At 32.5% G+C, this 71,200-nt stretch overlaps 7 protein-coding genes across 11 annotated transcripts in view; 2 read left to right on the top strand and 5 right to left on the bottom strand.

Moving 5' to 3' along the window:
* LOC101254824 (protein DEFECTIVE IN EXINE FORMATION 1) overlaps positions 1–8,293 on the bottom strand; it is a 9,589-nt gene extending 1,296 nt beyond the window's left edge. Inside the window, exons 1-10 of one of the 2 annotated variants that reach the window (XM_004246296.5) lie at positions 7,895–8,293; positions 6,181–6,291; positions 5,289–5,371; positions 4,892–5,009; positions 4,645–4,802; positions 1,934–2,571; positions 1,778–1,848; positions 953–1,209; positions 343–524; positions 1–264 (exon numbers count right to left, since the gene is read on the bottom strand). The exon at positions 1–264 is cut by the window's left edge and continues 20 nt beyond it. In XM_004246296.5, coding sequence (XP_004246344.1) covers positions 1–264; positions 343–524; positions 953–1,209; positions 1,778–1,848; positions 1,934–2,571; positions 4,645–4,802; positions 4,892–5,009; positions 5,289–5,371; positions 6,181–6,291; positions 7,895–8,028 — 2,016 coding nt within the window. In that variant the 5' untranslated portion in view covers positions 8,029–8,293. Of the gene's footprint in view, positions 265–342; positions 525–952; positions 1,210–1,777; positions 1,849–1,933; positions 2,572–4,644; positions 4,803–4,891; positions 5,010–5,288; positions 5,372–6,180; positions 6,314–7,894 lie in introns of both variants that reach the window. The other variant, XM_069288867.1, reaches the window with a different exon arrangement.
* A 9,664-nt stretch (positions 8,294–17,957) lies between these two features.
* LOC101255125 (E3 ubiquitin-protein ligase HAKAI homolog) lies at positions 17,958–26,465 on the top strand. 2 transcript variants are annotated; one of them, XM_004246297.4, is made up of 3 exons: positions 17,958–18,631; positions 24,523–24,581; positions 25,247–26,465. In XM_004246297.4, exons 1-3 carry the CDS (start codon positions 18,392–18,394, stop codon positions 26,220–26,222), a joined length of 1,275 nt encoding a protein of 424 aa, XP_004246345.1. In that variant the 5' UTR covers positions 17,958–18,391; the 3' UTR covers positions 26,223–26,465. The 2 variants fall into 2 exon arrangements, with proteins under 2 accessions (XP_004246345.1, XP_069144967.1); XM_069288866.1 differs by lacking the exon at positions 17,958–18,631 and adding an exon at positions 21,383–21,653.
* Positions 26,466–26,505: 40 nt separating this feature from the next.
* Positions 26,506–30,092, bottom strand: LOC101255422 (reticulon-like protein B12). Its single transcript, XM_004246298.5, has 4 exons — positions 29,453–30,092; positions 29,034–29,214; positions 27,168–27,379; positions 26,506–27,087 (listed from the first exon to the last, which is right to left on the bottom strand). Exons 1-4 carry the CDS (start codon positions 29,517–29,519, stop codon positions 26,918–26,920), a joined length of 630 nt encoding a protein of 209 aa, XP_004246346.1. The 5' UTR covers positions 29,520–30,092; the 3' UTR covers positions 26,506–26,917.
* Positions 30,093–34,983: 4,891 nt separating this feature from the next.
* Positions 34,984–40,959, bottom strand: LOC101255724 (protein TIC 56, chloroplastic). The gene is made up of 6 exons (XM_004246299.4): positions 40,296–40,959; positions 39,187–39,397; positions 37,934–38,131; positions 37,319–37,601; positions 35,906–36,068; positions 34,984–35,504 (listed from the first exon to the last, which is right to left on the bottom strand). The coding sequence occupies exons 1-6, from the start codon at positions 40,764–40,766 to the stop codon at positions 35,301–35,303; spliced, it is 1,530 nt and encodes a 509-aa protein (XP_004246347.1). The 5' UTR covers positions 40,767–40,959; the 3' UTR covers positions 34,984–35,300.
* A 1,996-nt stretch (positions 40,960–42,955) lies between these two features.
* On the bottom strand, positions 42,956–48,009 carry LOC101256027 (OVARIAN TUMOR DOMAIN-containing deubiquitinating enzyme 3). 2 transcript variants are annotated; one of them, XR_743021.4, is made up of 9 exons: positions 47,864–48,009; positions 47,582–47,750; positions 46,621–46,708; positions 45,493–45,556; positions 45,106–45,211; positions 44,934–44,988; positions 44,504–44,557; positions 43,515–43,675; positions 42,956–43,408 (listed from the first exon to the last, which is right to left on the bottom strand). XR_743021.4 is itself a non-coding variant. In XM_004246300.5 (8 exons), the coding sequence occupies exons 1-8, from the start codon at positions 47,883–47,885 to the stop codon at positions 43,271–43,273; spliced, it is 696 nt and encodes a 231-aa protein (XP_004246348.1). In that variant the 5' UTR covers positions 47,886–48,009; the 3' UTR covers positions 42,956–43,270. The 2 variants fall into 2 exon arrangements, 1 of the variants encoding a protein (XP_004246348.1); XM_004246300.5 differs by lacking the exon at positions 43,515–43,675.
* A 3,483-nt stretch (positions 48,010–51,492) lies between these two features.
* On the top strand, positions 51,493–58,122 carry LOC101256513 (acetyl-coenzyme A carboxylase carboxyl transferase subunit alpha, chloroplastic). 2 transcript variants are annotated; one of them, XM_026032791.2, is made up of 12 exons: positions 51,493–51,801; positions 52,999–53,350; positions 53,455–53,529; positions 54,335–54,442; positions 54,576–54,736; positions 54,849–54,963; positions 55,044–55,198; positions 55,870–55,921; positions 56,003–56,071; positions 56,390–56,467; positions 56,548–57,679; positions 57,779–58,122. In XM_026032791.2, the coding sequence occupies exons 2-11, from the start codon at positions 53,009–53,011 to the stop codon at positions 57,676–57,678; spliced, it is 2,286 nt and encodes a 761-aa protein (XP_025888576.1). In that variant the 5' UTR covers positions 51,493–51,801; positions 52,999–53,008; the 3' UTR covers position 57,679; positions 57,779–58,122. The 2 variants fall into 2 exon arrangements, with proteins under 2 accessions (XP_025888576.1, XP_004246350.1); XM_004246302.4 differs by having other exon boundaries at positions 51,509–51,801; positions 57,763–58,122.
* A 515-nt stretch (positions 58,123–58,637) lies between these two features.
* On the bottom strand, positions 58,638–59,607 carry LOC101256999 (steroid 5-alpha-reductase DET2). The gene has a single exon (XM_004246304.5). The coding sequence runs from the start codon at positions 59,496–59,498 to the stop codon at positions 58,719–58,721; it is 780 nt and encodes a 259-aa protein (XP_004246352.1). The 5' UTR covers positions 59,499–59,607; the 3' UTR covers positions 58,638–58,718.
* Positions 59,608–71,200: the final 11,593 nt, after the last annotated feature.

Genomic DNA, 71,200 nt, shown 5'->3' with positions numbered 1-71,200 from the left:
AACATCAGCACATGATGTAGGTCCGTCTATGAGATACAAGTAACCATCAAATGATGTAGTGACAATTGTAAGCCCTTTTTTCTTTTGCCCATGTTTGGTCAAATCAACAAGAAGAACTTGATTCATCACTCTACCATGAGTCCTGTAAGGATATGGGCGTATAATGGAGCCATCCTTGCCACTGAGAACATAAATATTCCCTGAAACTGTTGGAACAACGATATCGGTATGGCCATCCCCATCCACATCACCAACGGCAGGTCCCTGGGGTTTTAAAAGTTTTGCATTCATATCACACTCCGCCTAGTTGAAAATTTGTGGAGACAGGAAACCATAGTATACCTGAGGAACAAGGCTTTTAAGATGGTTTTCCCAAATTTCTTTGCCCTGTGCAGTCCATGCAGCAACATTCCCATGTGAATCTGTAGTAACTAGTTCAATCTTGCCATCGTCATTTATATCAGCTGCAATTACTGCTCCTTGGATGTCAGCCATTTCAAGAGGAAACTTATCCCTCACTTTCCCTGACACAGTAAATCTTTAAGCCTTCAAAACATTATGATGATGCACAATAATATTTTTGCTTTGAAATGGTAAAGGCTATGATGCACAATAATATATATAGATCAGACTACAAAAGGATGCTCTTGCTTATTCCTCTACAAGATAGACGTGTATACAACCCACGTCAATGGATAAAGTTGCACCAATCAACTACCTATTGGTTTCAACCAGGAACTACCTCAAACTCATGGGCTTAATCAATCTAAAAGGAAAGCTAGCAGGGAAAGGGCACATGCAAGCTTTAGAAGAAAATGGCACAAAGTAAAAATATCATGACATAAAAGGGGTATTTACTTTTCAGGTGGATCATAGAAATTTGAAAGTTTAAAGATGCTTGAAAAGTATATAGTAACATGACAAGAAGATAAAACAAATGAAGACAGATTACCCTTGTGATCCAAGACATAAAACAATCCATAAGAGGTCCCAACTAGAATGTCCAAATTTCCATCACCATCCAAATCAACTACCGTAGGGGAAGAGTGGATGTAGGGACGGAAGTTCCCTGAGTCAGTACTTAGGTCCAGTTGTTGAGTCCATTTAACTTGCTTGGTATCTAGATTAAAAACAACAATACCACCAGATACATATTTTCCAATCTCAATGTCTCCAAGCTCCTTCGAATGCTCCGAATTTTGGTAGTACCTGTTGATTAAAGATCAGTCGGCAGTGACATATGCACTAGACGAAACTAGCAATAGTTGTTGCCAATGCTAGTAGACACCTAAAATGAAGCAAACAAAGGGGTATACATCGACATAAAACTAAGACATGAGTTACTACAAAGCACATGTGTTCCATAAGAAATTTAAGCGTCCTCAATTAGCAAAGATGAGAGACATCAAGGAAGTAGTGGCTGAGACACAAATAACCACTCAAGCTGTTAAGACTCTACGAATTGCACTATTTGTTAGAGCTAAACTGTGCTTTGAAATCAACCTATCCAATGAAGAGCTGATTCAAGATTAGTAACAACCTAACCAGCATGTTCAACAAGCCTAGCAACGATCAGATTATAGATAAGAACCGCTTTCCCGAAAGCTAACATGTTTTGCAAGTGACAATTTAAAAAACATGTTTTGCAGTTTTCATAAGCACGCACTGCACCAGGAAAATATAGTAACTTTCTAACGACACAATAAATGAAGCAATCAGCAAAGCGAAACAAGACAGCATTACGAACAAAAGCAGCACTTCATAAGAGAGAACTTACTCATGGTCAAAGAAATAGGAAACTGCAACAATCATCTCTGACACCCCATCATTGTCAATGTCTGCTATGACCTGATACAAATGATAAGACCCTTAAAAGTATAAACCCATCAGGATCATAATAAATATCTATCATATAACCTTGTAAAAAACTTACAGGCGTACACAAAACATGAGCATCAATAGCCACATAATCCTCTACTTTCTCATGCTCTGGCTCCTGAAATTCTTCATCATCCCACGCGTGCTCATCAACGTAATCATCATAATCGTAATTATACTCATCTGCCAACTCATCACTGTCACGAAATAACTCAAAAGATGAATCAGCATCCGCTTCTAGACCTTCTTCATTTTCCACAGTTGCAGCTTGAACATCTTCCTCAGCTCTTTTTGACACGCCATCTTCAAGAAGCCTTCTTCCGGTATTGGTTCCATTTACCATATTCCTAATTTTCTCATTTTCAGAACTCAGAATACTATTGTTTAAGTTAGCCATGTTAGTTTCTGCATCATCTAAAATGTTATTTTTTCCCTTTTGGTCCTCTAAATTAGAAGAGTTGTCATGTGAAACTTCTGATGGCAAAGATATTGAAGCATTAAATGCATCATGGTGGACTTCTTCCACAACAGAATGTGTCTCGTTGTGAACAGCCGATGCTGTAGAGTCTGAATGGTTGCCACTGTGAGTAGATGCATCATGGTGGACTTCTTCCAGAACAGAATGTGTCTCATTGTGAAAAGCTGATGCTGTAGAGTCTGAATGGTTGCCACTGTGACTAGATGAATTATGACCTAAAAGAAAATTTTCACATCTATGATATGTCATAGGATATAGTAAAAGTTGATGCAGGTCAAACCCATGGCTTTCCACTTCAAGAGGCCATAGGGATTATCATACGACGGGAAATGTTTATTAAATGACATGCATGAATATCTCCTGAAACACAAAGATATGATCACTTCAAGAAACTAGTCATTCCATAGTAGCTTGTTAAATCTAAATAGATACTGAAGGCTGAATCCAGGCTAAATCTCACTGGAAAACACTGAAATATGAAAAAACATATAAACAGGGAGCGCTTTAAGTCTAAGGCTGGGCAACGGAATGGGATGTTCTGGTACCGGTCCGGTTCGGTTGCCTACGGGACGGAATAGGACATCCGGAACCGGGGCACGGAACGGAACCGAGGTTTGGTACCGGTACCGGTTTACTCCGGTTTTGGTCCGGTTCGGTCCGGTTCTGATTAATTAATTTATATTAAATATTTATAAATTATAATTTATATTTTATATTAACTAATAAAACTACCCAAGTAACCTAACTATCCCCTATTAGTATTACATTAGTATTACATTCGAGACTTAGGGCCCGTTTGGATGGGCTTAATAAAAGTAGCTTTAAAAAAGTACTTTTGAAAGTGCTGAAACTTATTTTTAAAATAAGCAGTTATGTGTTTGGATAAAAGTGCTGAAGTTGCTATGCCAAACGTGAAAAGGGAAAAATGGAAGAAAGAGATGTTAGGGTTATGTGAGTAATTTGGAGATTGTATAAAAATATTAAGGGCAAAAAGATAAAAATATGGTCAACTTAAAACAGCTTATAAGCTAAAAATAAAAAAGCACCCCTACCCCAGCTTTTAACTTTTGGCTTAAAATAAGTTTTTTTTAACTTAAAATAAGTTATTTTGAGTATTGTCAAACAGCTAAATAAGTCAAAACCCAACTTTTTAAGTCAGTTTGACCAGCTTTTAAGCTGAGCCAAACAGGCTCTTAGTTGAAATAGAACCCTTCCTCGAAGGTGGTTGCGTAAACTATGCACTTTACTAATAGCTGTAAATTGAAATTGTAATTTGTAATACAAATTTTAATAAATTAAATTGATATTTTTTTATTTGTGTAGTTGTTTTATCCTTATTTTTATTTAATTTTTTAAAATTACAAATTTAATTTGTTTAAATTGCAAGTTATAAATATAACTTATAAATTATAACATATTAATAAATAATAAGTAATAACTTATAAACTCCAAAAGATATAAATCTTGAAAACTTAATTAGACTTAACCTGCAAACTTAATAAGTAAAAAGTTTTAAAAAACAATCTTTAAAATAAACTTAAGTAAAAAATTACATCATAAATTTAAAAACTATTAATTTAAATTTAGAAAAATAAAATAAAAATTCATATTTTCATAATTCAAAAAAAATATTTTTTGAAATAACTAGATGTGTCATCCCGTTTCATTCCGGTTCCATCCCGGTATATAGTGGGACGGGACAGAACCGAGTATCCATCCCGGTAATTCCAGTCCGGTTCATCCCGGTACCGGTCAACTCACCGGTCAACTCGTCCCGTTCCGGTCCATTGCCCAGTCTTATTTAAGTCCATGAAACATGATAAGATACCCAATTATAGATGAAATGTTACCCAAGGTACCAAAATACAAGTGACAAACCATAATACATACTAGAAGAAAGAATTCAAACTGGATAATTTATAGTTTAAGAGGCAGTAAATTTTGATCCCAGCACTATTAACTTATGAAATTAATGAATGAAAATAAATTTCTGCTGCTTCAGACTTCTAACAAGTGTCATGAGCACACTTGGAAAAGAAAAGATCACTGCGATCCTATTCTGGTTCAGTTTTGTATATGTAAGGAAAACAAACAGGCATTAAAAGAGGAAAGAAAGATATATCAATGGAAAATTTCCAGAATTTCTATGCCCATTTTGAGTTGCACGTACATACCTAGTGAAGTCCAACTAAGTGAGGTCTAGGGAGGTAGAATCTACACAAACCTTACCACTACCTCATGGAGGTAGAGATGCATTTGACTTGCACGTAAAAAAGGGAAATACTTACGGACTACAGATTCCATCAGGTGCTCCTGGATTAGTTGGTCATCGTGGACATCCGGATGAGAACGGTCCACAGGGACTGAATTCAAACCCACATACCAATTCTTTTTGACCTTCAACCGAGGAATCTCAAGTTTATCAGACATCAAGTATCCTGACACCCTATTTAGATGCCAACCATGTCATGTTGAATCAAGAAAATATCTGATTACTAAAAGAAGACAATATAAAGAAAGATGCTGTAGCATTACCTGAAAAAGAGCACCTCACCATTGTAGGTGGCCAAACCGATTTCCCTCACTCCATCCTTGTCAATGTCATACAGTAAAGGACTGGAATGAATGGTAGATTGATGAAAAGCTGGCCATCCTGATAAGGTGAAGTAATATAATTAACATAAATATCATCCCCGTTTTACATAATTCTCACATTTCATGAGTATTCTTCAATAAAAATATTCATATAACACATTATTTTGTCCTTCGATATGCCAAATTTGAATTCAGATCCAATTTATAAGCTAGTTTGGGTGACTGTGCACCAGGTACGGGGTATTTCCAGTCTTCCGTGGCAACCAAATAGTTCTCATTTAAATTTTCATAGAAGTGCTTGAATTTACTCTCACTACCAACATCCCACAAATTATACCTGGCAGTTTATCTCCATCAGAACCTTCCAGAACTTCCAAGTAATGAACAAACGAAGGTACTATAACCTCAAGCTTCCCATCACTAACATAGAAATTGAAAATATTGTTAGGATGAATAAATGAGCCAAAAGGAATAGATTAAGAAAACATTGCAATGATATGTTAAACTCCAAAAAATCATAGTCGTCAAATTTGGTAGAACTGGTATAATGGTACATTTTGCTTTTATTAATCTCTTTGATGCGAGGGGAGTGTGCTTGAAGACACACTCACTTACCATGTAAATTCACTGGTTATCTCTCTTATAAATTCCAGCCACCAGAACAAAGAAAATCAATATGATTAACTTTCTTTTTTCTCTTTCATCACAGTTCCACTGATTAAACAAGTTTGTGACAGTAAGTTAATGCAGAACTCTTAAAACTAAAGAATCACAATCCAAGAAACAAATACAGAACATGTCAAACAAAATAAATTACAGAACAAAGAAAATTCCAGCCACCAGAACAAAGAAAATCAATATGTTTAACTTTCTTTTTTCTATTTCATCACTGTTCCATTGATTAAACAAGGTTTGTGACAGTAAGTTAATGCAGAACTCTTACCACTAAAGAATCACAATCCAAGAAACAAATACAGAACATGTCAAACAAAATAAATTACAGAACAAAAATCAGAACAAAGAAAATTCCAGCCACCAGAACAAAGAAAATCAATATGATTAACTTTCTTTTTTCTCTTTCATCACAGTTCCATTGATTAAACAAGTTTGTGACAGTAAGTTAATGCAGAACTCTTACCACTAAAGAATCACAATCCAAGAAACAAATACAGAACATGTCAAACAAAATAAAATTACAGAACAAAAATCAGAAGCTTGTATCATGTTACCTGTTAATGTCAGCTATCAAGGGCGAGGCATACACGCTAGAACTAACTTCTGTCTGCCATCTTAGCTCCAAATGCTGGGGGCATTGTGTATTCAGCAATTCATCCTCATCTCTGCAGAATACATTTTAAAGAACTGAACAATTTTTTAATTGTCTTGTTGATAAGCAAAAAAGTTGAAGCATTTTTTAACCATTTCTCTCATGATGTCAAATAAAAAACAGAGAAGGGAAGAATTTCCATACAAACTGGAACTTCATAGGTCCACCAAAAAAGAAACTAAGAATGCGAGCATATTCCCCAAACAGAAAAGGATTAAAAAATGTCCCTAAATTATTAGAAATGGCTCTAAATTCTCCTCCTTCCACTTAAAGGGTGAAAATGCCTTTAATGTCTTAGAAATGGCTCAAAAATACTCTCCTTACACCTATTGGAACAAGCTTGCCCCTAAAGTTATTTTCAGGCATAAAACTGACCCTTCAATAACGACAAAATTATATGAAATTTAATCAAATACGTGGACTTATTTATTGGTCCCATAAAATTTGAACTAGCATATATTGCGATGTCATTTCTTTCAAAAATTTGAGCATTGCGGGGCTGCTTATCTCAAGCTTAGTATTTACAAAAAGTTTATATATTGTATATATCACAATTCACAATTATGTCAGTACTTGAGAGCCAGCCATAAGCATCCATTTTTCATGGGACCATGGGAGTTGATGATAGTTTAATTATCAACTAAATAGATCTCATTGTGAGAACTAGTGAAGGTCATGGGCACGTATTTAATGAAGGCCACATATTTAGTTAAAATTTAAGGATATACTTTATCCAATAGGTGGAACTTGGAAGAGGCATTTTTGAGCCACTTCTACTACATTAAGGATATTTTTTATCCAATATGTGGAAGAGGGTCAAATTTATCCAATAGATGGAAGGAAGACATTTTTTACCCTTTTCCGTTCCTCAAACATACAGTCTCAACTTTATTTTAATCCGCAAGAGCTCTTACTGCTTTCTTAGTCTATCATCAACTAACTGCAAATATCGCTAAACACGGTTTGACACTGATAAAAGAAAAATCACGAAAATAAGTAGAGAAATTTCCAATAATTACTACTCCGGTACTCCCTCCTTTCCAAAAAGAATGGCACATTTCCATATCAATCTATTCCAAAATGAATGACACATTTCTAAATTCAGAAATGATTTAACTTGAACTTTTCATTTTACCCTTAATAAGAAGCTTTTATTATCACAGAAATGGTATGGCATATTTAAAACCAGCAGTTTCAAAAGCTTTATAACAACACAGTTGTTCCGACCACAAGTTTCAAAACTATTCCCTTTTGTCGTAAACTTTGTAGCCAATCAACCTATGTCGTATAAATTGAAATAGGAAGAGTATAAACAACAAGGAAGCAAGAGTTGAAAACAAACATCTCTCTTACAACAACATTAAATCAGCATACAAATTTTCCATGGTGCGTCTAACTGAATATAAAAGAGATTGACTGAACTCCAAATATAGCTACACAAAATAGGAGATTGATCAAAATACACGCTAATACACACAACAAATACTCATTAAACACTAAAGAATACAAATGCAGCTAAAATTACAACCAAAAATTAGCATTACAGTCAAATCAACAAATTTTCCACAGCACTTGCAAGTAAACACATAGGAGATTGAAGTGAATCGAAACATTACATATTTGGATAAGCACTGGAATCATCTGTAGCTTCTCGTTCTCTGAATTTGTTCGTCTTCGTTTCCTCCGATTGCAAATGAGAGAAATTCGACGAAAGGATGAGAAAACAGAGTAAAAAAACCCTAGTTTTCATCTAGATCGTCGATTTGAATCACAATTTTCGCAATTTTGATTAACTAAATCTTCGAAAATACAAAAAAAAATTGAAGTGAAATTTAACGAGAATCGAAGAGTTTTACTAAAACCCTAACAATTAGGGGGTTTTTCCAGAGGATTTACGAGAGATTGAAGGGTGAAGAATTTTGGAGCTGAAATCAGGAAGTTGCAGAGCTAAAATAGTCAAAATGCTTCTTCAGTTTAAGTTTGATAATAATAAAAAAGTAACCCTTAATTTGGATAAATTTGCAATTTTAGTATACAATATTTTCTTAATGGCTAATATATCATAATCTAAATTCGGAGATTGATTTTAGATTTATTATTTTATTCTAAAATAATTTTCTAATATAGAATCATATATTTATATAAAAGAAAATCCTAGGTTCGCCTACGTAGCACTAACACAGGCAAAAATTTCCTTTTAATTTTTTTTATTTCTAGAACTAGTCTTTCTCTTTCATGAAAAGTTGCGACTTCTTTGAAAAATTATGACTTTTATGAAAAAATGCGACTTCTTTGAAAAGATGTGACTTCAATGAAAAGTTGCGACTTCAATGAAGAGTTGCGACTTTAATGAATAGTTGCGACTTCTTTCAAAAGTCGTGACTTTTATGAAAAGTTGCGACTTTTATGAAAGGTTGTTAACTTTCCAAAGAGTTGCAATTTTTTCAAATAGTTGTAACATTTTCGATAAGGCACAATAAATATTTGTTCACACTACCATTTGTTGTCTATAAATAGAGTAATTTCTTCTCATTTTAAAACAACAAAAAATTCTAATCTTCCTCTTCTACTTGCGTAAAATTAAATATTCGTGTGCGTTGATCTTGTTCGGTGACATATTGATACCAGTATTTTTGTATCAATAAATTGGTGAATAAAATTGTTTCATCCTGAGAAGATGTAATTCTTAAAACCTATGGTATTGGAGAGGAACAGTTTTCTTAAATGGACATTGTGCATTCAATAGATTCAATTTTTTTTCTAGTTCATCTATTTTTACATATCCTTGTATGTTTTTTTACACTCATTAGTTGGAAAAATACCCAAGTACCCCCTCAACCTATGCCCGAAATCTCAGAGACACACTTATACTATACTAAGGTCCTATTACCCCCCTGAACTTATTTTATAAGTAATTTTCTACCCCTTTTTAGCCTATGTGGCACTAGTTTGAAAAAAAAGCCAACCATCGTTGGACCCACAAAATAGTGTCACGTAAGCTAAAAAAGGGTAAAAAATTATTAATAAAATAAGTTCAGGGGGGTAATAGGACCTTAGTATAGTATAAGTGTGTCTCTGAGATTTCGGGCAAAGGTTGAGGGGGTACTTGGACATTATCCCCCCATTAGTTTATACATATGATATTAATTGTTGAGTACATATTTAAACTCTGTAGTTTATATTTCTGCAAAGTTACTATCCCCCGTTATATTAAACATATACTCGTATAGTATGTACATTCATTGTTCAAAAAATAATTATTGTCTCAGTTTTTTAATATTCTATATTAAATTCTATAATTTAAAAGTACTTTATATAAACTTACATACTATCTATTTATTTTTACATATATATGAAATTTCTCAATTATCATTGAATAAATTTATTATGCAAGTTCAAAAATTATAATTGCTTTCATGTTAAAGCGTAATTTCTATTTTGAATATATCAACAAATTTTTGAATTTTCTCCTTAGACATATATCCACAATTGTATAATCTATGTAACTTAAATGTTTCTGTTTCTTACGAAATTGTCATGTCATTTTGATTTTATTACATGATATTTATTTGAAAATGGAAAGATAAAATCGGACTCATAAACATCTAATCCGACCCATAAATCAACTCCTTTTAAATTCACTATTCCACCCATTTTTAACAATTTTGTTTAATTTTTATTTTTTTGGTAAATTCCAAAAATGAGTAATTGATTAATAAAAAATAGTAAAAATATGAAAAAAATATATAAAATTAACACCAATAATTTACAAATAAATATAATAACCTTAAATCTAACATTTTAAAATTTTTATTTTTCGGTAAATCTCAAAAATGAATAATTGATTAATAAAAAATATGAAAAAATATAAATTAACGCAAAAAGTTCACAAATAAATATAGTAACATTTCATTCTACAATTTTTTTAAATTATTAATTTTTTAACAAATCCCGAAAATGAGTAATTTATTAATAAAAAGGAAAAAATAAACAAAATAAAAAATTTATGTCAAAATTCACAAATATATATAGTAACCTTAAATTCAATAATTTCAATAGTTTTTTTTATTTTATATTTTTTTTCATATTTTCCTATTTTTTATTTGTAAATGTTTTGCATAATTTTTATATTTTTTCATATTTTTTTTGTTAATAAACTCATTTTTGGGATTCGCCACAAAAATTAAAAATTAAAAAAAATATTGAAATTGTTGAATTTAAGGTTACTGTATTTATTTTTTAATTTTTGGCGTTAATTTTAAAATTTTTTTATATTTTTAATCAATCAATTACTCATTTTCGGAATTTATCAAAAAATAAATAAAAACTTTTTAAAAAGTGTTTAAATTGAATTTAAGGTTACTATAATTATTTGTGAATGTTTTGCATTTAATTTATATTTTTTTGATATTCTTCTTATTTTTTTTATTAATCAATTACTCATTTTTGGAATTTATCAAAAAATTTAAAATTAAACTAAATTGTTGAAAATCGATCGGATGATTTATTTAAAAGTTGGTTAATTTATGGGTCGGATTAGGTATTTTATGAGCCCGAATATCTTTTCATTTTCATATAAATGTCATGTGGTAAGGTCAAAATGACATGACAATTCTATGTAGTATTTAAAGAAAGAGAAAAGACATAAAGTGACACCTGAAGTTGTCCCGAATTTTCAAAAATTCACCTAAACTAAAGCATCCATTACTCTCCTAAACAATTCTGAAATGATATTATTACATCATTTATTATTCACAACCATGGAGAGTGTATGCACTCTCTTAAATAGCGTGAACAAAGAAAAAATGAATATACTTTTATTTTTGCAAGTATTTTGCTATAAAATACATTTTCTTGTTTTTCTTATTATTTTAACTTTTTCTCGTTATTATTATTATTTTTTTCTTTCTTCCTTCTTCTTCCAAAAATCATTTTCATCTTAATTGAAGCTCCTCCTTTAAATGTCACTTTTTATCACAATTTTATCTCCCTTTTTACTACTATTAGTTTAACCATATCTTTAATTTAAAACTATATCTAAATATTATATTACATTCGAACAATTTGACAAGCACATTAGATTTCAAGATGATTATTAGGTATTATTTAGTTTTTTTTTATGTAAATTTCAATTAAACTTTTTTAAATTTCGAAGAATTGTGATTCTTTCAAAATTATCATTTCTAGTTTTAAAATTATATGAAAATGAGCAAAATTAATGAGATGACTAGGGAGTATCATATAGTTTTTGTTTATCCAATTTCAATTAAGTACTTTCAATTTTTGAAAATTAATTTATTCTTTTAAAATTATGAGTCTAAAATGAGTAGTTGATGATACTTTAAAATTTTAAATTATTTAGACACATAATTAATTTTGTTATTAGTAATTTAGTAAAGTATAAATAATATTATGAATAGAATTTGATCGGAGAAGAAGAAAAAGAAAAGTGAAGAAAAAAAAAGAAAAATGGAGAAAGATGGAAGATGAAATAAAATTTAAAATAAATCAAAATTAAAATCCAAAAAGTAAGAGAGAAAGAGAAACAAAAAAAAAAGATAAAGAAAAACTTAAAATGAAAAAAAAAATTTAATTAAATTAACACGTGTCATGTATTGATTGTTGTGTGAACACACTTGCATCTTAAAATTTGGGGCTGATCGAAAAATGGTATAATAATATTGGTTCATTATTGTTTAGTGGGTAATAAATAAGTTATAAAGTTAAAGTGTCTTCTAAAAATCTGGGACAACTTCAATGGTTACTTTATGTCTTTTTTCTTTAAAGAAATGAAAAATGAGTTGGATATGTCCAACATGACAACTAAAGCCCATAAGGGCATATTTGGACCAAAAGTTGGACGGCGAGAGCATGAGTGAACCAAACTTTAAACAAAGGTTATATCTAGACTTTTTCGAATAGTTTAGAGGACATATTTAACCTTTTCCCTTATTTTTTAAAAGTAAATTTTAGACATAAAGTCTTATTTTATGTGATAGTTATAGTTTTTATAATTGCGCTCATCAGATTTATATAAATTTCTTTCATTTGTATAAATCGTTGGCAACCTCACATTTAAATAAATCATTGGCAACCTCTCAACAATTTTATGTAATTGTACATATGCATAAAATTTAAATTTGTATACACTTGAATCGAAATAAAGCATTTCTATATCAAAATCTATCGCTCGCTTTATACAACACAAATTATACATTGTAATTTGTATAATCTGTGTTTTTATAAAGCGAGAAAGACAAAAGAGAATTGGTAAGAGAAGATTTGTATTTGTATAATTATAAGTGTATAGGACGAAAATATATGAATTTCTACATATATAGTTTTCTCTCGCTCTATACAAACACAAAAACATTTTATATATTTGTGTTTGTATAAAGTGAGTGAGGCGAGAAAGAGAATGACGAACGAGAAATTGAGAGTGACGAGCGAGAATTTTAGGGAGAGGGCGAACGACAAATGTTTGATATGAATTACAATTAAATCAAATTATGGTTATAATATTTATTTAAATTAATAGTTTGTTAATTTATATAATTTTTCTCTTTTTTTTTTCATCTCTATATTTTGTTATCAATATTATTAGATATATTAAAATAAACTTTTTAACTTCCACATTACTTACATTTTTTTACATATAAATAATAAACATGAAACACAACAACAAAACAATTGAATAAATAATAAAGAACATATATAAATATGTATAAATAATCATGATACTAAGACTCACGACTTTTTAAATCCAATTAATAATATATATAAATATGTCATTAATTCGATATGTATATTTTATAAAATTACAGAATTATATATGTGCGCACGTATATCTACAAATAATTATGTGTCACGAGAAATTGATTTATGATCGATTCAAATTTAGTGAGTTTAATATTTAATTGATAATTAATTTTGATTATTTTTATTATCACATTATCGATTCTTAACGGTTTGAATAAAAATGAAAGCATAGTAACAAAAATATTAATATTTTTAAACGTTCTTTTTAATGTTGTAATTGTAAGACTCGTGTTAGTGTGCACCTTCTAACGTACAATTTAACCTGCTTCCACTTCTTGTATGCACTTTTATTTTTAGTCCGTCAGCAAGAGGACTTGTGTCATTCCCATTAACAACATCCTACAATTCCTCTCCCACAAGGTATGATTTCATACATGTCTTCAATACCTTGTAATTGGATTGATTCAACAACTCCATCTCCGGTCCATTAACACAACAACTAAATCCATATCAACAAACCAGTTGAATCTACCACTAACCCATCTTGAATAAAATTCAAAAGTCAAAAAATGACTATGACTCTTATACCATGTAGAGAATAGCAGAAAAAGAGTATAATTGGGGAACCTTCTGCTAACCCAAGATCGTTAACTAAGATCGAAAGTTTCAACTAAGGAAGAGGAAGTTAGAAAGGAGAAAGAATATTTTGGATAAAAGTACTTTGATATAGAAGAAGACTATTTGATTTGGATTGGTTACAAATGTACAAGACCATCCATATTTATAATTGTTCACGGATGGTTCTAGAAATTTTTCTAGAGACTTCTACAAAGAAAATTCTAGTGAAACTTTATCTTCTAGATATCTAAATATTTTTTATCCTAAATATTATCCTACACTATTCTAGAAACATTACTAGAACAATCTATCATATTCCAAAAATTAACTTTATTATTTTTCACAGTTCTCCGGTGAGAACAATCTAAAACAAGTAATTTTGGCCTGCCATTCGGAGAAGAAACATTCCAAACAATGAATAAAAAAATAGAAAATAACTCTAAAGACACCGATAACGATAGTACAAGAAAATAGAGATGACAACTTTTGAAAAAGAGCCCGAAAAACGATAAAGAATATTGTGTTACCTCTTAACAATTGAATCTCTCTCAAACTAAGACAATACATCAAAAAGGTTTATGGAAAGGGTAAAAATGTGTAGAGATATGGAAAGGATGGAGATTCATGTGGGGAATGACACGTGGAAAGCCCAATTGTTGTTCAAAGGACATGTTGCTTTAGTTGATATTAAAAATGTTAACTCCTTAGCATTGATTTTGATAATGAATGACACTTAAACACACTCATAATCTTCCCACGCAATCACATCAACAAGAAAGGAAACCAAAGCATAAAGAAGAAATAAAGATATATCCTGATCTGTAAAATCAATCAGAGATTTAAGAATAAAGATATGTCTTGATCTCTAGAATCAATTAAAGATTCCAGAAATCAATCAAGTATACTCAGATTGCAAAATATATTTAAGATTACAAAACAAGGAAGGAAAAGATAATGTGCATCTATTAAAAGATACTCTCAAGATAACAACATCAGTTAACAAGACTACAATGAAGAAATTGAAATCAAGGGATACATTCAAGTTTGTGAGATCAGAAGATTCAAGACCACAATAAGATCATCATAAAGAAATAAATTGATTTGTTCATAGACATATCTAATATGAACATGACTCATTAAATCAATTAAAATAAAATCAAGGAATTAACCAGATCCTTGATTCAAACTCCCTTGGATTTTCGTTAAAGATCAAAGTCCTCCAAAGCTATATAAATCTCTCTTAGCCATAGTTGTGAAGCACACACTTTATTTGAACTTATATGGTAATCTTCTTTTATCTTTCATAAAACTTTGTAGACACTTGAATGAATAATTGCAAAGAAAAGATAAAAAAAAATCTGAGTATAGGTTATACAAGTAGAGATTGTGTCGAAGAAGAAGATGTGATTTGCGTGTTAAATGGGGCTCTTAATTGTAACATTTTGTAACACCCAAGTTCTCAAGGAAATCCTTGTAACCCAAAAGGACTGGACTAGACACCAAATTGTGATTTGAACCAGTATAAAAACACTTTGTGTTATTTCCTTACTGCAAGTTATTATTATTGTTTATCTATTCTGTTAATGTGCAGGTGAGTCAACTGAAAATTACAAGAAGTCGGCTAAAGGAAATTTTAATTCACCCCTCTAATCTTTCAAAAAAGTCTCAAATGCCCTCAAGTGTAATCTAAATGACATTTAACTGACATGTTGATACATTATCTTTAACCAGAGGCGGATCTAGGATTTGAAGGTTGTGAGTGCCACATCGCCCAAGCAAGATAAATGGATCGGTTCCTTAATTTTGGGTTACAATTTGGATTATTTGACTTTTTTGATTTTTATATAATAAATTGATTAAATGTGCATGTTAGTAATAATTAAACAATTTTAAAAAAATTGGATTTAGAAGCCTTATTCTCTAAAACTTTGAGGAAAAATAAATTTTCCACATTAATAATTTCAATTTGTATAAATTATCTAATAGTGTTAACTTAATATATTCACATTTCATTATCTTTATGTGTTGTTGCATATACATACTAGAGAAAGAATTAAAATTTATTTCAACCCAACCGTCTTACTTATCAAGAAAATGAAGATCGGAAGAATCTTAAAAGTAAATGACCTCTAACATAATAATATTCATCATTTTTTAATTTATTTTTTTTAAAAAATAATTTAAATAAAAAAACACATAATACTCATATCAAGAGATCAATATTAGTGAAAAGGAAGATTAAAAAGAATAAGAGCTAATTATAGAAAAAAGGAGCCAATTGAATTAATAAAGAATAGTATCAAATAAATAAGAATCAATTGGAAAAAAAAGAGTTGAGAAGCCTGTTCATACATGAGCAACCCAAAAAGTCATGTTGGCAACGAGAATCGAACCCGCATTGTGGGCGTGGGAATATGTTTCTTCTGCCAACGACACCCATTAAAAATTCATCAAAAATTTATTCACTAGGCGACAGAAACGTTTTATAATTATTTGACACGCACGCACGCGAGCGCGTGCGCGCACACACACACTTTTGTAATATAGATATAGGCCTAATCCCTTTTTAACATAAATCTAAAATCAAGCGTGTCAAAATTAAGATAGTTAAACATTAAGGCTTATGTGTTCCAATATACTAGTCTCTATGCACGTTCATTGCACGTGTGTCTTGTGTTAGTTAGTACAAAAAAAAATTTATGATATAGATGCTACTAACATTTGCAAGTAATTTTTAGTAACTAAATTTTAAAAAAGAATTATAGTTGTTTGTAGTTATACACAATCAATTAAATTGATATATGTGATTTTTTTCTTATATAGTTATAATATATCTTATACTTAGTACAACATTTTCTTAATTTTTGTATATTTTAACAACAAATAATTTTTAGTTTACACAAGTAACAGTGATTATGTTTGCAAGTGTTCGACACATGGTAAAGTTTGTATCTTGTGTAAGAAACTATCACCTCCTTTTTGTTGACATATGCATATCAAGAAGTTGTTGCCGAGTAAAAGTCATATTTCATGATGTACAAATATTGATCAATATATGTTTCTTTAAGGTGGGTAATGTATCATTGTCAATCTCATGAGATACACTTATAAGAAAATAGTGTATATTTGTGATAGAGATAGTTAATTATTATTGGTATTAGAAAAGTTAATTATTATTGGTATTAGAAAATTTAATCGATATATAAACATCCAATTGCACGAACAACTTTTTTTGTTTGATTCAAGATTATGAGTCCTTTCATATGTAAAATTTCAGGAAAATATTAATTAAATTATTAAAATATAATCATGTTATGGAATATAATATAAGCGATCTATATTTACAAATAAAAAACTTGACATAAATGGTTGAAATATTTAAAATATCTAATTTAATATTGGGTATACATCTTCAAAAAAGTATCCCCTCAAAGAAATAATAACTTTGTATGGATCTAAAGTCTATATCATTTATACTACTAAAAAATGTCATACATATCACAATTTTCCTACATATTACATTATATTTTTGTGAAACGAACATCATATCTATTACTTACCTGATGATGTGAATGAGAAGTGAAGAATTCTAAATTGTAAGATAAAAAACTGAAATAGAAGAAAAATAAATAAGAATTAATAATTAGCAAAAACAAATCAAGAATAAGATATATATTAAAGAAAAACAAATACAAGAAATATCAAAAACTATGTAGAGAGGATAAAAGTATAGAAATGACAATAGATTTACGCTATTTATATATATATATAGAGAGAGAGACTAATGAGTTAACTATTCATATTCCTAAATTTCGTTTCTGACTATTCAACTTCTTTGAACCATTCCGGAATTTCAGTTAGGATAGAGTGATTGCATGAAATGTCTAAATCATCAGAAGCATTGCCCTCTGACAATAATGAGAAGGTCTCGAAGGTTTATCAAGATGCAGGTGTTGGAGTTGATATAACGAGATTCGATGCATCTATTGTACCATTTAATTTCATTAAATTAAATATAAATCTAGAAAATTGAAAAAGATCTTGATGCTTAGAAAATTGCAAATATATTTATGCTTAGAAAACTGAAAATACTTGAAAGTCATATTGAAGGAGGTGTAACTCATAACTAATGAATGATTAACTTTTGTGTTGGATTAGTAGTTTATAATTATTAATTAATATAAATATTTTATAACATTTTAATTAGTGCAAGAGCAAAAAAGTAATTCAACTTTACACTTTAGTGCTTCGCACTTATAATAATATATGATAAGAATAACGGGACAAACACCTCTCTTCTTTGATAATCTCCAAAAAATATTTCCATTAACACATAACTTATAAGAAAGTGAAACATCAAAGTCTATGTGTTTCAACATATAAAAATAACATGACGAACACCTTTTTCTTCGATAATCTCCAAAAAGATATTTCAATAAACACATAACTTATATGTAAAAATAAAAATAACGGGACGAACACCTCTCTTCTTCGATAATTTCAAAAAAAACATTGCAGTTAACTTACAACTTATATGTAGTGTATATATAAGAATTACGATTACATGTATCTCTAACTTGTTTTATTAATAAAATATTTAAGGACATAAAATCGATTAATATTTTATAGATATAGATGGATGATATGCATATAAATACAGTTGTTTCAATTATTTTGGGCGCTTAACCCTAGAACCGCCTGAAGTAGGGTGGAGAAGCAGAGTTCATCGGAAAAAGATGCTTCAGATCCGTCTTAGCAAGCCAGCAAATGAGAGTGGCGGGTTGCCTCCTGAAACTGTTACAGTTGCTTGTCCTGACCATCTTGTCATAGCTGATCTTCCGGTAGCCAAGAGCCTTGGTACAGTAAATCCTGCATCTCTGCCCAAAACTGTTGGCCGGAGGTCCCGGCGACAGCTTGCTGACCGAGTACATTTTTGCATCTGCTGTGACTTTCCAATTGCTGTTTATGGACGTCTGGTTAGTGTAGAATAGTATCTACGACTCTTAAAACTTCTGCCTTAATTTTTGTATCAGCTGTGATTTTCTAATTATGGACTTTTGATCAGTAGTTAATACCATCTGATTTTTGTGTCTGTTGTCTTTTTCTAATTGTTATTTGTGAATGTCTGGTGTTTATAGAATGTTCAAGCGTTAACTTTTGCCCTAATATCCTGTGGAAGAGGTGTTTGTTAATCTCTAGACACTGTTCACTATCTGAGTGTACGATATCCTGTGGAAAGCTTCATAGATTGCTGCCCAAAAAAAAGTTTTGAGTTTGGCGGTAGTTATATAGTTATCCCATAAGAACCTTAATAAAATAAAATAAAATAAAAATATCCTGTATGAGCTTCCAAAGCCATTGCTCAACATTCCCAACTGAGTTAGTGAAAATTTGTAGCCTGCCTTCACTGTGAATAACCCCTTTTGTGTTGCCCCAACTTATACTATCATCTGTGTGATTAGAGAAAGTGAAGGACTGCAGTATTTGTAACAAAATTAACAGTTCATTTAGTTCTTCTAAACTGTGTGTGATATTTTCTAAGAGAAATCATCCCATAAATTCCCGATGTGAGAAGAATCCCCGCGTTCCCGTTCACAATCACCAAGTATTTGACTGTGGTGATACAAAATCTAATCCATATGACTCATCTTTCGCCAAAGCCTACTGTATTTTGCACCCTCAACAAATAGGGTCAATTAACTTTATCAAAATCCCTCTCGCATGTCAAGTTTGCATAGAAGTCCAAGAGCTTTTGTCTTTTGTTTCTAGTCAAGCACTTCATTGCAATCAGTGTTGCATCAATGATCTTTTTGACTTGAATGAAAGCACTTTGATGTCTTGAAGCTAGTTTATTAGTCATCTTTCATTATCTTTGCTAGGTGTTCTGCTTCTATCTTATACACACTACCAATTTGCAATCAGTGTTGCATACGAGTGTTTGTTGTTATAGAGGCAAGAAGCTTTGGATTTTTAAAAAAACTTGTATCAGTATATCCAACTAAATTGAGAAACTGTATCCAACAAAATTGAGTGCTTTGTTAACACCTCCAAATGAATGTTGTATGTGTGACCACGGACCTGCCGTAAAATCAATGTATTCAACGAAATTAAGATGTAGTTGATATGAATAGAAGTTGGGGTTGGAGGCTACCATAATCAGATGGAAGAGTATTTGGAGAGGACCGATCCTTAGCAAAGTGAAATGCTTCACTTGGTTAGTCATCAAAAGAACCTGCTTAACTCAAGAAGTCTTAAGAAAGAAAGAAAAACAACTAGTCCCTAGATGTTTCCTATGCAATTTGACTGGGGAAACAACAAACACCTATTCCTACACTGCAAATTCACTATACAGATCTAGAACACACTTCTGACCTTTTAGTTACTGGATCAGGTGGGTGGGGGTGGGGGGTGGGAAAGGGGGGGGGGTTGTTAGCAAGACTCAAAAGAATTGGTGGAAGCTAATACCATCATGCACATGATGGTCAGTGCGGAAGGAAAAATTTGGAGATGTTTTGAAATAGATCTAGTTCCATTCGCAAAGTAAAATTTAATTGTTAAGTATATTTACTGTTTTGGTGTAAATAGCTCTGTATAGAAGATGTAGATCAAATTATAGAATTAATAGGGAGCTTGTAATTTTGGTCAAGGCTGTAAATTTTTGAAGGTGGGCAACATGCCCTTAATACAACTTTACCAATGTTAAAAAAAAAAGGATTCTGTTGATACGATTAAGTTGAGCGAATTGATACAGTGAAACCAACTAGATTGAGTGAACAAATACAACAATATTGCATTGTCATTGATATGACACGAGTTTCAAAAATTTGTATCAGTGCTACGACACAAAAATGTATCAGTGATACAACATGAATTTCAGAAAGATGTATCAGTGATACAACAAGCTTCAAAATTGATGCTACATTTGGTAATTAGTCGAACGACCATTATGTTTGGTAATTAGGCACTAAAGTACCAATGTTTATGAATATTCCTCTATTTTGTAGTATATATATAGACGTAAACCTTTTTAACATGAATCCTAAAATCGAGCATATCAAAATCAAGACAATGAAGCATGAAGGCACATGTCCGTAATTAACTGCAAAGGGGTTTCTTGATTTTCCTTCACTGCAATTTTCAAGTTTCAGCACAGAAGAACAAAGGGACGAACACCTCTCTTCTATCCCCTAAAAACATCTCAACCATTTAACACATGGCTTATGCATGGTGTAAATAATAAAAGAGTTACAACTACATCTACCTCTAACTTGTTTCATTAATAAATATTTACGGACATAAAAGTCAATTAATATATTAGGTATATTTTCATAGTTCAACATTTGAGTGGAACATTCATGCTTTTCTAATATAGATTGATTTATCAATTTGCTTTCTATTTTCATTTGGTTGTTTTTGGGTCAGCCAACTTTGTCCGATTGGACAAGTTATTTTTCATTTCGTCAATTATTAAAATCAGCCTGAGCGGGCCTAAAGTTTTTTCTTTTTAAAAAGACAACAATGACAAAAACATCAAAATAGTAAGTGTATTATTCAATTGCCAAATGTGACAAAAAATGCTTAATTAAGGAATCTAAGTTGAGATTAAAAGTAAAATGCGAGAAACATTAAAAAAAGATTACATTATAAATCAAAAAAAAAAAAAGATTATCATTTATACTATTTGGGGCTTAACCCTAGAGCCGCTTAAATTGAAGTAGGGCGGAGAAACAGAGTTAATCGGAAAAGATGCTTCGGATCCTGCTTAACAAGCGAGCAAATGAGAGTGGTGGAGTTGTTAAGGGGACACCTCCTGAAACTGTTAGAGTTGCTTGTCCTGATCATCTTGTTTTAGCTGATCTTCCTGTAGCCAAGAGCGTTGGTTCTGTAAATCTTGCATCTCTCGTCAAAATTGTTGGCCGGAGGTCCCTGCGCCAGCCTGGTAAACGAGTACATATTTGTACCCGCTGTGACTTTCCAATTGCTGTGTATGGACGTCTGGTCAGTATACAATACAATCTTCAACCCTTTAACTTTTGCCCTATTCTTTGATCTGTTGGACTTCCTAATTGTTGTTTGTGGGCGTCTGGTCATTATAGATTGTTCAACAGTTCCTTTAGTTCCTTCTAATTGGTAGATCCTGTACAACATTAAGTCTGTCCTGTGCAATGTAGGATTCAACATTTGAGGCAATGTGAAATAAATTTGGAAATCCAGCATCAGAGGTGATCTAGGGAGCTATGAGTCTTTCCAAATTTTGATATGATTTTCCTCAAACCCATCTTTTATGTGATATCTAAGAGAAATCATCCCATAAGTTCCTGATGTACTTCCATAATCCAATACCATGAGAAGCCCTAGATAATTTAACACACCAGTAATCTTGTGAGCCATGCTTTGCGCTGACTACTTGCTTCCGAAGAGTATCATCACTTTATCCATATCTGCATAGCCACTTCATTAACATGCATTTGTTGTAAGTTGTCGGATCTTTGATCCCCATGTGTCCTACCTGTTTTGGCATCTTGGCACCCATTTATAAACTGAAATTTGTGCCCCTTACTATTGCTTTCGCAAAAGAATGATATCCTGATTGCCAAATTATCGCACGACCATTCTTGGTATTGGAATGAATGACATCAGATGAGTAGGAATACTATCTAATACACGTTTGATCACAGTGAGTTTTCCTCTCATTGATACGTATTGCAGTTGCCAAGTAGCCATTTTTTCATTGAACTTCTCAAGACTACTTTATATCTCTAAAGATTTGAATGTGGTGCGTAATGTGGCATGCCTTGGTAAGTTGTTGCTAAATGACCATCGTTGCAACAGAGAATTCCTGCCAGTTCCTTCAATTTTTGAAACATCATTGACCTAATATAATGTGCTTTTGAGCATATTTATCTGTAACCCAGAGAGAGCTTCATATATAGACAGTGTAAGGGTAAGATATGAAATATGTGATCTCTCAGCACCACAAAAGATGAGAGCATCATCAACATAAAGTAGGTATGCCACCCACAGTTCCACCAGAGTTAAATCCAACTTTAAATCCTTTGATCTGCTGAAGTTCTCTGGACTATTCAGTAATATGCTGAGCCCCTCCTTAGCCAAAATGAAAAGAAAAGTCTAGAGCCTGCCTTGTGCCCTTTTTTCGATGAGAAGAATCACTGAGTATCTGACTGCGGTGCAAAATCTAATCCATATAACCCATCTTTCTCCAAAGCCAATTTATTTTGCACACTCGACAAATAGGGTGAATTAACTTTATCAGAAGCCCTTTCACACATCAAGTTTGCATAGCATTCCAAGAGTTTTTGTCTTTGTTTCTAGTCAAGCAATGCATTTGCAATCAGTGTTGCATCAATGATCTGTCTGACTTGCCTGAAAACACTTTGGTGTCCTGAGACTAGTATGTCAATCACCATTTCAGTATCTCTGATTGGTGTTTTTGCAACTATCTTATATACACTACCAAGTTGCACTTTCAAGGTCCTGGGGCTTTGTCAGGTGTCCACGAGGTAATGTTTTTCGCGATCTATTCCTCAAATGCACTTTCAAGGTCTACGTTAACCTGAATTTTGTTGGTGGCCAAATTTCAAACCTTGTTAGTGGCCTCTTGTTCTCTCTCTCACTAATGCAATTTCTGATAAAAGTCGAGGATTTCCCCTTTTATCCTATCTTTACCCTCTGTGATTACGTCCTCTATCATCAGTTTGTCAAAGCAGTTGCTCCTTCTATGAGAATTTGCAACTCTTTGAAAGTACTTGATTTTCCAAATCCATGTCCTTGAGCCATAGATATCTTGACACTGTCTTCTGGAGTCTTCTTCAATCTTGGCCCGCTGCTGAAGTCCAGCTTTGATGTCACCATCTTATTTTTCTGTCTTGTGATTGGGCTCTGTGTTAGCAGTTTATTATAGGTTGAAAGTTCATCTAAGGCCATGCTTCTCTGTGCTAACATACCAAACACTTCCCTGTCTTAGCTTGTTCATATTTTTTTTAAGAGTTTTGATACTTCTAGATTAAGATAAAGCCTGGATTGCCGGTCTTATAAATAAATAAAAGGTGGATTGCCAGTGATATTGTAGTCTGCAACCAGCCTTCAATTATGTCTAGAAAACCTTCAATTTGTAGCCACATGTTTTCAAACTTGAAGTAAGAAGGATTAGACCCCACTTGTAGGATTAAACCAGATATGTTGTTGTAAGTATGAAGAATTAGGATCAAACTCACTACGTTCCAGAATAATTGGTCTATGACTGGACTCTAGGAAGATCCAGTTGATTAACAACTTCGAGTTGTTAATTCCATGCTGGTGAGATCAGAAATTTGTCTATGCAAGAAACTTGGGTAAAATCTTCTCCCTTGGACCAAGTGTGGATAGCCTCCCTGATGCCCAGATCCTGCATTATATTTCAGATGCCTTGCATAACCCTGGGTCTCCTTGTACAAGAGTATCTTTCACTTTTGAAATCTAAACATTTAAGTCGCTTCCAATTACCCATTTTTCTTTCCAGATGACAACTATTTCCTATGTTTTATGTATGTCGCATATTCCAGAACTTGTGTTTGTTTTAATGATGATGCATTTATTGAATAACTTGTCCAGTTTCATACACTGTCTGTTTAATGCTTGTTCCTATTATCTTGTGTGTAATGTGGCAAGTCTGGCAGAACATTTTCTTGTTACTACAAAATGGCTGTATGTCATACACTAACTGGGTTATGCTTTTGAAAGCTGGTGTATGACTCATGTTGGATGACATTATCAATGTTATGAACTGTTGAAACACATTCACTTTTATACTTACTTCTCTCAACTACATTTCGAGTCAAAATGATCTTTACTATCTTCTTTTTTGCAGAGTCCATGTGAACATATCTTCTGCTTAGATTGTGCCAGGACCGACTCTGTCTGCTACCTGTAAGTTCATATCCCGTTTCTCCACTTTTAAGAGTGATAATATCATTCCTGTAGGATATAAAATTATCAACTATGTATCAAATATTATTTTGGACATCCTCACATTTAAAGATGGCAAGTCAAAAGGATTGCTAACAATATAGTGATTTATAGGGGATATGCTGCTGGTAGCAGCATTGGGGTACTATAAGGTGTATGCTTTAGGTCTTGGCTGTTCTACTTAAATCTGAATTTCTCATTGATATTGTCAGGTCATGTTTCAGTATCATATCTCTGTTGTCAGACCTGAAATTTCCTTTTTTGTCAAGTAGACATCTTAGTTTTTTAGTTTAATCCTATATCAGCTTGGGCTAGTTTTCGAAATACCATTTTATTAGAAATTTTCTTCCAAGTTAGAGAGATGTTGTTCCTATGAAGAGCTTCATCAGCCCTTGTTATGGCAGATGATTGATTTTAATTCTGTCTGGAAATTTTGGAATTTCATCGAGAGAATTTGAGATTGTCATGATAAGCATCATCTAGAGATTTCTTATGCATCTTTATTCAACTGTATTGCTACTTAATTGTTTGTGAGTAAACTAGGTTGGTTAGTTTGGCTTTACCTGTTCCATACTTGTTTCACTGATCTAATGGGTACGTTGTGAACTACATTTTTTTTGTTTCAGCTGTGATGAACGCATTCAGAAGATCCAGACAATAAAAATGTTGGAAGGGGTCTACATCTGTGCAGCTCCGCATTGTTTCAAGTCCTTTCTGAAGGAGACTGAGTTTGAATCTCATATTCATGAGACTCACAGTGATCTTCTTCGTTTAGAGAATGATGGGAACATTTCAGAATATGCCAGTGCTAGAAAGCCTGCAGCATCTGAATCTACAGTGCAAGCAGCACCTAGGCCCATATTTTCTCCTGGTTCAGGTTCCCAGGCACATGATCGGGAAGACAAAGGTCATCATTCTCAAACTAGAGACCAACAGCTCCCTAGGCCTTTTATGCAACAAAAGCCACCTTTCACTGGTTCAATCCAAAGTCAGCCACTAGATCAACAGTTTGATAGTAATCCTCCTCCAGGCTTTGAAAGGAACCGGTTGCCTCAGCAAGGTTTTGATGCTCAGGGTTCATTTCCAGTGCACATGCCCCAACCTCATGGCTTTGCAGTGCCTGTGAGTTCGAATCCAGGCTTGGCTCATCAATTTGGTTATCCTCAGTTTGCACCTGAGGGAGCCCAACCATTTTATGGTGCTGCTTCAGTTGAGATGCCTAGGCTAGACTCAACTCCTGAAAGGGGATCAGAACAAGGGTCTTTGCTAGGTTTTCCACCTGGTGCTGCAGGAAATAGGAATTTTCCAGAAAATTATCCTCGACCATGGAATATGGGGCAGTTGGCTGGGCAGTCAAACCTGCCACTTCCGCTGTCAGCCAACAGAGGATTGGAAGGTGGACAGAGTAGTAATTCCATGGACACCAGAGATAGCAAGGGTATATTGATGTCACAACCTGCGTCCCTCCAGCCGCCCCTACCTCATCACAGGTCACAACTCCAAAGAGGGGGCAGAAACTATTCTGGTGATTCAAGTCATGGTGGACAGGGCTATGGTTGGCAACATGAGAAACATGGTAATTTCAGAAGCAACCAGGACTAGTTATGTTCTTGTCATCCGGCCATCTTTTCTTTTGAAAGAACAGTTGCGCATTTTGTTATTGCCTAGAGACTGCAGTGTATTTTACTTTCTAAACTAGCAACAATGTTTTGTTAAAAGCTGAAACAGTACCTAGCTTCTTGTTCAAACAGTAGCATGGATGTCTTCTGCTTGAGAAGTCATTCAAGATTTGCAGCTTCTTCTAAATTGAGGCCAGTAATTACATATTTGAACTATTTTCCTGAAGTATCCATGCATTCTCAATTATAGTAGTATATATGCAAACTTCATTTAACAATATGATATATTACTGTAGTTCAATCATACATATCTATCATGTTGCAAGCTTACAACTTGGTCAAGACCAACTTACAATAGTTAGCTCTGCAATAAAATGGATGTACATAACCAATCGATCTACAACGCTTCAATCCCAGACTAGTCTTTCGTATCCATTTAAGTTCTTTGTCTTGGTTCCAATTCAAGAAATGTTTGTACACAATATGTCCAAATTACAATCTCTCATATCTTGGTGACCTTTGCTCGCCATTCACTTCCGTCGAGAAAGAGAAAAAAAGGGAAAGAAAACAAGATATATGGCAAAGGTTATTGAAACCCCAAAACAACCTTACCCCAATCCCTTCTTTTTAAAAAAAGAAGTTGAAAAAAAAACTTCAACACAAATAGAGAAAATGGTTTTAGCTTAATTTCTTCTTTTCCAAACTTAATCTTGAAACCTTGTTAACACACACTGCATCAAATTTACGATACAACAGCCACAATTTCCTGTATGCCATTAACACATATGCATCAACTTGGTCTTCATACTTCTCATAGAGTGCAGGAACTGTAAGAACAATCACAAGGCCTGCAAAGATAAAGAACATCAAAGTCAGTTTCTGTTGTCAAGAGAACACTTTGTTTCAAGAATTAATGGGAGTAACTTACTAGTGTAGCCCAATGTGAGGAAATCGGTCAAGCCCCCAACGACTGATACCAGCATCAGCCCCGCGGAGACCTTAACATACATATTTGTGTCCTTACCAAGGGCAATATCCTCAGAAACTGACAGTATCATGTTGATGTGATTGCGGATGAAATATGCTGCTTCATTTACCATTTCTTCAGAGAGATACAAATGCGGCAGAGGTGGAGCTGGTCTGTTGCAATTATTTTGGACAAGATTCGATCACAAAAAACCAATGACTATAATCTAAGAAGGTTCATTACTAGATAAGTTGATAATAATATCATGAACTACATTCTGATTGCACTAAAAGGTCTCAAAATAAAATAGTTAAACTATGAAGAAATCTACAAAACATCATAGTTAGAAAGTAATCTCAATGAATAGGCAAGTAGCTGACTTTCTTGAAAGACATTTTTCCAACCCCATCCTTGTTTTTTGTGTCTTTTTTTCTTTTTACCCTTGGTATATAGACTAGCTTGTGCTCACCTTGACTACTCTAACGGCTACCTGCTACCTCGTCCCAACACAGGTACCGGGTAACTCCACACCCACGAGGCTTGGACATCGTAAGGAAATCACCTATTGTTTTGTTTTTTATGTGATTTATTTGCTTGTTCTCCAAACATCCCATCAAAGATCAATAATAGAAGTCCTTGTCCAAGCAACGTTACCAACATCTATAAGAGCTTATAAAATATTGAACTATCAGCTAATTTTTCTCTAGAAAGCTGTTCTACTATACAGTAATAAGAAATTAAACATTTCTTCGCACCCCATTGGCCTTGAAACTGTTGGAAAATAGAGTTCCCACAAATGTAGCATGTTTGAAAGGGTTCTAGTGCTTAATACAGGATGATTTTAAAAAGGAGACTTGTAAATTGTGATAGGTGCTACGTGTGTGAGAAATGACTCGGGAGTGCAACATTTGCTCTTGCACTGTCTAGTGTCCTTAAGAGTTGGTGTATGCTTCCATGTCTTCTTGGAGTAAAAGAGATGATAACAATGTCCCGGACACAACTATTATACTGTTGGAAGAGACAAAAAATACAGACAAGCAAAATAGGTCCAGAGTCCAGACACTCTTCATCTGTAAAAGAGAAAAATCCAGAAAGCTCTGATGGTAGGACCTCCACCCCCCTTCCCCGAACCACCACACAGGAACACACACAAAGCTGATTTAATGAGCAGATTAATAAATGTCAAGAAAAGTTGTCCGAGATAATCAACACAACAAGAAATGAAACAGCAACAATGGTCAAAGGGGCATAACTAGAAGCGTTTATGTTACTTGACCGATGCATTTTATTTCATTTAGCATTTGGAAATAACTCGCATGTCACCCTCCGATAGAACCTCCTCTCCTCTACCCATCCCCCAGGGAAGCACAAAAAGATGAAAGTCTTCCTGAATTTTAGACAATGTAAATCATTTTGGTTTGCTACATGTCAATATCTTGCTTCCTTTCTTTTATTCAAGTAATCAAGCATCTATAAAGCAGATGCGGATCCCCATATGAAGCAGCAAATATCCGTTGAATCGCCTTTCCGGATAATAACCTGTCAACATGGCAGGAACTTAACCCCCTCTCGCAGAGATTGCCATACTCTTAAAGCTACATGGTACTCTTAATCCAAATCACGGAAGTTTGAGTACCCCATATTTTCGATTAAATTACTTATACCAATGCTACTACATACATTAAACCAAGTAAATAACGCTCATCAAAATTGTATATCACAACTGAGATATAGGAGATCATTCACTTTGTCTATACTCATCAAAACCACAGACAGCTAAACACGAAAAAACATATCATAAAGCATTTGCATAAGATTGGCATTTACCTGTTAAGAATTGCAGCTGATTTAGACCATAGAAACAAAATGGCAAACAGCAGAAAGAAAACACTTGAGACTAATGATAGAAGTGTATAACCAGATCTCTCAAACACCACCCAAGCAAACAATGTTACTACAAGAATTCCCACTGTCACATCTTTTCGCCTCCATAGAACAACATCAGCAACTGTTTCAAACAAACTACAACTGGATCAAACACAAAATATAACAAAAAAACTCCTTCAATTACAAGAACAAATTTTTTATCACAATTTCAACAAAAATTTCATCAATCCCATGTCAAGAACTCATTTGCATTTGTGATAAACATGTAAAATCAAATTCCAGATAAACCAAATTCTGAACCTAAATTCTTCATCAAACAAGAGCTGGGATGATCAAGAACTTGCATTAGGTGGACTTACCAAAACTTCCTCCAAGGATCTGATGAAGACTTCTCTGCCTATTAAACAATTTATCAGATGAATCCATTTTTCAACAATTAATAAAAAAAAAAAAAAAAAAGACAACCCCAACTCCAAGAACTCAAATGAAAACAACTTCTTCACAAAGAATCAATCTTTTGTAACTTTAGTCAAAATTTGTGTATACTTCTTCACCATAAATCAGTCTTTTCCTTCTTTATGAGATACCAAAATGGATAAATACAGAGATATGGTATTAGTGGCACCAAGAATCAATCTTTTCCAGCCTAAAAGCTTGAAAACATACTCATGACATTATTTTCTGCACTATTTTTTCAACCCCAAAAGAAATAAAAGAAAAGTAGGAAGTGGGGGCTGGCTAGTTCAACTAGTGTTTGCCTTTGGAGAAGTAAAAGGGATAAAAAGAATAGAAGAAAAATGGGAAGACAAAGACATTCCCCTCTGTATCTCACAGCTAAGCAATGTCATGTGGGCTGCTGATGCTGTTTTCTTCTGCCTTTGTAAATAGTAATTTCAACTAGTATAATTTTTATAGTCTTCCTAGTACTCCTCTTTTTTTTTTTCAACTACTAGAAGTTTGATGGTAAATGATTTGGGCATTGAATGGAATAATTTGTGTAGAAGAAAAAAAAAATTCTAAAATAGAAGTAGATCTAACTTTCTTAAAAATTATAAATGAATTTAATTTATGTTAACATATAAGATGATAACTTTAGGAATCTTTAGTTTAATTTATATCAACATATAAGATGATAACTTTTAGGAATCCTTAGATAAATAGTTGGTTGGGTGTGCATCCAATTTGATTTATCGATTTTCAATTTCAAAATATATTAAATTATAGTTAAAATTGATTTGGTGTATCGATTTTTGATCTATTGAAGAGTTTGATTGCTATTTAACCAATAAGAAAATGTTCATAAAACAAATATATGATTTCTCTAACAATCTGGCGTGATAGGACAATAAAGTGACTTTACGTAATGCTCATAAAATAGAAATAATAGTAACTAACATGAATAAGGTTACAAAAGTACAACACAAATAAAAGAATAATTTCCCTAGATAATCAGTCATCTTTTAGAAATTACCTAGAAATATTACGTAAAGTTTTTTTAGGACTACAATATCACCTAACTTTACCTATTTTCCTCAAAATATATTTGACACAAAAAATACATTATATCTCTTCTACTAGGAGGTCATGTCACATTATTCATTTTTTTATTATTAAAAGTTTTTAATTTTTTTTGGAAAACCCATTTATTATACTCAATAAAAAAAGATTAAATAAGGAACTATATACGAGTTCCTTCGATTCTTCAAAAAAAAATATTTGGCTTCCTCTGGTTCATCAAGGAATAAATTAACGAATTTTCGTAAGGAACTGTCTCCTAGGTGGCTTGTCAACCAAAGAAATCGGCACGAGCTAAAATTCAAGTTTTCTTTTGATTCTTTTATTTTTAAAGTATAAATTGTGAAATAATTTGAATACTTAACATGATAATTGAGTAACTTTCTTAAAATTTAGGGGGTTTTGCTTGCTTATTTTTGAATCAGATATTTTCTTTGTTTGAATTTGCCTAAGCTTTAAACAAATGTTTATAGTTTGTGTAAAAATCTTTTTATTATTATTATGAGCAAGAAAAGTTTAATTTTTTACCGTGAACAAGCAACAAATGTTTAGAGTTCGAGGAAAAATTAACGTTCCTAATATCTATTTTATCTCTAAATATTCAACTAAATATATTGTCTTCTTCATCAGTTTCAAGGAACTAATTTAATTTTTTTCTCGATAGCAAAACTATATTCCTATATGGATATAGCGGCAAATACTCGTAAATAAAATATAGGATAAAGATTTTCGCTGTAAAATTGAAGCAACTAGATTTTCATAGAGAATGGATTAATGGTCTCTTATAGATAACATTAAGATTAAACAAGTTGTCATTTACAGAATTAGAAAATTATTATTAATAAACTAAAAAATGTGACATGACACCCTAGTAGGACAGAGATAATATATATTTTTTGTATCATGTATATTATGAGGAAAATAGACAAAGTTGGGTGATATTGTAGTCCTAAAACAAACATAAGTGATATTCCTAGTTAATTTTTCAAACATGAGTGACTATCTAGGGAAATTACTCTAAATAAAAGAAGTGAAAATTGTATGTTATATCAACTATTTTTCAAATTAAATGCTACAACCATAGTTTATTTTAATTGTAATTCGCAACAAACATTTCATTTTTTTGCCATTTGATTTGGTATACAATTAGTCATTCTATACATTTCGGTATAAAATGTGTTTGTATTTGTATAAAGCGAGAGAAAAATGTATATACAAATACATATATTTTAAACATATACACTTATAATTATACAAATACAGATCTTATTTTACAAACTATAATGTATAAATGAATTTTATACAAAACTGAATAATTTGTATAAAATTGGATGTTTGTAACGAACCATACAAATCAAAAGCTCCATAACAAACATAAAATTTGTTATGAAGTGCAATTATGCAAACTATACCAATAACATACAAATATGATTTTTACGTTTGTTATATGTGAAAGTTACTCAAAAAAGAATTATGAAGATAAAATGAATTAAAGTCTAAAGGGCAAATATAATACTCTGAACAAGGTATTAATATTAATATTTAATATTTTATGTAGGGGTAAAATAGTAACTTGCTATAGCTTAATGAGCTGTTTGTTTATCCAATAATTCAATATTTAAAAATGAAAATCAAACCGATAATTTGATATTTTTTAATAAAATCATTAAATACTTATTAGCTACTAAACCAATAACAATAAATTAATAATATTTTTTTTTGAATTTATTGATCGATTTAATTTTTGTTCATCTCTAGTTAGTCAAATCTGCTAATTATATTGTTTTTAGGATACACAAAGTTTACGTGATTATATAAGATACTTAGGTGTTTCAAACATCTCAAATTGATACGATTTAGTAAATTCAAGTCAAAGTTACAAAGATATTAAGTATCAATTGCACAATTTTGATACCAAAATTCTTTAAACTTTTTTAAGCTGCTAATAAGTTTCAAGAAATTATTATGTACATGAAACACAATTACATCCACAATATCAAAACTGTATATAGTATATATTATTGATAGAAAATACAACATCTGATACTCTATTATTAGTAGATACAAAATTTATAACAAGATATCATGTATATGATATATCATTGCTTCAAATGATACATTTTTTACATGTTGTCTCTTTTAACTTTGGCACATATCTATTGATGCTACTATTCTATCCCATACAAAATTTACAAAACAATTAAGTATTAGACACAAAATAATGTATATTAAACTAAATTTATCTATAATTAAGAATCAAAAAATGTAACTAGAATTGAAAACATAACATTTTTCATTTAATGAATCATAAAATATTAAACTGGAAGTACTTCATAAAGTACCAAATTTGAGAATTAGTAGATATGAAGCATAATACTTCTCAAAAGCAAGCATCAAGAGTCTTACGGGAAGAAAGTAAATGCTTGCGTCCCATTTTTCACCTTCAACACACAACTGCACTTGTTGTTGCATCAAAATTTTGTATCTCTTCATCATTTTTATCCAATGTATCAATAATAGTGGATAATACAGAATTCTACCTCATGTTTCTTAATTTCTATGTACAATTCACCCTCATATCATTCTGAATACACAATTTAGACGAATTACCCGATCTTGATGCTTTTTTTTCAATTCATCAATACCCAATTCAGCTGCAATTGCTGAAATAAGTTATGAATGAAAGATTTTCTCCAATCACTATCACATCAATTCTTTGTCGATCATATCTAACATCACTTTACCATAATTCAGAATGCCTTAACAAGATCGAAGTATTTATTTTGAATCTTCGTGAAATTGCGTTCCAAAATTGTTTGAATCAAACTTTTACTTTTTTTTAAGAACAGGAAGAAGGTTTCACAATTTGAAATTTAAAAATTATAATTCAATTAGAGTTTTATGACTGATTGGTTGTAGGAAGAAACGTACGTGTGATTTGTGGGAATCAATTAATTTCTATTTTTAATCCCTTATTTAATGCTTAAACTGATAACAACAACTTAATAATTTAAGTATCAGGCCATAATTTAAAGTATCTTACTGCAATATTATGTACCGAGAAACACTAAAAAAAGAGATTTTTGGTAATTAATGAAAGAGTAGGGATAAAAAGTAATTTCTTTCTTATACAATGTGATTTGCCTAATATTTACAAATAATAATGGAGCCTCATACAACGATTGTTGATTGGACCTTTACCATTGTAAAAAATTTCCAAAGTCAATAGTGGACAAGTATTAACAAATAAGAGGAATATTTATTTTGTTATTTTCTTCCCCCAAGTATTTCAGCCCACTGAAATAGATAGGCATGTTCCATGTTTGGTATCCCCAAAAATATTGTTTGAAAACTGATAGGGATTCATGAGTTTGGACGAATTCATTTGTTTTTCTGTAGATCTTATATCTCTATTAGAATATTATATTATATTATATATATATATATATCGATTTTTTTCAGTTTATATTTTTAAAACCGGAAACCAAACCAAACAAAGCAATTTATTAATTTAAAACTAATCCGAAAAACAAAAAATCAATTTAATTTTATTATTCAACTTAATCCGAATAGTGCACACCCCTACAACTAGTACTAGTTGTAAGAGGGGATTATTTATTGGCATAATACATATATTGGACTCTAAAGATTACTTCAAATTTTAACTTTGACCTCCAACTTTCATAATGTACAAACAATCACTTTAACTATCCAACTTTTAAATAAATAAACACATGAGTCCTACATGACACAATACACGTAGGATACCATGTAAGACAAAAAAATGACATGCAGGACATGTGTATCTATTTATTCAACTTTTATATAAGTTTAAGTGTCTACTTGTGCACACTCAAAATTAAAAGACATAAATGCAATTCGAAGCCAAGTTTAAAAACACATTTATGTATTATGCCTTATTTATATTGTGTCTCATGGGAATGTTAAGATTTAACAATTGAGCCCTTCAGCCAAATTTATCCTAAATTCATTAATGCATTCATCTTCTCAAACTTTGGATCCATCACGTGACTAGCAAACATCTCTAATAGAAAAAAAAAACAATATATAAACATGAACATTAACTTGGTTTCAGCGGATAACTATGCCCTTCAACTTTGAGTGTGTACAAATAACACTCAAACTTATAAAAAAATTAAACAAGTAGACACATATGACATACATAGTATAATACATGTAGGACGCCACAATAGGACATAAAATTGTCATATAAGATGAATGTGTCTATTTGTTCAATTTTGCACAAGTTTAATTGTTTACTTGTGCATACTTAAAGTCAATGATCATAGTTTTCAGCTGGTGCCAAGTTAAAGATTATATTTATGTATTATGCCAAATATAGAACAAGGGAATCTTTTCCTTAAATTGATGTTAGATACATCCTCCACTTACTCTAGCAATTGATAAAACCTGGAAACAATAATCATTAATAATACAATATGCTTTAAAATAAGTGAACCCAATAAAGGAAAGCTAGTGTTGCTATTTGTAACCTACAAAAAGAACTAACTTATAACACAGCAGAAGTCTGTTAAATGCCAAATCTAGCAGGTCCTAAATTGCATCAGCTCCTTACCATATTAAGGCATTCAATATACAGAGACATCTGAATTTTGATTTACAGAAAAAGACTTCTTTGAGTTCCAAATTAGTTGAGATGAACCAGGAATGTTACTCATCATCATTTCGAGTTCTGCCAAACAATGCAATTTCCTCCTCGGCCATCTTTTTTGCAGCCCTCTTCTGCATCCTTCTGGTTTCTCTGGCAGCTGAATCAATTTGAACTTTCTCCATTACTGTACCAAAACCGGGAACTGTCCTGTTCAGCTTGTTGTACACTCGTACACTGAGGTCGTGGAATATTTGAAACAATCGCTGTGTCGAAGGAAAAAAGTGTCAATATTTTGACCTTATTGATCAAAATTAGAATGAAAAATACTCATTCTAGGACATTGCACTATAAATAACCTGTGCGAAATAGAGATCAGGCTTTTCTAAAGGTACATCAAAACTTGCCTAGTTCTAATCTAAAACTAGGAGATCAAAATCATATGAATCCACATATGACATAATGCACCAAAAAGTAGTAATACATGGACACTAACTTGTCAAAATACACACCACAAGATGACAAAAAGCCAAAAGTCAAATTCCGCAACTAACATACGAAAAAAGAAACTTGTGTTTCACAAGATCATAAAAAGGCCAAAAGTCAAATTCAGCAACCAACATACGGAAAAAAAGAACTTTTTTTTACGTTGGGATAGAGCACTTACAATGACATCCTTATTCCATTCAGCGATATATGGAGGGCCTGTTGTGTATGAACCAAGAGGCTCGCGGTACCATTCACCACCATATGTTATTTGATCCATGGCTTGTTCAACACTTAGAACCTCCCATGGCCTCAATCCAGGAATAACCTTCTCTAGTTCTTTCCTGTTTCATGCAAATGACCAGCTCAGTTATCCGATTATGAATCAACCAATAAAACTTTTGTAAAAGGACTCAAGTAGTTGATACAACTGACAATCTTCCTTTTTAACGAAACTATTCTTTCGCCTTTAACTAAAGAAAATCATAAATTAAAATAGTGATATAAGGAAATTGATAGTGTTTCAGAACAGATACAATAACAATTGGTTAATGCAAAGATCAAATGATCATGCATACTTCTTCACCAACTTAGTAATAACATATGCATCGCCCTGGTGTGACGGTTTTGCTAAAGGAATCTAAACTGTTGTCTGTGAATGTCAAAATATGGATCAGCCCACTGCAATACTTCCCATGAAATGAATACACATGATGTCACTGTAGACCAGAAACAGAAATATACATATCTAAATTCTAAAAGTGCCTTGCACTTTTATTTTTTGGTTGATGAGCAGAATATATACCACTCTTTCCATAAAGTAAACATCCTTTAGTTATAATTTGTAAGAATGTATATCCTACAGCATACTGCAAACAAGCATTGCATTTGATAATATTGACAAATGGAGATAAAAACAGGGTTGTGAAAGGTGAGCCCCTTATCGCCTTTGGCGAGAGGCAACGCGACAAGGCTGAGGCGACAGAGGCGTCACCTTTTAAAAATAAAACAGGCCTGATTTACTAATTAAAAGGCAATATTAGGGTTTATTTGGTGTTTTGGACAAACAAAACTCTCTTCTCTCTTTGTTCTCTCCAGTTCGCTTCGCGACCTTCTTCTTCTTTCTTCTTCGGTTCTCTGCTTCGTGAATTCATCAACTATGTTTTTAGCACTTTCTTCTTCTTCTTTCATGCTCTGTTTTGAAATTTCTGTCCGCACTCAGCACTCAGCAGTGTGCAGTCTCTGGTTTTTTAGAGTTCTAGTATTGCTTGTCAATTGTCTTGTGAATTATTGAGTCATTCAAGTTCTGGACTTTGGTATCTACTATCTACTAGTAGTTTCTGAACTGAAATATTTGTTAATATGTTATTGCTATTGTTGACGTTTTGGATATTTATATATGCAATTAAATATTTTAAGTTCCTGGTATTAATTGGTGCCTCAATTCAAAAAGATGAGTGCCTCGTTGCTCGCCTTGCCACAAGGCGAGGCAGACCCTTGTCGCCTATCGCCGTCCAAAACACTTGATGAGCAATAAGTTTCTGACATCAACAGTAGAAAGAAAAATGTTGCAAAATGAAATGATTCTACATACCTGAGATCTTTTGGGATATATTTGTTTGGCATGTGGTCAGCCTCCAAAATTGATGTCAGCTCTGAGCCACTAGCCCAAAGAAACATGGTATGACTCGGAATCCTTACACCAGGCCAGACACCATCATTTGCTTCTAGCACAGCCAAATCACGCCTTCTACTTTCATAAGCTTCTTCTTGCATCTGCTTATATGTCTTTGGCTCATGTCCTCTGAGAGGAACCCAAGGAGGTATACCCTTTTGTAGTTTGTGAAGGAGAGCAGTAGCAGCAGCACCTAGTCTAACTGCACTTCATCCAAATAAATGCAAGGGATCAATCATATGACAACATGGACCTCAACGTAGATGGAATGAGAGAAACAAAACCAAATACGAGAACTACTGAATAAGCACAAAAGTAACATAGCATGCTGATAAACATCTGAAGACGAATACGTAAAAAATTTAAAAGCTTGCTGGGTGTAATTTATGTTTTACTGACTAAATTCATATGAGCATATCCTTCAGAATGCCAGGGTTTCTAGAAAATCTCTCTTTTCTGATGAATTTATAGTTGAAAAACTAACTATATGCAGAGTAATCTTCATATGTTGTGAGCATTATTGCAAAGACAAACCTTCCCAAGTGGCAATTGCTTTTTCCAGACCATATACCATTCCGATGGGAGCCCATTCATCCATATCCTCACCCCAAATGAAGGTGTGCTTATCAATAATTCCAGCACCCCAAGCAGTCTTAAGCTGTATTAATTCCATAGGTCCCCTCGAACGACCTAATCGATCCTTGTAGAACCACCCACCGCTCTTCATAATGACTGGAATTCAATCATTATAACAACAGTCAGCAGTTGAAAAATAAGGATAAACAACAAAACCAACGAGTATGACAGTCTTGTTGTAACCAGCATAGCACCAGATTACCAAAGTGCAAGCTATTTAGCTTCAAATTAAAAATTAAGGTAAGTCATGATGAACTAATAACAGAAAACTAAGAATATAACTAACACATAGCACCAGATCACTCTGAACTAACAGATAAGCTAGCTTATCATAATAAGCTAATAGAACACGCTAGTTGGAACTATAAACAAACAGTTTGAGAGTAACAGATAAGCTACAAACCTTTTGAATGATATGTTTCAAAGACAACAGTGCCATCATAGTGATTTTCCACTAGGTGCATGTCGAGAACTCCTAGGTTTTAGTTCGCTTCGCCAGCCAGTAGGAATTTGTATCATTTTCTTTTCTTTTTTTTTTGAAAATGGTAATGGTGTATTCTTCAGCATTAAAGAGATGCTGGTGACCTGTATCATTTTCTTTGCAATTATATTCACTCAGATCAAATGAGAGAATGTGTGTTTTCATCACTCTAAGATCTTCTACCAGAGGGGATTTAGCAACTTTTGCTCTACCCCCTCTCAGATATGAGGGATTTCTAACTTCACAGTGCTACCATCAAAAACTATTTAATATAACAAGAATGCTTGATAAACTAACAAGTAAACACCTTGTTTTTGTCGTCAATTACAAATGAAATCAAGAACATTGTTTCTTTAGATGCCTACTGTCCAGAAGAAATCAAACAAAGACAACATATACACTACTTAAAACTTGCAAGTATCAAAAGAGCAGAATGTCCATCAAGATGACTGAATGAATCTATATGAAAAGCAGTACCAGCAGCTAATTCAAGATAAAAATCTCCAACCTATGCACCCTTACTAATTATCCCATTATTCATAATTTAAGGAGCCAGAATCCTCAGCAGTCCAAGGTGTACAAGACAAGTGAGCACAATATTTTGCCAGTAATTGGAAGAATAGCATAATCTTGACCGTATTAAGTGTAGAATGAATGTAAGCAAACTTACAATCATGATATCGCTTTTCAAGCCTTTTGTACCCAATAGCCTGTGCAGCATCAATGGGCCTTCCGGGTGGGTATGGTCGCTGGCGAAATCCCCAAAGCCCAAAAAAGAACTGCCTTGCAAAATCCCAAAATTTATCATCTGATTCCTTCTTTGTCTTTATCGCTTTTCTAGGCATTGGCCTCCCATCCAATCCAATGACATTTGGCACTGCCTTCACATAAATCAATCTCAGTAGGGAAATTCTTGAAATAGAATGGACATAGGTATACCAAATAATCACACCCATGATAATGTTAAAAATCTATTGTTGAACTCTCTTTTTTATTTTTTAACAATTATGACTTAACAAAATAGATTTACTTTAAACATATCATAGAAAAAGAACTTCAAAAAGTGCCATATGTTACCTTTAGACACCAACAGAAGACTCTCAGTCTCTCACTTGTAAAGCTATATCACACCACAACATGCCCAATGTAGTCCAACAAAGTAGGGAATGAGAAGATAGAATGTACGTAGACCTTAACACTACCTTAGAGGTAGAGAGTCTCTTTCCTCTAGACTCTCGGCTAAAGAAAAAAGCTAAATCACAATAGTCAAACATAAATTATATCATGTCGCATTTCATGTGACTATCATATTGCCAAAGTAAATATCAAGATAGTTGCTTTTACTAATTTGAGAAACAAACAATACATAAAACTACAAACTCGAAATGTTAAATGAATTGAAAATTTTTAGAATTCATAATGTGGTATAAAGTGAAATTTAAGTTTCAATTCCTACTTCACAATTTTCTTCCATTACTTACAAACAAGTTCCACAACTAACAATCCTAAGCTAATTCAGGTTCACTATATGAACAAATTAATTCTCAATACAATCCTAAAGCTAATTCAGGTTCACTATGTGAACAAATTATCTCAATATCTAGATTGGACCTTTTTCATTCGATGCTTGATATTTGGATTCTCTAACACTACGAATTCTGCAAATTTTTCACTAAACTACAATATAACAGCTTAAAAAAAGACTCTTTTCTCTGCTACTTCGATAGTCATTGAGCTAAGAATAAATACAAACTACACAGAATGTAATTTTCCGAATACCTGCCACAGTTTCTTATCTTCCTTTCTATATGGAGTCGAATTCTCTTGAAGCTCAAGCTCATTGATTTTATCAGCAATTTCTTCAGCTTGGAGCAAGAACTGAAATACTGGGTTTTCCCGAAACTCAGCGAACCACTTCTCATTCTCCTCAATCTCTTCCTTAGTTGGGTTCTCCTTTTTCTCAATAAAGGGATCCTCATTCATAATCCGCTCAACTTCTGGAGAATGTCTAAAGTCGGGTCGGGTCTCACACTCCCAATAGAACTGGTCCAGCATTTTCCGGTAATGACCTGGTTTTTCAGGAGCTGATTTGGGTTTTCTTGAAAATGGATTTGAAATAGCTGCAAAAGGTGGAGAATGTTGACGGGATTTTAGGGAATCAAAGTGGGATAGAAGATTCATTGGTTGAAATGGTGTTGAAGGTTTGTTGAACCAGTTATTGTTGAATGGATTGAAATTGAATGACGCCATGAATGAATAAATGGAAACTTGCTGTATTAATATGAAGTTTAAGGTTTATCGGGTTTGAGGTTTTAGATGGATATGGAGAAACAGAGTATTTGAAAAAGATGAAGCTGTGCGGAGTGACTGAGAAGATGAAGAAGACGAGGGAGATGTGGCCGGCAATGTATCTTTGCCTATTGAAAGTTGTAAAGCCCAATATTAAGTGATTCTTCTTTACAATTTATCAAAAAAAAAATGTATTGGATTCTAAACTTGGCTTCAAATTTTAATTTTGACCTCCAATTTTCATAATACACAGACAGACACTTTAATATTTCAACTTTTAAATAAATAAATACATGAGTACTACACGGCAAAATACATGTAGGACGTAGGACAAAAAATGACATGTAGGATATGTATGTCTATTTCTCCAACTTTATACAAGTTTAAGTTTCTACGCACACAAAGTTGAAAAGCATAAGTATGATTTGGAGTCAAGTTAAAGGGCATATACATATTATGCCAAAAAAAAAAACACCAAAAATCAAGTTGATTTTCTAAACACCTTGTTTACATAGTTATCTATATTGTATTGTATTATTAAATTTATAGCAATGGAAAATATTATCAATATTGTATGGAGCATCATCATATACTATTTCGAAACCTAATTTTTTAATTTTAAAAGTAATACTAACAGAAAATGATTCAGTAATTATAAAAAGAATATTGTATGGAGCATCATATACTATTTCCAAACCTAATTTCTTGATTTTAAAAATAATAGTAAAAGCAGAAAATGATTCACTAATTCTTAAGAAAATAGTGGTAAGGGACTAGAAATATATGCGGATAATATTGTTATAAATCGATTATGAAGTGTTTATTTCTACGTTTCTTTTATATAAAACGTATTGATTCTTTTTAGTTAAGTACTATTAGGAAATATTGATAGTTTTAAGATTTAAAATTGCGTAGGTAGAAACACCAACTTTCTTGTTTTTCAATACTTTTAATTATAACATTCTTGTAAAAAAACAAAACTTTTAGCTTCACATTAGATATCTCAATAATTCTTATTTATATTGCCAAATGTTACTTTAGTATAAAGAAAATCTTAGCCATTTGTTTTAACACACTAAATTGATATTTGTTGTCAAAAAACTTAATTGATAGATCTAAATATTTAATATAAATAATTTAAAGTCCTAAAATACAAGAAAAATTTGCTGTTAAAAATTTGGAAAAAAAATAAAGTAAACCTAGAAATGTGTAGAAGAGATTGAGATTTTACTAAATTCCTCAAGGCATGATTTCTCATGGTTATAAAAGATTTTTTCGGTAACTAAAAATTAATTATAGCTTAACATATCAAAATAAAATAAAATTAATTTAAAGAGAATTTTTGTACATTTTTGTGTCCTTACATAATAAAAAGCAACATGCTTCAACAATCTCACCAGAAATGTTAGAAGTTCAAATAATTAATAGAAGGAGATAACAATTTTTTTTGAAAAATTTATTGTAATTCTTTTAATAATATGGTAAAACATAATCATGATAAATAATATGCATTAGAACTTCACTAAAAATTACATGTTGAAGTCAGCATATTAAATATCTCACACTAATTGACATATTTATCTAGCATGTTGGTTTGATTTTTCCTTCTTAGTATAAATTTATCTTTTCAACGATTTCAATTTTCAAAATTTAACCCGATTTTTCCGAATTATCTGTTCTTATTTGTCCATTAAAGAAATATTTGAACAAAATTAATTCTTAAAAGATATAAATATATAGCTTTGAACATCAAAAAGTTAGTAGAGTGAACACTAAATAAATATAAATGAATTTTGTGGACAAGTTTAATATCTTAATTAAGTTGCTTTTATGCCAACGATTTTACAAAGTCCAAGCCAACCCACATGTGTAATTCTATAGAAGAAAGGAAATAACATCTGATATATAATAAACAATCAAAGAATCACGTGAAATTTAGCAAAATAAACTACAAAAGATCATAAATAAGAACACAAAAGAGAAATATATCTACAAAGACACAAATATTTAACATGGTTCAATCAATCGGCCATCCAACCTAATCCACAAAAGCACATGAACAATTCACTATTTAAAAAAAGTATAAAATATCGAAAAAAATAATCGCACAAAAAAATAAAAAAATGTTCACTAAAGTAATAACGTAACACTTTGTCTCACAATCCCCTTAAATAAAAATTAAATAAAAATCTCAAACCCTTTAAGACTACATTGTCGAACATAATTGACTTCTTAGGAAAAATTACACACTTAGAATTGAAAAAGAAATGCACAAAATTAACACTTGAGAACATAAATTCTATCTCCAACATGAGAAATCTAAATATCAGTTTTCTTTTAAAAACTTACTACTAATTTTGAACCCAAGGAAGTATATCAGATTAACAATATTGTGTCCACCACACTTGCTACAAAATTTTGAAAAGATTACAGTGCCAAAACTCTGTTGAATGTGACGAAAGTTGCTATAAAAGTAGGTCATAATGATTCCTCCCACTATAAAGGAGCCTCACAACCTTCCTGGCCTTTCTGTTTTTCGAACCTTTACGGAACTCAGCTCCATATTCTGCAATTGGAATGAAACCAGAGCCCCTTCCTCCATGCTGCAGTTTCATCGCAAAAATTCATTAGAAAACATTAAATCAAACATTATCAACGAACAAACAAGAGAGGTTTAGGAGTACTTTTAAGAGCTTAGATATTACTTACTAGCTAAGAAAACAAAGGTTTGACAACTTTCAACCATTACGCAATTGTAGTCTTACGGTCTCAGCCTTGATCGATCAACTAGGTATGCATGTCTTCAAGGTGAAAATGACATTTTCAACCTCTTTTCCACATTATGTCAGGACTTACTGCAAATGCAGTACCTATATATATATATGGTTTTACAAGTCAAAAGCAAACGCCATAGATAAAATGTATCCAATCCCTACCAACAACAGCACATGAGAGAAAACTAGAGACGAACCTAGATCCTGGACCACTAACTCATGACAGGATAGAGTGGCAATGTACACACCAAAATGAACTGAAGATATCTCATATCTTCAGTCACTTTTTTCTATTCAAACTAAAAAGAACTTTTACTTTATTTGTGTTTCTTTCAAGCATTCGTCATCCATTAAATGTTATTTAGGATGTTATCTTGCACTTCATTTCTCTCTGCTTCATGATGTTAAAGAGTTAATATTTTTTCTTTTAAAGGAGCAGAAGCTAAGGGAAGATTGGCTTATTAGCCTGGGAAGATTGAATGCCTCCATATTCAATCTCAGTAAGTGTATACTGACATATCTCACTCACTATTGTCAACAGAAGCTTCCAAAGTTGAATTGGTAAAATTTCATGGGCTTTTGCTGCCTTGTTAATTTCTTTTTGAGTATTAGTAGATTAATTGAAGGAGAAACTGCAATGATAGTCTAGCGCAAAAGAAGATGATGGGGAAGATGCGTAGCCGTTAGCTTGTTTTGAGAGTCCTAATGCAATAAGAATTCAGTATACTGAGCGGAATGAGATTCTGCAGAGCCTACTTTAGTTGATGGCAAGGAGAAGAGGTATAATTGGACAACAATACCCAAAATACTTTAGCCGATGTTGTTAATGTATTCATTGATAGGCTAGATAAGCTTTGATTTCTGAGCAAGAAGTCCTTGTTATGACTACTTCAGAAGTAAATCTTTTGAAGCAAAGGGAAGTACCTCCTGTTCTGGTATGTATACCATAATTGGCTGGCAACACAACTTCGATAATACCTGATGAACAAAGAAAGATGATCTATCAGCATAAGTGAGGAAATGTAGCTAAATGTAAGTGTCCTGCTTGTGATGTGTGAAACAGAGTATTATCGATACACTTCCTATAGAAGCACTACCAGAAACTATCTTTTTTCCCTCATTAACTAGAAGGAAATTGGTATGGACATGCCAAGTACTATACAATTGAAGAAATGAAAAGATTGAGCAAACCAAAACAACTAATAGTCCTGAAAGAATGATTGAGAATCTCATAAGAACTTCCCTATCTAACAACTAAACATGGATTGCCAATGGTTACATGGCAATAGAGGATGAAGATAAGAAACAATTGGATATTCAAGATTAGAAGAATTAAGGTTAAAAATATGCTCACCAATAGCTCTGACTCTCCTCCCCGGAAATCAGACCGTCCGATACGTTGGCAATATCTAATAAAATGAATCGAAGTACTGAGAAAGTATTCATATCCAACTGGTAGTATTATCATGAAGTGCCTAAAATTGAGAGATGAAATATCAGGTTCTCCAATGCTTATAAAGCCTCACCGTCTCAAAGACTCCTCAACTGTAATGGCAACCAAGGCCTCTTCATATTTAAGACGTTCTTTCTCATCATCACAAATAGCCTCCTTTACAGCCATCCTTAATTCATCTTTTACAAAAGGGAAAGAAGATTTTTTCATCAACTTCAGGGAAACAATCACACAAAATGAAACAGAAGAGAACTGATAGCTTCCCCCAGTGTATCAGGAGAATTTTTTTTGAGATCACTTAATATGTGGAAAGCATAGTTTCCTAGTGAAAAAGAAATCATAAATAAAAGGGAAGTTCATAAATTTGACTAGTTAGAGAGATACTATGAAGCTTAACCTTGTTGGTATAATTAATGAGTAGTACAGAAATGATCGATGAAAACCTTGTGGACAATATTACCTGCATCATCTCTTTCATCTCGAGGGTGAAGTTTCACGCCTTTGTTGAAAGCCATCCCTTTTACCTGATTTAAAAATAACACCAATTCCTCAGAGAAACAAATTATTGCTTCAAAGTTCCAAGGCACTAAAACATTTTAGGTACAAATAGCATGAAGTACAAAATGGATATATATCACACTTTTATCCCATTTTTTCGTCATGGTGCTTCTAATTTCAGATTTCTTACCATATGTGAAGAGAACTTAGAGCACGTTCCATAATCTGATGATAAAGAGATAATAAGATTCTCAGAGTTCCTTCATGATTGATGGGATTTTTAATTTTCAAGTCATTTTGAGTTCAGATATTTATGGTTTTCAAATGGGAATCTTCTATTGTTATGAGTTAAGCTGAAAACACAAATCCTTATCTCTCTCACTTTCAGAAACAAAGACCCTAGGGAAGGTTAAGATTGCATAGGTTTTTATTTTAGAAGTACGAATGTGGATGACATACTGATACTGTACCAAAAAAGATTATACCTCCTGAATACTACAAAGTAAATAGTGAGAACCACTAATATATGTAACATATTACTTTTTAAAAAAAGTGAGCCATATCTGTATGCTTCAGCATTTTTATTTGTCAATGGCACTCAGGTGGAAGCTGTTCAGGGTCATTGACAACTCCTTATTCCTGCATGCCAGCACCGCTGAAGAAACCAAATCAGGTTTTCTGGGGGTTTTGCTAGAAGAATAAAGCCAAGAATCTGTGGTACTCTTCCTGATTAGCACTAATTATGTGTATCTGGTTCAACAGAGATGCAATATTATTATTGTTCCAAAAACCAGGAAAAAGATGGTTAGTTTGCTTCTTTATGGTCTACGAAAAATGGTCCTTTAAGGTGTGACACAGAGACCTTGTGCAGAGTAAGAAGGTACTGTCAGTAAAATGTGTTGTTAGTTTGCTTCAGTTAGTTTTATTCTTGCTCTTGTTAGTGTTGCATCTTTCCACGAATTCGCATCCCTCTCCCTTTCAATCAATAAAGTAAAGTATCCTCTCTAAGACCATAAACTTATAGCAATGAAGTTATGCAGTCAACAATACATCAAATTATTTTTCAGACAGGGAAGAAAATGCTTCATACCAGAGCACGAAACATGCAGCGCCCATCACCTGTTATTTTCTGCACTGAATAACGTTCTACTTTTTTTAAGGCTGGCGAAGCTCCACCTCTGCGTTAAGAAATTATAGAAGTAACATACACAATTATGAGATCAACTTAGCACTTAATTTTAACAAATTCAGAATTTAGTTAGCACTGAATTTAGGTTATCCTCAAGCCCTTCAACTGTTTATTGTTAAAGGCTAAGATACTACATCTTTCATTTGCTCTGAGTACCCGTGCCTAACAGGGGTGATGTGAGTGCGGATACTTGACAGAGATTTTCCCAGATACACTAAAAGTTTGCAAAAAGTGCAGATACCCATACTGGATACTTATACAGACACCTATATGATAAGTGTATTGGTATGACAGTCCATGTAACATAGGTTGATGCCATTTATGTCCCAAGGTATAGGCCACAACCAATTATATATAGCATGAAAAAGTTTACATTACTTTGGGACCTCAAATTCACAAGCAAACACAACAATGAAGAAATTTAAGCAAATTGATATGCAAAAAAAAATCAATAAAACCGTCCAAGATTAAGCTTTTATCTAATTGATAATCCTAGAGTTCAAGCCAAATTTAATGCACCTCAACTAATTTCATGAGGTATATGGCTTGTGACACACAAAACCGAAGCTAAGATTTCAACTTTATGGGTTACGAATTTTACAATGACGATTTCAAGCGATGATAATTGGATTGTAAATTTAATTTCTCTACATATTTAATAAATTTATTAACACAGACACTGTTTGAGCAAAATCTAAACTGATGAATTAAGCTTAGATTAATTTAAATCTGCAACCTCAGGATTCTCAATTCACTTCACTACCATGGCTATGCAGTAACAGATTAAGCTATCTAAACAAAAAAAAAATACCAACAGAATTCAAGCTAGCAAATAACAAAAAAAAAAGGAGGAGGAATTTACAGTGAAGGTCCTATTCTGGCAAAAAACTGATGACCAGTGGCGGCAGAAGAAGCGAAAAATGGGTTTCCTCTTTGATTAGGTCTATAACTGGAAGCAGAAACTGAAGCAACTGGAGAAGTAACAAGCTCAAACTGGGCGAATCCATGTCTCAGCTCATCAAGAACCGTTTCTATACCAAAAAAGTTCAAAAAAAAAAATCATCATAAATCAATCAAATTACACTTCAATTTCAAATTAACGGTTCAATTTAGGGCTAATACTGTAAGTTTAGGAGCTCAGTACCATTAGAGAACACGGCCGCCATGAAAGCAGTTCAGTGCTTGCTTACTCCAAAAACGGTCGTGTAAGTTCAAGGCTAATGATTTATCCGACCTCTGTAATTAATTTATTTTTATTTTTTTAAAAATAAAAGTAAAATGATTTTGTAAAATCAGTTTATTTTCTTTAAAAAAGGTGTTTATTTATTTTTTTTTTTAAATGTCTCCATCATTTATTTAAAAGATGTTTAATTGCTTTAATCAAAAATTATTTGTCTAAATTACCACTTCATTATTGGATCCTTGGTGACTCGAACTCGTAACCTTTGCATTGAAAGTGAGGGTTGCTTACAATCCGAGCAACTCCTTCTCGTCAAATATTACTCTCTTCATTTCATATTAATTGAATTTTTCACTCTTTAAGAAAAATAGATTAAGATATAAATTGAACATAGTTTTACTCTTATTGATTATTGTCAAATTTATTGGAGTATCACATTAAAAATCGAAATGAAAGGTAAAATTGAAAGAACACTTTAAAAGTAATTTTGACAAATAAACCATTAAGATTATTTAAAATGAAAAAAAGTCTCAACATTTTAATTAATATGGAATGGATGAAGTATACAATTATCGTACCAATTTAATGTGATATGGTTCAATATGTTAAAATTCAATTTTTGTATTTTACCGTATGATAAATCGTTAACAATAGTTTATTCAATTTCGATCAATATATACTCGTATAACAGAGTATTATGACTTTGACAAATAAAAAATTTCTCAATTATATCATAGTAACACAGTACATGTAAATATATATATATTCAAAATAAAATACATATACATCTTTTTGTCGATCAATGACATTTCAATCAAAATATATAGAGTAATCAAAGTTTCAACTTCTAAACATTTAGTTTATACTTATATTAATTAAGTTACATATTGTTAGTATATATATGTGGGTGTTATATTTATGTAACTATATATTTCGATATGATATTCGATATTTTGATATTTTATTTTTAAAAGTCAAATATCATATCGAATATCAAAAAAATTAAAATATGTATCAAATACTAAATCAAATATTATAATATCAAAATTACAATATTAATATTTTTCGATATAATATAATAATTCAATATATAACATACCATGTCCAACCTAATAACTTCGATTATAAGATTATGGGTGATTGGGTGTGTTGAGACTCACGAGAGTGTTGAATTTTTTTTTTTGTTAAATTATGTATTGATAAAGAAACAATAAAACCTACCTAACAGGGACCTAAGCTTAACAAACATATTTGACTAGAGCAAATTAAAATTGTCATTAAAGTTATGTTAATTTGATCATTTTCAAATTCTTTTTGTAATTTGTCGCTATTTATTACTTCCACTTTCATATTACATGTCATAAGTCTTTGCAAAAAAAAAAAAAAAATTAATTAATTAAATAGGGTGTAAAAGTAAAATAAAAGAAAAAAATTCATCATCCCTATAACTAAAGAGTTTATTTATACAAATTATAACAACAAAAAAATATATGCCAATTTTCTCAATTATGATAAACCATCGATGAGTAAAAATTATTCGAAAAAAATATTCGCATTAATGGTTAAAGTACTTCTTAATTAACTTGTTTAAAAGATTGTTGCATAATTATATTAATATGCAAGCTTGTTTAAATTGTTATTCAAAAGCTTGCACATATCTAAGTTGATCAAACATATTTGATTCTCAATATTTTAAGCTTTAATTATCTCGAGGAAATTAAGTAGTTAAACATCAATTATTTCAATTCAAATAGGAGAAAAATTAAGGATAAATATAATTTGTTGTTAGTACGTGTATATGAATTTGATACCTTTATCATGACATAAATATATGATTAAAACGTTTAAGAGAATATATAATTTATTATTCCTTGGTTCCGATTTAGATGACATTTTTAAGTTTGATCGGAAATTTGCGCATGGAATCTTCAATTTTTTTTGAAATGAAATTTATATATTTGTAAACTACGTAAAAAGTACTATGAGTCACAATAATTAATAATTCAAAATGTTTAAAAGATCTACGAAAAATTTATGGTAAAAAATAGACTTGTTTGAATCTTGAAATTCGAAATGTGACATATAAAATGAGACGGAGGAAGTATATTGTTTGCACTTCACTGCGATCATGAAGTAATTATTCCTACCTTGATCTCAATTTATATGATACATTTGAGATATCGAGATATAAATAACTATATCGTTGATCGTAAATTTTACATATATCTTTTAAATTATTGTGATTTTTAACACTTTTTACGTAGTTTATAAATATAAATTTCATTTAAATAAATTAAAATTTTATGCGTAAAATTTCGATCAAACTTAAATTGTTTGACTCTTTAAAAAATGTGTACTTAAATTGGAACAAGGAGAGTGCTTAATTAGTGCAATTGTATTTCTCACTTCTTGACTAGACATATTAATTCTCTGTGTATTTGGTAGGAGGGAAAATGTTATTTAAGAAAATAGGTTGGTTTCTTGTTGGGCATCTTAACAACTTACTTGGTTGATTATCTGAACTTTCATTTAAATTTGTTAGTAAATGTTTGATTCACACCTTGTCAGTGACGAAGCTAAAAATTTCTTAAAAGAGTGTCCAAAAATAGCAACTTGTTATGTTAAGGGTGTCCAAAATAGGTTATTTAATCATTTCCTATATCACTATGTTTGTACATATGCTAATTTTTTTCCGATGAAGGGTGTCCAATTGAATACCCTTGACAGTATGTGGCTACGCCACTGCACTTTGTTATTCCCCTCTTATCTCCTATGAAATAAATGTATTTCTCTTATTTTTAGGTGTTGACATGTAAACAAAAAATATTATCCTAAAAATAAAGAATAATAATATTTACTCATTATGATTTCACAAGTAGGATATAAGGAAATATGATGTATGCAAGTATATCCTTATCTTTTGGAGAGATAGACTCATACCGATAGACCTTCAGCTCAAAAGAATTTTTTTTGAAGCATGTTTGCGGAAAAAATATGAAGCAAGACAAGACCATGTAATAATTATGTACATCGAAGAATAAGAGAATACATGACCCTTTCCCACATAAGATGCAATATTAATACTCAACTATCTACTATTAACCTTCCTATCCTAATTTCGAATATTTATACTTTAACTTATTTATAGTCATGTCCTCAAAAAGTTTAAAATATTTCATATTTCATCAAATCACCTCTCTTTAATTCTTTTTCAGTCTACCTCTAAATAAATAGTATGGAAAAGGGTGCATGTATATGTGGTGACGAAGAGAGGTGAAGATCATTGCATATTGAAGTATGATCGAAGAGGACATATTGCTAATATGAAATGTCATCCATGAAACTTGTTATTTTCTATTTTCGCTATGAAAGTTAATTCCTTTATTTTAAAGAAACTTTGTAATATTTTTTACCAATCAAACATAAAAAAAAATTCTAAACGAACCCAAATAATTACACAAATTAAAATAAACAATATTTTTATTTTTTTAATGAAAAATATGGATACGATTATACAAGTTCAGAAAAATACAAAGCTTTATGACGCAACAGAGAGTTGAACACATTTAACGGCCAAACCGAGAAACACTGTCACACAAGCACACTGGTAGGTTTTAATTTATTTATTTATTTTCCACTCTTCCCATTTTACCCTTTCCCTTTTTTCTTTTTTCTCATTTTTAGTCCTCCGCATAAGAAGTATCGAAAACTCAAAATCAAAAACCATCTCATAATAAACAGCTTCTTCTACATAGCTTTTATCTATCTCATTTGTTGAAAAAACCCAAGCCCTCTTTTCGATCTTCTCGATGCTCTTTTCTCCTTAGAACAATACTACTAAATCTTCTCTTCTCATCCATTCCTCAGATCTCTTCTGCTTGAATCTGGAGCTCTCATTCTCGGTTTGTTGTTTTTTCTTTTTTCTCGGATTTGATCGTTAATTTTTGGTCTAATCTGATTAATTTTCACCGATTTCGTTTAATTAATCTTCTATTATTGTTAGCGTTGTGTTTTATTACGTAATGTTCATGTAATTAATTTTTTTGTTGTTTGTGAATCTTATGTGAGCTTAGCGTAGTTGGTTTCAGTGTAAAATTAGACTAATTCTGATGAATCGTTGTGTTAATGGATATGAATAGTATTGGATAGAATGTATGTGTGTGAATGGAGGTAGAGGATTTGTGAAGTGGATCCTTGATTAGTTTTAGATTGAGGTATAGTTGATTTATTTAGCTGAAGATTTGTGATTTTCATTTAATTAATTAGCTAAATCTTGTTAGCGTGGTGCGTCTAGTTAGTAAGATTCATGCATTGGAATTTCCCTAATTTCTTTTATCACTTGCGTGAGCTTAGTGTAGCTGGTGCTCTGGTGTGAAAAAGGTGAAATTATAGCGATTTCTTATATTCAATGAATATAATGTTGTTATTTTGACAGTATTGGATTAGATGTGGTTGAATAGAGAAGGATGAATATAGAGGATTCATAAAGTGGATCCTCGACTAGTTTTAGATTGAGGTATAGTTGATTGATTGGTTGGTTGATTCTTGTGTTGATGTCAATGAACTTTCTGTTATGGAACTGTACTGGTTTACCTTGAAAATGCTAATCCTTGATGTATCTGTTAATTTGGTGTTTATTTGTGTATGTTAATAATTAGTTTTTTTTTTCGTAATCCCTTAGCTTCTATGGATAAACTCTTTGTGATTGATTTAATAACTGTATAGAGTTTATTATTGAAGGGTGCATTAAAAATTAAATCTTTGATTAGCCTCTAGGCTATGTTGCTAGGACTCTTCAAAAATTTTGGTGGGGGTGTCTCAGATCCTTCCAAATTAGAGCATTTCTGGAGGATCTGACAACACTTTTGGAGAATCCGAACATCATAGCCTCTGAATATGCTTCTCTTCATAGCTAGTTGATAGGTCTAGCTATGTTAAGTGAAACTTTTGTTTGCTAGTTTCGTGTATGCTTAAAAGTATCTAACTGAAATGTGGACATTGATCTTTAGCTAGTTAATTTCACCATGTCATTGATGGATTTAAAAATCTGTGAATTTTCCCTTCCTTAAATGAGATTGATTAGGTTAACCTATTTGCAGTAACTGGAGAATGGCTTCAACTTCACATCCTCCCGTGGCATTCAGTGGAAGTTTGGCTTCTAAAACTTCAGCTTCAGACCTTCTTCGTAGCTCAAGAAATGGTGTTTGTGGTGTGCCATTGAAAACCTTAGGGAGAGCACAATTGGGTTCTAAGAAGAGAGATTTTACAATCTCTGCCAAGGTTAGAAAGGTAAAGAAGCACGAGTACCCCTGGCCAGAGGATCCTGACCTTAATGTCAAGGGTGGAGTCCTCAGTCACTTATCACCTTTCAAGCCATTGAAAGAAAAGCCAAAACCGGTGACTTTGGATTTTGAGAAACCTCTCATGGATCTGCAGAAAAAAATCATTGATGTAGGTTTTGTGACCTAATGCCATGATTCTTATCTTGAGATTATTTCGTATTTCAAAATAGAAAATTGAGCATTTTGTCAATTGTTACTGTTTCTCGAATGCAGGTTCAAAAGATGGCAAATGAAACTGGGTTGGATTTCAGTGATCAAATTATCTCACTTGAGAACAAATACCAACAGGTTTGGATGACTAAAATGACCTTCCATTTGTTAAAGGAAAAAAAGGTTTTTGGTTGCTTAGTGTACTTCTTTAATTAAGAAAATATTACTAGTGTTAAGTGTGTTGTAGGGGTTTCTGCAATCTTCTTGTTGGACTTCTCTTTCAGATTCTTTTGAATTTCAGTATCGATACCACAAGAAAATATTAATAATCTCATTCTCACATTAAGAAAATTTGGACAGAAATGTGCTATTTTGTGAAAAATATTACACATGAATAGAAGTATTTTAATATAATCATTATCATAGAAAAAGAAATAGCAACATTTGGACAGTCCCTGTTTTTTTAAAAAATGAGAAATTTTTGTTGCATTACTGCTCAGAAAAAAGTGTCTTAATCCATGTACATATTACCATTTGTGGAGAAACTAATGTTGGTCCTTCAATGAACTTCTTTCAACTGCATCATCATCATATAATGCTTAGTAAAGGATGCATATTTTTCTAATGCATGCTGGGGGACTTAAGAAGAAAACAAGAGCAATCTGAGGAAGGTCACATGGAAATAATAAGATTCCAATCTCTAATAAAGAATTTTAATTTCTATTTTTTGTGATAAAACTGCCTACTGTTTGATTTTGTGTTGGAAGCTGGGATAAAGGATAGAAAATATTCCTGTTTGCGGGTCTTGTCTTTTTGTTCCTTTTGATCTTTGTACAAAGCTATGAATTTGTGTCCGTTTTATAGCAGTAATCTTGAAGGTCAAATTATCTTAGCTAACAATATTAATGTTGCTGATAATGATGACATCTTATGTCCTTTTCAGGCTCTAAAAGATCTATACACACATCTGACTCCTATACAACGAGTGAATATTGCAAGGCATCCTAACAGGCCAACTTTCCTTGATCATATCTTTAATATTACTGAGAAGGTCAAGTAAATTCATTGTCGTTATTTCTTACTAATAAACTTAAAAACTGAACTCTCTGTCTTTTCTCCGTTCCATAGGTAATATACTGTTGGAAATTTCTAACAATGTAAAATCGTAATTCCCGAACTTGCAGTTTGTGGAGCTTCATGGTGACCGAGCTGGGTATGACGATCCTGCCATTGTCACTGGACTTGGCACAATAAATGGTAGAAGCTATATGTTTATGGGTCATCAAAAAGGACGAAACACAAAGGAGAACATACAACGTAACTTTGGGATGCCTACTCCCCATGGGTATGTGTGGTTCCATTATATTAAAGCTTAAAATTTTTTTTGTATGGAGTTGATCCACCTCTTTTAGTATGTGAACCTACAATAGTAAGAAAAAAAAATACTTGTTAAACAGTTATAGGAAGGCTCTGCGGATGATGTACTATGCTGATCATCACGGATTCCCGATCATCACTTTCATTGACACACCAGGGGCATATGCTGATCTCAAATCAGAGGAACTAGGTCAAGTATGTACACAACTGTGCTGAGGTGTGCTTTTTGCTCATCGATTAGTGCTAACTGAATAGTTTGTATTACTTGCATGCAGGGAGAAGCCATAGCTCATAACTTGAGGAGTATGTTTGGTTTGAAAGTACCAATTATTTCTATTGTTATGGGAGAAGGGGGTTCTGGTGGAGCTCTGGCTATTGGTTGTGCTAATAAATTGTTGATGCTTGAAAATGCTGTCTTCTATGTTGCCAGGTGCCTCTAAAACTGTTGACTTCTACTATGAACAAATTAGTTTTATATGATGTGTATACTGCTTGTAGATTAAATATGTGATGAATGGCCATCATCCTGCCCTTTATAATGATAAGCTCTCAAGAAACTATCCTATCAATTTTATAGTTTCAGCTTCTCATTTGCCTAAGCCCTGGTGGAGGTGGAGTAAATTCCCAGTATCTGCGCTGGCTTATGAGGTAGGTAGGGAAGGTACCCAGTGGACTAGTCGAGGTGTGCACAAGTCGACTCAAACACCATCATTATGAAACTAGTATCTATAAAACACCAGATACCTAATAATTGAAAAGCATGATCTCTGTTGGTTTGTTGTAATCCTGAACCATTGAATCTGTATTGTTTGTGTTACTTTTGATGGACTACAAAACCCTATTTCAAATCAATAAGCTATGTGGAAAAACGAACCTGGGAGGGCAATCTTCTTTCTGGCAATATGACTATTAAAAAGGAAATACAGTTGGTGAATATCTTGTTGTAATCCGCCCTTAATCCTTAAATCAGATTGTGATGGTACTTTAATTTTATTCTTTTGATTTACCTGGTCAGGTTCATTTTTCTGTATACTGTTCTTCACTGTCATAGTAAATAGTGATGCATGCTTACTGATTTTAAATTTCACTTGTAATTAACAGCCCAGAAGCATGTGCAGCAATTTTGTGGAAGACTGCAAAAGCTTCTCCTAAGGTTGCTACAGTTTAACATTCGAAGTGTTAATCAAGAAACACTGTGAAAATTATTGCTGAGTTATGCTTCATTTCATTTCAGGCAGCTGAGAAACTCAAGATAACAGCTCAAGAGCTGTGCAGGCTTCAAATTGCTGATGGTTCCATCCCTGTAATATTACTTTGTTACTCTATCTGTCTATTTGATCGAATTCTCATGCTTCTTCATTACTTGTGTATTTTTCCAATTAATTATCAAATTTAAAAGACAGAGAAAAAGTCATTTGTGAGTTGCTTTCAATTTCTAACCCTTGCACAATCTCCTTGGAAAGTCATAATCTTTTCTTTTTTTCTTTTGAGTTGCCATATTGCATATTATTTGCCTTGCAATTATTCCTTGACAGTTGGTAATTTTGGGCGAACATATGTCATTTGGGACAGAGTGATTCACTTTTATATGTGGTAAATAATGATTTATATCGTGTTGCAGGAGCCTCTTGGTGGTGCACATGCTGATCCGTATTGGACTTCACAGCAGATAAAAATTGCTATTGAAGAATCAATGGATGTAAGTTAATCAAGATCTCTATTTCCAGAAATTGTACTTTCAGCTAAGTTATGTTGCTAAAACACTATCCATACTTGTAGGAACTTACAAAAATGGACACCCAAGAGTTGTTAAGGCACAGGATGCTAAAGTTCCGAAAACTTGGTGGCTTCCAGGAGGGAGTTCCCATTGATCCAAAAAGGAAGGTCAACATGAAAAAGAAAGAAGAACCTCTTCTTCCACCTGGAATTCCGGATGTGGAATTAATGGATGAGGTTGAGAAATTGAAGCAGGAGATCCTGAAAGCAACGGAATCAACTGGGAAGATTCCAGACACAGGCCTGAATGAGATGATAGAAAAATTAAGAAGAGAAATTGATTATGAATTTTCTGAGGCTGTTAAAGCTTTGGGTTTGGAGGAAAAACTTGTCATGGCGCGAGAAGAATTTGCAAAAACAAGGAACTCAAATGACCAGTCAATGCATCCTGTTCTGAAGGAAAAACTTGACCAGCTTAAGGATGAATTCAACAGAAACATTTCTGCTGCTCCAAATTATGCTAGCCTAACGAATAAGCTTGAGATGTTGCAAGAAATGTCTAAAGCCCAGAAACTCTCAGAGAAATATAGCAAGGTAAACAACTTGAAGGAGGAGATCAATAAGAGGTTAAAAGAAGTCATGAACCGCCCAGATTTGAAGGAGAAGATGGACGCATTGAAGGCTGAGATCAAGAGTACTGGTGTATCGAGAGTCATGGATCTAGACCAGGGGATAAAGGATAAACTTGTGCAACTGAAGGATGAAATATGTATGGAATTTTCTGGTGTTTTCGAATCCCTAGGCTTAAACGTCAACCCAGCATCACTTCCTACTGATGCCAAGAGAAGAATCAATGAATTTAACAATGAAATTACAACGGTTATGGAAGACCTCGTGAACTCCACGGATTTGAAAAACAAGATTGAGTTGTTAAAGATGGAGGTAACAAAGGCTGGAAAGACAGCAGATGCTGAGTCAAAGGCAAAAATTCAGGCCTTAGAACAGCAAATAAAGCAAAGTCTTGCACAGGCTATGAGTTTTCCAGAGTTAAAGGAGAAACACGAGAAGCTGAAGGAAGAGATTGTGGAAACCATTGAATCCCTTCAAGGATCCAATGGAAGTTTGCTAGCAGATAACGGTGGTGCCAATTCAGGAGTAGGAGTAAATGTAGATGCAAACCGTAGCTTTGCCTGATGTGAGTTTGTACAATTTCTCCTCATTTCTTGATTTGTTTCGCTATTTCTTACATGATTGGAGAACTCTTAAGACTGTTTGCAGTTCAACCATGATGCAGGTTAGCAACTAGCTTTTGCAAAAGATAAATCTGTGAAACTACTCCAGTATGCAGACAATGGAGCCTTTTTCTTTGCGGTGCACTCAATTTGCAATTCCTTTCTCAGACTAGGCTCTGCTACAATTTTTCTGGATTTTGTTTTGTGTTTCTTTAGAATAATTAACAGTTGTTTTAAGAGTTTTAAGTTAGATTGAAATGTTACTTTAATGAACATTGTTTAGCAGCGAAATACTGTATAAATTATGTGTCTGGAGAGAAGAAGGTTAGATCATGCTGCAAAATACCAACTGGTTGAGTTCTCATAAATGTTATCTGATATGCTATGGAGTATTTTCTTTTCTCAATTATTGAAACATATGAAGATAGTAGAACATTAAATGAGGGCAAAATTCATGAGGGTTAAGGCAAAATACTATCCTGGAGTTCAAATTTTATAAATTGTTAAACTCCTATAACAATATTGTTTTTTCTAAACTATACCATAACCTTTACTTTTGAGATTTTTTTTTCTTTTTCATTTGCATCTCCTACTCCAACTGTCCTAAAGCTGCTGAAACTTGTTTTCCTTTGTAACAGTGTAGGCTAATATTCCATAAAACCTCGGGAAAAGTGTTCAGATACCCAAGCATCGCCTATATGGCTATATAACATCAGCGTTATTTTCAAGTCACATTAGTGCAGGTGCAACATAGCATCATAATAGCATTAATTATGCGATACTCAAAGCTAGCGAGTTCCTATGCAAGACTCAGAGCGATTGACCTAACATTTCTTTACTAGCTAACTCTGTGCCAGCAGTCACACTACTACAACGGTTTGAGTATGTAAGCGTTATCCGAAATAACAAAAGATAAAGAAATTTAACTCTAATCAAAGGGAAAATCACATACCAACATTAATAGAAAGCCAATCCATTACATTGCATAATCAATATCAAAACTCAATACAAAAATGGAATAACAGCTTTTCTTTTCCTTGGATAATCTTCTCCAAATTTCTGCAAATACCATTCATGATTAAACCTAGCTCTAGGAACCAAATTAGCAAAAGTATACAGAAAAAACCCAAACCCGGCCCAAGACCCAGTCATTAAAGCCCAGCCCAACCACTCCACTATCTCCCCCAAGTAATTTGGACAACTCACATATTCAAAAAGCCCACCTCTCGGTATCTTATATCCATTTCCTTCACTCTTCAGGCCCACTAACACCTTATCGGCCCAAACATTCACCGCCATCCCGCCGGCAAAAACCACCATCCCGCCGGCAAATCGAACCCAAAACCACACATCAGAATCGTAATCAGCGTAATGAGAAACCCACCTAGCTTGTACATAAGCATTCAACAGATTAAACACAAAAGCCAAAAACGCAATACTCACCGGGAAACCACTCGCCGGAGATCCACCCTTTGAGTTGAAGTAGAGTTTTAAAGGGTAAATTATCGTCCGATTTGTGTAGTGGAAAAGGTAAGGAGAAATGAGGATAAGTGATAATGGATTGTTGTGATTTTTGCCGAAAGGGAAGAGGATAAGTGTGAGCCACAGAGTAGGGCTTTCCATTAGAAACCAAGCTAAAGGTGGTGAAATGGTAGGTCCCCAACCGGAGCGACGGTGTTTTCCATAAGGGGCGGTGAGGAATTGACAGGCGATGAAGGTGGGTGGTCCGATGAGGAAGAGAGAGAGGAGGCTGTAGTGATACAAGTTTTGATCTGAAAACATGGTGAATGTGATCTGCGAATTTTGAATTTGGAATAATTTGTCACTCCTTATACCATCTCCACCCCCTACTCTATGTTACTCTCCCTTGTCTATCTATATATTTGGAGAGTAAGCCACACTCGAACGTAATGTTAAATTAAAGATTCAAAAATTGATTAACGAGGAATATGATAGTTAGAAAGATAATTCTTTATTGTTAGAAAAGTCAAGATAACATTTTTTTAAAATAAAATTTAGGTGAATCATAAATTGATTTCACAAGGAAAATCTTGACATCAATAGGAAGAATTCACTCCTATAAATAGGTAGCTCCTAATTTATTTGAAAAATATCTCTAACTTGTCTTATCAACTCCTAAGGCATTTGTTCTTCTTTCTCTCTTGTACTATTTCACTTATACTCTTTTAGAGTGAAATAAATATTGGTTGGTTGTGTTCGAGGAGTAGGCAAAAGGAAATAAAAGTTTGCCGAACTTCGTTAATTCCTGGTGTTCATTTTGTTGTTGTCTCATTTATTATTTATTAGCTACATTTAAATATAGCAGTTGTGATTCCATCACTCTATATATATTCGGCTTCCGCAACAATTGGTATCAAAGCCAAGGTATTATCTGAGTATGCTCAGTGGTTGCAGCATAGTCTGAACTTCCACATCAGAAAAAGATTTACTTTGGTCTTTGCATTGTTAGCTAGTAAGTAGTATTTGTAGTAAAATGGAAGACAAGAAAAATGACGAGTCCACATCAAGTGTCAATAATACGTCATCATTGGCATCTTCTTTCTCTCTTGTACTATTTCACTTATACTCTTTTAGAGTGAAATAAATATTGATTGGTTGTGTTCGAGGAGTAGGCAAAAGGAAATAAAAGTTTGCCGAACTTCGTTAATTCCTGGTGTTCATTTTGTTGTTGTCTCATTTATTATTTATTAGCTACATTTAAATATAGCAGTTGTGATTCCATCACTCTCTATATATTCGGCTTCCGCAACAATTGGTATCAAAGCCAAGGTATTATCTGAGTATGCTCAGTGGTTGCAGCATAGTCTGAACTTCCACATCAGAAAAAGATTTACTTTGGTCTTTGCATTGTTAGCTAGTAAGTAGTATTTGTAGTAAAATGGAAGACAAGAAAAATGACGAGTCCACATCAAGTGTCAATAATACGTCATCATTGGCATCTTCGCTTATGACAAGAATTGTGTCAAATGCGAAATTTGCAGTTGAAATTTTTGACGGGTCAGGACATTTCGGAATGTGGCAAGGGGAGGTCCTTGATGTTCTTTTTCAACAAGGGCTAGATATTGCCATTGAAGAAAGAAACCAGACGGTGTAGGAGAAGAAGATTGAAAGATTATCAACTGTGTTGCTTGCGGTACCATTCAATCTTACCTTGCAAGAGAACAAAAGTATCCATACACGAAGGAAACATCTGCAAATAAATTATGGAATTCATTGGAGGAGAAATTCTTGAAGAAAAACAGTCAAAATAAACTTTACATGAAAAGAAGACTGTTACGCTTCACTTATGTTCCCGGTAGCACAATGAATGATCATATCACCAGCTTTAATAAGTTTGGCGACAGATTTGCGAAATATGAATGTGACTTTTACGGATGGAGATATGACCTTAATGTTGTTAAGTTCACTTTCCGATGAGTTTGAGCATCTTGAAATGACTCTACTGCATGGGAATGATGAAGTATCTCTTAAAGAAGTTTGTTCTGCCTTATACAGTTATGAACAAAGAAAAAGATAAAAACAAAAAGGCGGAGAAGCAAAAGCACTAGTTGCGAGAGATCGTTCTCAAAATCATATGAGAAAGAAGAAAGGGAGATGTAAGTCAAGATCGAGACTCAGCAAAGATGAATGTGCCTTTTGCCGAGAAAAAGGGCATTGGAAGAAAGACTGCCCAAAGTTGAATAGCAAAGTCAAACCAAATAATGAAAAGGCTGTCATGGATTTAAATGTGGCTGATTGTGATGATTCCGATTACTCACTAGTTACAACAGATCCATCCAAATCATCTGATGTATGGTTGATGAATTCAGCTTGTAGTTATCATATGTGTCCCAATAGGGACTGGTTTATTAATTTACAAGAAGGAGAATGTGGAGTTATTCACACTCCAAACAATAATCCTCTTACTGCATAAGGTGTTGGTTCAATCCGATTAAAAAATCATGATAGATTAAGTAGAACATTAACAGATGTTCGGTATGTACCAGATTTGAAGAAAAATCTCATTTCTGTAGGAGCCCTAGAATTAAAGGGGTTCAAAGTCATTGCAGATAATGACATGATGAGAATATGCTCTGGTGCACTGATGGTAATGAAGGCAATCCGAAGATATAATAACATGTACCACTATCAAGGTAGTACAATTATTGGGACAACGGCAACAACCAATGACGAGAAGGAGACAGAAATGACCAAGTTGTGGCATATGCGCTTGGGACATGCTGGAGGGAAATCTTTGAAAACTTTATCAGATCAAGGATTTCTAAAATGAGTAAAAACTTGCAACTTGGAGTTTTGTGAGCATTGTATCAAAGGAAAGCAAACAAGGGTTAAATTTGGAACAACTATCCATAATACTAAAGATATTTTGGATTATGTTCATTCGGATGTTTGGGGTGCTTCCAAAACACCTTCATTAGGTGAAAAACACTATTTTGTAACCTTTGTTGATGACTTTTCTCGAAGATTGTGGGTGTATACGATAAAAACAAAGGATGAAGTATTGTGAATTTTTCTCAAATGGAAGGCGATGATAGAAATTCAAAGTGGCAGAAAGATCAAGAGTCTTCGCACAGACAATGGTGGCGAATACAAAAATGATCTTTTTCAAAAAATTTGTGAGGAAAATGGCATCATTAGACATTTCACCGTAAAAAATACACCACAACAGAATAGAGTGGCAGAACACATGAACCGAACTTTGCTGGAGAAAGTTCAGTGTATGTTGTCCAATGCTGGCTTGGGCAAAGAATTTTGGGCTGAGGCAATAACATATGCGTGCCACCTCATTAATCGTCTACCATCTACTACTATTGGTGGGAAGACACCATTTGAAAAATGGCATGGAAAACATGCTGAAGATTATGATCTTTATATGTATTTTGCTTAATTGCTTATTATCATGTAAGAGAGTCAAAATTGTACCCAAGAGCAAAGAAAGCTTTATTTATGGAAATTACTTCTGGAGTCAAAGAATACCGTTTATGGTGTCTAGAGACAAGAAAAATTATTTTCAGCAAGGATGTTACCTTTGATGAATCTACCTTGACAAATAAGGTAACAGTTGAAGAAGTCAAAAAAATTGATGGTGCTTCAAAGCAGGTGGAGTTTGAGGGAAAGATTTTCCTCTTGAAGGAGAGCCAGTTGAAGAGGAGGTTCTATCTCAAGAACCTCAACCACAACTTGAATCAATAGCAACCGACAAGCTAAAAAGGACAATAAGAAAACCTGCTCGACTCATAGATATGGTGGCTTGTGCAGACTCAATTGCAGCTGATGACATTCCTACCACTCATGAAGACGCAGTCCAAAAGTTCACAAGAAGATAAGTGGAGGAATTCCATGGATGAAGAAATGCAATCCCTTCATCAGAATCATTCATGGAGATTTGCCAATCTCCCAGAGGGCAACAAAGCAATTGGGTATTTGCAAAGAAAGAGGGATTTCATAACCAAGAAAATGTTCGCTACAAAGCAAGATTGGTGGACAAAGGATATGCTCAAAAGGAGGGAATTGATTATAATGAGGTATTTTTTCCAGTTGTGAAAACACTCTTCTATTAGGGTTTTGTTGGCTTTGGTAGCACAGTTGAATTTGAAACTAGTTCAGTTGGATGTAAAAACAACTTTTTTACATGGAGACTTGGAAGAGGAAATCTATATGACTCAACCAGAAGGATTCAAAGTTTATGGAAAATAAAATATGGTGTGCAAACTTGAAAAATCATTGTACGGATTGAAACAATCTTTTAGACAATGGTACAAACAATTTGACAAGTTTATGTTGAAGCAAAGGTACATAAGAAGCAAATACGATCATTTTGTGTATTTGCGCAAGCTTGAAGATAATTTCTTTATATACCTTCTCCTATATGTTGATGATATGTTGATAGCTTCTAAGAGTCAAGAGGAAATTTAGAAGCTAAAGATTCAACTAAGAAAGGAGTTTGAGATGAAGGATTTGAGTGAGGCAAAGAAGATTCTTGGCATGGAGATAAAAAGAGATAGACATTCAAAGAAACTCTATTTATCTCAAAAGGAATATTTGAAGAGAGTACTAAAGCGATTCGGTATGAATAAAAAAATGAAGTCGGTTAGCACTCTGCTTGCTCCTCATTTTAAGCTTAGTGATGCTATGTCACCTAAGAATGAAGCTGAACGAGAATATATGTCAAGAGTACCATACGCTAATTCTATTGGTAGCTTGATGTATGCAATGGCTTGCACAAGGCCAGATAGTTCACACGTTGTTAGAGTTGTAAGTAGGTACATGCACAATCCGGGAAAGGATCATTGACAGACTGTAAAAAAAATGGATTCTACGGTATATTCATAATACTCTAGATGTTGGTTTGGTTTTCGAGCAAAAAGATAGTCAATATCTTGTTGGATATTGTGACTCAAATTATGCAGGTGATTTGGACAAATGAAGATCAACTACTGGTTATGTTTTCACTATTGCAAATGCACCAGTTAATTGGAAGTCTACTTTGCAGTCAACAATTGCTTTGTCTACCACTGAGGCAGAGTACATGACAATTACAGAGGCTGCGAAGGAAGCAATTTGGCTTCAAGGATTGCTTAGAGAGCTTGGTATTGGACAAGAAGAAACCACAGTATTTTGTGATAGACAGAGTGCTATTCAATTAGCAAAGAACCAAGTTTATCATGCAAAGACGAAGCACATTGACGTCCGATATCATTTCATACGAGAAATCATAGAAAATGGTGGAGTCATAATGCAGAAAAAATCATACTACAGATAATCCTGCCGATATGTGACAAAAGTGGTAGCTGCGGTCAAGTTTCAACATTGTTTGAACTTGATCAACATTGTTGAACATTGAAGATTAAGGTTGAAGACACAATCAAAATTGTTGTTGAGAGAAAGTTGAAAATAGAGAATCTTGCCAAGGTGGAGATTTGTTAAATTTGACAAGATTCAAAAATGGATTAATGAGAAGATATGATAGTTAGGAGGATAATTCTTCATTGGTAGAAAAATTTAGATAGCACCTTTTGTAGGTGAAATTTAGGTAAACCACAAATTGATTTCACAAGGAAATTTTGACATTTTGACATATTGTGATGTCATGGATGACATCACTAGGAAGAATTCACTCCTACAAATAGGTAGCTCCTAATTCATTTGAAAATTACCTCTAACTTGTCTTCTCATCTCCTAAGACATTTGTTTTTTTTCCTCTCTTGTACTGTTTCACTTATACTCTTTTGGAGTGAAATAAATATTGGTTGGTTGTGTCTGAGGAGTAGGCAAAAGGAAACAAAAGTTTATCGAACCTCGTTAATTCCCGGTGTTCTTTTTGTTGTTGTCTCATTTACTATTTATTAGCTACATTTAGTATAGCAGTTGTGATTCCATGACTCTCTATATATTTGGCTTCCGCAACATCTAACTCATCTATATTATCACTCTTTATTTTTTAAATATTTGGAGAATCACTATTTACACTATTTATTTTACTTTATGAATATTTTGTTATTATTTCTATTGATTTCTAATTAATATACTTTCTCCGTTTACTAAAAAAAATCTATTTCCTTTTTAGTTTGTTCTAAAAAGTATGACATTTTTTCTTTTTTGGCAACACTTTAACTTTAGCGTGGCATGTTTAAGACCACAAGATTAAAGGGCATTCTGGTACATTTGATATAACTTTAATTTAGAACCACAAGAATAAAAAATCTTTTTCTTTTCTTAAACCCCGTTTACGTCAAACTAGGTCATTCTTTTTTAAACGGAGGGAGTATTATTTTACATATAATGTTACTATTAATTAAATATCTAATATTCATACTTCTTTTTAAATGTAATATAATATTTAAAAATATATATTATTTAATATATAGTACTTTCATCCCGGATTAATAGTATTTTAATTTTTCTAATTTTCATCTATCTATAAAGAATAAACGCAATTAAAATTATAAGATGAAGATTTTAATTTAAAAATAAAATACAATATGATAATTTAAATATAAGATAATAAAACAATACATAACATTATAATTTAAATGCAAGATAAAATACAATGCATAACATATAATTAAGAATGTAACAAGAATTATGCCGAAAAAATGTTGAACGTGCATTCTGAGTTTCACAATCACGTTTTGCAATTATTATAGTACTGAAGTTTTTGAGGAAATGGAGTGCTACACGACTAATAATTACATGTATTATACTGCACAACATGATAATTAAAGTTGAATATGATCTTAATGCACCAATTCAAGATGTCGTAGAGGTTTCAACTCTAACGATGAAAATGGTGTTAGATGAAAATCTCTGATTTAAACAATTTTTAGCTATACATAAAAAAAATTAAGGACGATAATGCTCATTTTGAACTCAGTATGCATTAATAGAGCATTTATAGAAGTAACGTAATAATTTCAAAAAGTGAGTGCTCATGTAATTGTATTTCAATCTTATTAGAATATGTCCATTAATTTGTATATTATAGAATACTTTCTTGAAATTTATGTTATTTACAAATTTAAAATAAAATATTATTTTATATTAAATAATTTTTTTTAAAAATAAAACGTTATATCACATGAAAATTATATAACTAATTATTTGAAAAAGAAATAGAAATTTATATTATGAAATAAGAAAATAATAATGAAATAGAAACAATATAATATTGAGGAGATATAAAAAATTTCTTTTTAGAGAGTAAAATAGAGAATTGATTTAAAGTTGATTGTCTAGAAAAATTCTATATTTAGAGAGTAAAATAGAGGATAAGGTTGGAGATGCCCTAAACATTCTCTATTTTATCCTCTACTCCTAATTATAGAGAGCTGAATAGATTACTTTTTGAATATAATATGGAAAAATGCACAAGTAACCCTTTAATCTATGTCCGAAATTCCAGAGACACACTTATACTATACTAAGGTCCTATTAACCCCTGAACTTATTTTATAAGTAATTTCTATCCCTTTTCGCCTATGTGGCACTAGCTTGAAAGAAAAAGTCAACCAGCGTTGGACCCGCAAGATAGTGCCACGTAGGCATAAAAGGGGTAGAAAATTGTTAATATTTTAAGTTCACGGGGGTAATAGGACCCTAGTATAGTATAAGTGTGTCTCTGAGATTTCAGACATTGGTTGAGGGGGTACTAGTGTATTATCAAAATATAACATTATTATTTCTACTATTTTGTAATTAACATGTTATTTATCATATAAGACTATTAATTAAATCTTTAATATTCGTAATTTGTTAAAAATGAAATATGACATTTCTCAAAATATTTTATTTTATAAATTCTACTTTCATCTCGTATTAAAAAAAAGTAACTCTTTTTTTAATATTCATCACTTTGTGATATAACTTGATGTTATTATTAATTGGCGAAAGGGTCTGGTGGACCCTTATACTTGTACCAGTTTGTATTCTGAACCCTTCTATTTGACTCTTTGTCATCTGAACCCTTAAACTCAATTAAAATGAGATTTTTAAGACCCTCCAACCATGTGTGTAGCTCACTCTCTTTTATATAATTGACATGTCATATCCACATCAGATATATTAATGCCACATCATAATCATTTCATACTATTTTAAAAAACTTTTAACCAAAAATATTTATAAAATGTAAAAGAATAACATTTTAATTTTATTGGCATTTCTAATTCCCTCTATTTCATGATTAAAAAAAAAGACATTACCGGCGTCGTCACCATTTTTGTCGGCGTTGTCGCCATTTTTACCGGTGAAATCACATATACTTTCTCCCTCACCCGTCTTCATCTCCGCCACACTATTAGTATTTTTCTTTCCTCCTCACAACCTCCACAATAACGACAACATAAGCCACTTAACAAATCAGATCTGCCCACCTAACAACCAAATCCGGCCAACCTTTTAGCAATTCAACGCCTACTATTATTTCAACACCCCAAATCGCTTACAAATACAATTTCACACCAACCTCTGACGTGAATCTCTTTATCTAAAATTCACCTGAGATTTTCTTGATATTAAAATTTGTTGAAAAAGATAAGTTTAAGGAATTAGAAGGAGGCGATTGATGTGAAAGATTGAAGATGACTATGGTGTAGAGAAATTTTTTTTGACAACGACAGTGGAGAAAAAAATTTGGCAGCGATGGAGGGAGAAAAAAAATTGGCAGTGATGATGGTGGGTTCCTGGAAATCTTCCACTAGAAAAATGCATATATGGGAAAGATTTAGCAATTTTTTTTTGAGTAGATATGATATATGGGAAGATTTTCTTTGGCAGTGATGATGGTGTATTATCAAATTTATTTGAAAGATTTTTACTGGACCAACGATGGTGGAGTAAAATGCATATGGGAAGATTTTCTTTTTTTTTATTAGTTTTTTTTATCATATTATTTTAATAATTTAAAATTTAAAGTTTAAAATATGATGTTCACTCGCCTTAAATGTGTGTAATTACACTCTCTCGCCAACTCAGTTATTTTATTGTCATATAAGCATGGTCAACGGTCAGAGGAGTTTAATATATTGTATTTTATTTAGTTTAGCGGTCCAGATGACAAAGGGCTAAGTAGAAGGGTTCAGAATACAAACTGGTACAAATATAAGGGTCCAACAGACCATTCCGCCTTATTAATTTTCACTATGAGATTGCACAAAATTTAAATTATAAGATAAAACTTTAAATATTAAAATACAATACATAACATAATAATTTAATTACAAGGCAATAATACAATACAATACATAACATAATAATTTTAAAAAACACGACGATAATTTAGTAATCCGATAGATCGTCTCTAGATTTAATAATATTTGTAAAAGAAATTAAATATGATTTAGAGAAGTTGTGATTGTGATTGCGGTTTGCTTGTTGATTTCTTTTTTCAATTATTTGAAGTTGTTCTTTAAAAACTTTTAGAATAAAACATAATTTAATATAAAATAATTTTTTTAAACTTAAAATATTATATTACATGAAAATTATATAGGATAATTATTTAGAAAAAGAAAGAAATACTTTATATTATGGAATAAGAAAATAAAAATGAAATAACAATATAATATTGAGGAGAGAAAAGAAAGTAAAATTAAGGACTATCTCCTATTTAGAGACCAAATAGAGGATTGGACTGGAGATGTCCAAAATAGTGCTTTATTGAGATCTCCTCCATTTTAATTTGGTTGTATACTTAAATAATGAATTTTAACATTTAATATGAAATTTTAAGAAGTGGTGAATTTTTTATATGATATTAAGTTAAAGATATGAAATATACCAAATGGTTTTACCAAATTAGAAATTGTAATTTTTTTATATGTGTCAATTTGTTCAATTTTATATAAATTTAAGTGTGTAGTTGTATAAATTTAAAATCAGAGGAAATAAAAATACTTCAACTCTAGTCCAAATTATTGTTACGATATTAAACTTTATGAAAAGTCTTTTACCCATAAACTATTTAATAATGTATTTTAAAGGTGTATATATATTTCTACGTGGACATATTATCATTTATAATTATGCAATATTTTTTTATGTCTACGTGATTACATATATACGACAATAAACTTTATGAAAGACCTTTTACCGTGAAGAAAAGTAACTCAGTCAGAAATACATATTTATATAACCAAGAAAAGCTGGATAAATTAGGTTTAAACTACGTTACAAAGTTCAAAAACCAAACTAAAAGTCCAAGCAAAACACTAGGCTATAAGCAAAAATTCATACTAAAGATTAAAAAGGCTGAATTTGCCATGTTCTTCATGTTGATGCTAACTTTCTTCATCACCCTCGTGTTCGTGTCATACACGTATAAATTCGAGTTCTTATGCTGAAGAATCAACACACCACCATTTCTAACTCCAGCAACTGGAACAAGTTTCCCAATATCTGGCATTGATGTCGCGTATTTACCTGATGATTTCACATTCTTTGGACATAATCCATCAACTAGAACAAGTCTCCCAATATCTGGCATCGATGTCGCGTATTTACTTGATGATTTCAAGTTCTTTGGAGATACATAATTTATCGACTCTTCCACGATACTATGTTTCTTGGACAAACATTCCCCTTCCAAATTCTAGACATCCATTCTCCGCTTCTATATTCATAGTAATACCAATTTTTTCTGCTTGTGCATAGATGAAGTCTCCAGTTTTGTTTCTTATGAAGAAACCATACACGCCCTCCCCTGTATATACTTTACTCGCACTATTTATATTTCAGTTCAATTGATCTTCTTTTGGTAGCTTTCATTTTACAATCTGGTACTAAATCCTTGGCTTATAAGCTCCTATTATTTTCACATTTCACGCCAAGATTTTCCATTTATTTTGAACTTTGAATTGTTAACTGTTACCAGCAATTAAATGCTCCTTTCCACTTGTTGTACCAACTCATCAAAGGTGGACTGACCCAATGCTTGATATGATTCCTTTTCTTCAACAAATCCACATAATGAGAGTTGACATAACTCTAAAAATATGTTTGAGTTTTGTAGGAGCTTCCACATACGAGTATCTCTTTATCATCTTCATCGAATTTCTGCCTTCTGTATCCAAACCTGCTCATGAAACAAAATACTTCCAAAGCTTTTGGGCAATGCTAGATGTTAGAAAAAGATTTGACATTGTTTTTATTTGTTGTGTCTCATAACACCAACATTGGAGACAGTGTTCATTCTCATTCTCCTTAATTGTCATTTGTGGCAATCATTCCTTCCCACACCCTTCATAAAAGAAATTATTCTTGAAAGGCAAGCTCTTTTAATTGAAAAGAACTCTTTAAGTTTCCCATCCATCAAGGTTTATCGTGATTTCCTATATTCATTACCAGAGAGATAGAACTCACAATATGATCAGTCATTTATTCAGAAATATATTGTATGAGTTTCCTTTGATCCCACTGATTTTCTATAATAAAATTTCACCTCCATCTCCTCCTCTCCCTTTTATTTTCTTCCACATAGTACCAATCCACTTGTTTTGTCCAATCATCTTTCTCCATACACGAGATGCCCCTTGTCGTTGTGCCACAATTGGATGCCATCTTTTTACAATATTTGTTCCACATAAATTCACTCCACAAATAATTAGTGGATTCTGAATATCCATCATAATTTAGCAAATAGAGCGTCTGATACATCATGCATCGATTTGAATCCTGCTCCTCCCTCTGATTTGTTAAGCACATTGTTTCCCATGCAATCTAGTGTTTCCCTTTCTTACTCCTCCTGTGTGACTCCAAAAACTTTGTCATAATCTTATGAATCTGATTGATTACTCCATTAGGAGGATTCATAGCAGACATAAGATAAATACACATTGATTTTAAAACATGAGCCATTAAAACATACATCCCCACCATAAGTCAAAAGTCGATTCTGCCATCTCATCTCTCTTTTGGCAACTTTTTTTTTTATCATATCTTCAAAATATGACTTCTTTTTCCTCCCG

Source organism: Solanum lycopersicum, chromosome 9 (genome assembly GCF_036512215.1).
Source record: "Solanum lycopersicum chromosome 9, SLM_r2.1".
Taxonomy (NCBI): Eukaryota; Viridiplantae; Streptophyta; class Magnoliopsida; order Solanales; family Solanaceae; genus Solanum; species Solanum lycopersicum.
The sequence above is the reverse complement of the archived record's forward strand: the minus strand, read 5'-3'. Positions and strand labels throughout refer to the sequence as shown.

Coding starts and splice junctions, on each gene's coding strand:
- LOC101255422 (XM_004246298.5), bottom strand. CDS start 29,519: ATGGATTCATCTGATAAATTGTTTAATAGGCAGAGAAGTCTTCATCAG. Junction 27,380..29,033: donor TCAGCTGCAATTCTTAACAG/GTAAATGCCAAT, acceptor TAATTGCAACAG/ACCAGCTCCACCTCTGCCGC. Junction 27,088..27,167: donor CCTCACATTGGGCTACACTA/GTAAGTTACTCC, acceptor TTATCTTTGCAG/GCCTTGTGATTGTTCTTACA.
- LOC101255125 (XM_069288866.1), top strand. CDS start 21,402: ATGCTTCGGATCCTGCTTAACAAGCGAGCAAATGAGAGTGGTGGAGTT. Junction 21,654..24,522: donor TTGCTGTGTATGGACGTCTG/GTCAGTATACAA, acceptor TCTTTTTTGCAG/AGTCCATGTGAACATATCTT. Junction 24,582..25,246: donor ACCGACTCTGTCTGCTACCT/GTAAGTTCATAT, acceptor TTTTTGTTTCAG/CTGTGATGAACGCATTCAGA.
- LOC101256513 (XM_026032791.2), top strand. CDS start 53,009: ATGGCTTCAACTTCACATCCTCCCGTGGCATTCAGTGGAAGTTTGGCT. Junction 53,530..54,334: donor TTGAGAACAAATACCAACAG/GTTTGGATGACT, acceptor TGTCCTTTTCAG/GCTCTAAAAGATCTATACAC. Junction 54,443..54,575: donor TCTTTAATATTACTGAGAAG/GTCAAGTAAATT, acceptor CCGAACTTGCAG/TTTGTGGAGCTTCATGGTGA.
- LOC101256027 (XM_004246300.5), bottom strand. CDS start 47,885: ATGGCGGCCGTGTTCTCTAATG. Junction 47,751..47,863: donor GGCGGCCGTGTTCTCTAATG/GTACTGAGCTCC, acceptor TTTTTGGTATAG/AAACGGTTCTTGATGAGCTG. Junction 46,709..47,581: donor GCCAGAATAGGACCTTCACT/GTAAATTCCTCC, acceptor TTCTTAACGCAG/AGGTGGAGCTTCGCCAGCCT.
- LOC101255724 (XM_004246299.4), bottom strand. CDS start 40,766: ATGGCGTCATTCAATTTCAATCCATTCAACAATAACTGGTTCAACAAA. Junction 39,398..40,295: donor AAGATAAGAAACTGTGGCAG/GTATTCGGAAAA, acceptor ATTTATGTGAAG/GCAGTGCCAAATGTCATTGG. Junction 37,602..37,933: donor AGCAATTGCCACTTGGGAAG/GTTTGTCTTTGC, acceptor GATGAAGTGCAG/TTAGACTAGGTGCTGCTGCT.
- LOC101256999 (XM_004246304.5), bottom strand. CDS start 59,498: ATGTTTTCAGATCAAAACTTGTATCACTACAGCCTCCTCTCTCTCTTC.